Raw genomic sequence first — 72,089 nt, 5'->3', positions numbered from 1 at the left:
TCACTGGTTGCAGTTTACATAAATTCGATGCTTTATAAAATTATAGTTGCTTTCTAGCTTTTTTAGATGTGAACTCTATATAATCCCTACATTATCTAATAAGTGGGCTAACCCGACTCTGTTGTGATCAGAGCTAATCCAACAAGCCCCGCTGACTCCGTTGTAGTTATCAGACAACTTATTCTTAACTCTTGCAAGAAGCCTGAATAGCCGCTCTGTCTGGAGAACAGAAACAGGCAAAGTGAAAAAAAATCGTAAGGTTACCATTATGTTTGGAAACAGGCAACGTAATTAAAATTTCACCAGTGAACAGCATTGAGAAGGCGCAGAGGGAGAAGTGATTCACACTCAAAGTTAACTGCAAGAATTTATTTTAACTGTAAAATTCTTGTTTCTGATCCTGCCTATTAACTTCCGTGCTCTACAGAAATGCTTTGTTTCCTACGCACTCTAATAGTGTAGCAACGACAAGGCTTATACAATTCCACGAAACCCAAACGTGTCCGTCATGTTGTCTATGGCAGCATATCATACAGTTAAGTTTCTTACAACTCTACCTAGAATAGGACTGAAAATCTCGGGACTCAGACTTAAATCTTTTTCCGCATTTTCTTTCGCCTTTCCGTTTCCCTATGCTGACCATCATTATATTCTAGTCAAGTGATGTTCCATTGTTTTCTGCCACCTTTCAACTTTCTGCGTAAACAGTATCCCAACTATTTTTAATTAATTTAGTTGTTGCACTAGACACTTAATATTGGCACTTTCAACATCTCTGCGTCTTCACTTGCTTGAGGAACAGCGTTATGTACGAGACCTCAACTTTTCCCGGCGAACTGAATGTTCAATTTGGCTAAAAGCCCAAAATATAACACTTGAAAGCAAAAGCCTTAATTTAAAGACGGCTGAAGGCCCATGATTAATGACTCAAGCTAAAATTAAATAAAAAAAAACACAACGTTGATGGCCTTATCTTCAGTTACACTGAAGACCCCAAGCAGTCTAATACTTTACAAGCAAGGAACTTTAATTTTAAAACGGCTGAAGGCCCATGACTTAAAACACCACCAAAAACAATTCAACTTCAATTCAAAACGTTCGGCTATGAGCCATACAAATACACACAACAGAAAACAAGAAAAGGCAGTGCAGCTATCGGCGTTCAGAAGTTTCCGGGGTCCGAGAGCACTTGAAATACTAACGATCACTTCCTTGAGACAGGCAGTCGGCCCAACCATTCTCGATGCGACAATCCTACAAACAGATAGTCAACGGACCGACCGACAAGGTAACTTGCGCTCCACTCGACCAGCACACGACCGGGAGTTCAATGCAAAACGTAAAAGGCATGGACGCCCAGAACCAAGCATCAATTATGCTGTCAAACTACACGCCATGCTGGACAGTGGCAACATGGTGAGGAAAGGAGACTGCCTGAATTTAAGTCAACGGCCAGTGTAGGTAACTGGAACGTTAACGGATACAAGGCAGAAAATTCCGCTGGTGCACTTCAATTGTAAATAACCAAATACAGTTAGACTCCACCGGACGGTGACTGAACCTTCGCCAACTCGAGCACACATGTTGTTGCTCGCGGGAATGTCCCAACAGCCAACAATGAGAACCAGACGGCACAATGTGAACAGTCTTGACTTGCTGATAAATTAAATCCAAACTCAACTTTTGTGTCCAGGGTCGGTGAGCCATGGACCTCGTAGCAATGGGAGCAGCCCCACACCCTCCGACCCTGCATACAGACTGCCAGCGAGCCCGGCCAGACTACGCCGTGCGGAGATTTCCTCGCTGCTCCACGCCAACCGAACGTCTGCCCGCACACAGCACAGCCAGAAACTATAAGCACCAGACCAAAGATAGTACAAGTTGCGAATATCGATACACACGGCTGCTGCCTCTCACGGAGAGAGCGAACATCAGCATAATCGCAATAACCATGGGAAACCAAACACAGAGTAGGAACCAAGGTTTAAACCAACACATAACATGAGCTCAACACTGCTCAATACATTTTACTGTTCACGTTCTGGAACAGAAATTCTGTTCATAGATACATGGCCTCACTAATATAACAAAAGGGCGATAATAAACGAGAGGCACTCGATTATAGAGATTTATAGAGAAAATGAATACGTCTAAACTTATGTGACTGTGCCTGCGCACTAGGCAAGAATGGGGAAGGAGGAGGAAGGTGGGAGATAGGGGGTAAAACTATCTGGCCCCCCTAAGCTTTACTAAATAAAAATTAAGAGCAAGTTTTAAAATCTGCACCCAAGATTTTATTTTGAAGCAAAGGCCTGAATGCTGGAGGCACTAACTGGACCTGAGGGATAGTTAAAAAACAAATAAATTAATGCAAAATGCTATGGGTGTGAATGTGAGGCACGACCGACACATCAGACTTTTTAGAGCAAAAAATATTTTTATTACGTACATGCGAGTGTTGTAATAAATATGAACGTATTTTAAGTTCCATCAGATGATACCTGATGTCACTGGAAGTGGAAGTATCAGTCTAGTTCCCAAAGATGGAAAGTTTTAAAAGAAAATATCTGATCGTCCATTTAAATTCTGTCGGAAATGAGATGGTGTGCACCGATAGATACCATGCGCCCATTTCTTAAAAGCTTGCCAGGACTACAAAGAGCAACTGAACTTGCTTTAAACTTCAATTTGATTGCGGAGGCACATAATGAACTAAAGGCCATTAATAAGTACTTGAAAATGTTTCGATGTGTCTTGATGTCTTAAATGCGGTACAAATTATTTGATGCACTGAACATACATAACATTGTTCAAATAATTTACGGGTTTGCTGCCGGGTGACGTCATCGATCACCGCCGATGTTTCAGCAGGAGCGCACACCCTACCATTCTCAAGGCACAACTGCAAGGAGGAAGCAATGTGCAAGAGAATTTAATACCTCGTTTCACAGAAGAGAAACAAGGAAGACACCACACGCAGAACAAGTAACCGCAAAGTCAACACACAACCAAAGATAACCAACATCAGAAATATCGATAGTGAGTATTAATCAACAGGTGCGGTAGCCCTAATCCAGTCCCTCTGCTTTTGAAGAGAGACAGAGCCGGATTACAAGCATGATTTAGACAAAATCCACCATCCCTGTTTATAAGGTTGCTTGATAGTTTGATTTCAACCGCTTCCTTAATGACACTATCCCAACAGCTGGACGTGCAAGCCAGAACCTCCGTGTTGTTGTATTCCATAGGATGACCGGTGTCCAGGCAATGTTCTGCAATAGCGGATTTTCTCGGCTGTTGTAAGCGTGTGTGACGCTTATGTTCAATACACTGGTCTTCCACAGTCCTGATAGTCTGACCAATATTTGACATGCCACAACTGCAAGGAACACGATAGACCCCAGCCTTACGCAAACCAAAATCACCCTTTGCGGCCGCCAACAGGGCCTTAATCTTAGAAGGTGGTGGAAAAACACATTTCACATCATATTTCCGCAAAATACAGCCAATCCTGTTGGAAATGCTACCTGCGTAAGCCAAAAAGGCCGTAGACTTAGGTGCCACTTCGTCGCTATCGTCACTCATCGTTGCACAGAAGGCTGATAGCGCAACGCACGTTTGATCTGCCTCTCACTATAACCATTCTGACGAAAAGTCACTTCGAGATGTGATAGCTCAGCTGCCAAACTTTCAGGGTCTCAGATAACGTGGGCCCTGTGAACCAAGGTACGAAGTACTCCTTCACGCTGAGCTGGATGGTGACAACTATCAGCTCGCAGATACAAGTCAGTGTGATTCCTATAAACAGAATGTCCCAACGTACTATGAGTCTTCCTTCTGACCAACACATCAAGGAAGGGAAGGCATCCATTCTTTTCCACCTCCATAGCGAACTGAATATTCGGGTGGATTGAATTCAGGTATTCCAAAAACCGGTTTAAATTCTCACTACCATGAGGCCAAACAACAAAAGTATTGACTACATATCTGAAAAACACGCGGGTTTCAAGGTCGCTGACTCCAAAAGTCCTCCGTAAACAAATTGGCCACAATAGGTAACAACGGGCTTCCCATTGCAACTCTATCAGTCTTTTCGTAGTACTGACCATGAATAAAAAGTAAGTGGAAGTCAGCAAATGCCGAAACAAATTTGATAACTCGACACCAAACATAACCTCAATTAGCTGCAACGAATCAGAGAGAGGAACGCGAGTGGAAAGAGAAACCACATCAAACTGACTAAAATATCAGAGTCTTTCAAACGCAATCCCTGCAATCGGCGTAAGAAATCTGCAGAGTTCTTAATGTGGTGCTTACACCTACCTACTAGTGGGCTCAACAAACTAGCAAGATGTTTAGCTACACGATATGTCGGAGCACCAATTTTAGATACAATAGGCCTCAAAGCGACAGCCTCTTTATGGACCTTAGGAAGACCACATAATCTAGATGGTACAGCAGAGTCTCCTGTGACGAAGAACTTCAGGAGGTTATTAGTCTTTCTCTCAACACTCTTAGTAGGGTCGGTACCAATTCTGCGATACGCCGAATCAGAGAGTAGACACTGTATCTTTTGAATGTAATCGTGCTTGTTCAACAAAACCGTGGCATTTCCCTTGTCCGCAGGTAAATGCCACGGTTTTGTTGAACAAGCACGATTTAATTTATCAGCAAGTCAAGACTGTTCACATCGTGCCGTATGGTTCTCGTTGATAGCTGTTGGGACATTCCCGCGAGCAACAACGTGCGTGTTCGAGTTGGCGAAGGTTCAGTCACCGTCCGGTGGAGTTTAACTGTATTTGGTTATTTACAATTGAAGTACACCAGCGGAATTTTCTGCCTTGTATCCGTTAACGTTCCAGTTACTTACACTGGCCGTTGACGTAAATACTGGCAATGCCCTTTCCTCACTGTGTTGTCGCTGGCCAGCACGGTGTGTAGTTTGACAGCATAATTGATGCTTGGTTGTGAGTGTCCATGCCTTTTACGTTTGCATTGAGCTCCCGGTTGTGTGCTGGTCGAGTGGAGCGCAAGTTACCTTGTCGGTGGTTCCACTGACTGTCTGTTGGTTGGGTTGTCGTCGGATCTAGATTGGTTGACCGACTGTCTGTCTCACGTAAGTGATCGTTAGTATTTCAAGTGCTCTCCGACGCCGGAAACTTCTGAGCGCCGTTAGCTGCACTGCCTTTTCTTATCTTCTGTTGTGTGTATTTGCATGGCTCGTAGCCGAATGTTTTGAATTGAAGTTGAATTGTTTTTAGTGGTGTTTTGAGTCATGAGCCTTCAGCCGCTTTAAAATTTTGTCAAGTATATGACTGTTTCAGGCCTTCAGCCTAACTGAAGATAAGGCCTTCTGCCTTGTGTTTTTTTATTTAATTTTACCTTGAGTTTTAAATCATGGGCCTTCAGCCGTCTTTAAGTTAAGGCTTTTGGTTTTCAAGTGTTATATTTTGGGCCTTCAGCCAAATTGTAGAACTTACTTAAGTGAGGCCATCTGCCCTCTAAATATTCTCTTTGGCGTCTGAATTTTGAGTCAATGGATTTTAGCCGTTATTTTTATTAATGTGGTTGTGCCCTTAAGGCATAAGATAGTGTGGCGTATTCAGTCGAGTACTAAGTTCAAGAATCTGTACTGTAATGTTTGGTCAAATAAATAAAGTTATGTGTGTTGGAGTGTAACTGACAGCCGCTCATTTTTGCTCCTTTCCACAATTCCAACTACCTGTCCTGTCTTGCGGGTTTAGCAGGGTGTCTCATGTATGTCTTCCATTTTCGTGAATCTTATAATAAAAATTATAGGACTTTATAAAAAAAGTAAATGCATAATCTGTGCTTGGAAGCAGAATACTTTCTCTCTTCTTGCCCACCATATGAACTTCATCAACAGACTTTTTTTTTCGCCACTGAATTCTTTCACTATCCCGTTTGATCAATTAGCAGTCATACCAATGCCCAACTAACGATAAAGTATGTACTAAATAAGTCTCAATGAAGTTCCGTAGGCTGTAAATCTAGAGTTGTTTCTGGATCATCAGTTTTCTGAACTTAGAAGTTTTCTTCAGGCGACTGTCAACCGCTTCAATATACTTGGAGAAACGCATGGCAAACTCTGTGCTGTCTTACAATACGAAACTTATTAACAACCGGTTTCGATCACTGATCATCTTCGAGTGGAAGTCAGCTATGGCATGTATGACATCTGAAATTGTCACAATATTTTCCCACTGTGAAGATGATCAATGATCGAAACCGGTTGTGAATAAATGTATTGTAAGATAGCTCAGTGTTTACGATGCAAATCTCCAAGCCCATTAACTTAGATTGATGCTTCGAGCCAATTTGCAGTATTATTACAATTTCTGCCCTTCCCTGCAATGTTTGCCTTCCAATGCTGCTTCTACATAATGAAAATGACTCATCAGCTCCTTCGGTCCTACAGCTCGTAATTTCCAGGCAGATTAGGCATAGAATTCACTCATTTATTAACGGTCCACTAAATTTCAACACCATCAGTAATGTTCTTTTCCAATTTTACAACAGTCGAAGATTCTCTTACACAGAATTATGTGCTGTTGAGGTACAGTCTCAGGAATTCCTGTTTTTCGGATAGAGAGCTATATTCGACACTAGTGGACTTCTTTTGGAAACAGAATTTAGGCTCCTCAAGTTTCGTCCTCGCTTCATCCGTTTCGCGTTTTTTTCTCTAATGATAAAATTTGTTCACTTCACCTGCTCCGTGGTCTACATTTCTGATACTCAATTTGCTTCTTATATCTTCTATTCTTCAATAAATTAATGTTTCTTCAGTTATCTCTTACACCATACTCTGCACTCAGCTCTTTCAAGAAATCCTGCAGCTCTTCCTCCCTTTCATATATGTAGCAGCGCCATCATTGATACTATCATTAATATCAATGCACACTGAACTTTAGCGTCACTCTGGCGAATTTATGTGAAGGTAAAAAAAAAATTGTATCAGTATTTAGCAGTGGAGGAGGAGTGGCTGAGGAATGAAAAGAACATAAGGTATCTAAATTGGTGACATAGAACTTGCCTAGTGACAATTTCATTCACAATAACGTCTGCATGCGGTCGTTCAACCGTGAGAATTGTAGCTGCCACAGAACATTTAACAGTGACAGTGAACAATAATTCTGATTGGCTGGAAGAAGATTACAAGGTAAGCACTCGGGTCTGTGACCATCTTCAGGTAAAGAGCTCTAGAGAAGGTGAAGATATCGTCGTGGAAGGCACTTGTGCTGGAGCGGGGAAAGAAGACGCGTAATCGAGGTGGGAGGGCGATGACAAAAGAAATGACTCAATTTCAGAGCCTACTGGCCTCATACACATATGACTGTATGTAAATAAACTGAAGTGGTGAGTGTAAGTTGTTACCAAGGACGGGAATCGAACTCGGGTCTCATGCTTACTAGGCAGGTGCGTTAGACTTGGCACGGCGGTTCCCACAACAGCATTGGTTTCCGTGGCATGCCTCCATCCTCTATCCAAATTCTCACTGCCTCCCCAGTCTTCTTTAAATTCACCCTTACACAGTTGCGTTTCAGGCTGGATCCCCCGTTTACGTTCGATGCTGAGGTGCTACTCCAGAACATGCTGAGCCTCTGCAGTTCTGTTCCTGTGTAAAGGGCAATTTAAAGTAGACTGGGGAGGCAATAAGGGTTTGGATCGAGGAGGGAGTCGTGCCATGGCAATCCGTGTAGCTGAGTGAACAGCTGTGCCGAGGTGACTTAGTGGCTAGCGCACCAGCCGACTAAGCAGGAGTCCCAGGTTAGATTCCCGACCTTGGTACAAATTTTCAGTCGCTCTGTATACGTAAAGGCGATGACACTTGACTCCTGACGACTCAAGCCATTCCACTGGACGCACAGTACACGGCTGCAGTGCGTCTTCTGCCACGGCGGTAGCAGCCTGACAAGGAAGTCTCTCCACTTCAACAGAAATTCGATATTCCACTTTTATGTAGATGGTTCACATATCACTATGATTAACAGGGTGAAATGGTTCAAATGGCTCTGAGCACTATGGGACTTAACTTCTGAGGTCATCAGTCCCCTAGAACTTAGAACTACTTAAACCTAACTAACCTAAGGACCTCACACACACCCATGCCCGAGGCAGGATTCGAACCTGCGACCGTAGCGGTCTCTCGGTTCCAGACTGTAGCGCCTAGAACCGCTCGGCCACTCACTCCTGCCGGCGATTAACAGGGTGAAAGCGGTTGATTGTGTTCTCTTAGTTTGCCTAATATCAGACTTTAAAAATATGCATGAGGTTGCTCCATAAAATGCATGAAACAATATGCTGAATCACAGTAGGTACATTTGGCGAAAGCACTATCTGGAAAACTGTCAGAATTACATTCTTCACGTCCAAAATCAAATGCCACTTCAATCACATTCTTCAATTCAGCAACACGTGCGGAAGATTGCATCTAGCCGCTTGCCGGGAGTATTGAAAGATTGGCTGACACACTGGAGCAGGCAGTTGGTTATGAATAACAGGATGCATTTTTATTATGAAAATTCTATTCCGCAATTTAGTGTCAAAATCACTGCAGAGAGTCCTTTTACAGTTTTTTTATCTTTCTTCATATGTTTTATATTGCCGAAAGACATGTACATCCAAAAGTTCTACATATTTTGTTTTTTTCCGAAATGATCATGCATTCAATGTCTTAATCCGCAAGTGAATCATTTACTATAATTGTGTCCTCCTGAACACTCAAAGAATTACAAAGTAGTATACACTTCTGGTTATTTCCGAAGTTATAATTAATAAGATTCACAACAAGGGGTTTTAAATGGTCTTTTAACATTTTTTTTATGACGACAAATATACATTTTAGTCGTTAAGTTTGAACTCATTGAAAGTCCAAAATCTATTGTATATCTACGAGTTTTATTCTGTCCAGATGGGACAAAAGCAGTTGCTTTTTTATTTCTTTGTTTTATAGTGACACACTAGAAGTTCTTTCACAATTAAATCTCCTTAGACCAGTGTCGCAACTGCAGAGTGGCTGTTTCTGAAAACCTGCAGTTCTTCTTCGACAAAATGGGCCCCACACTAGTGAATACGTTGGTCTTCCTGTACATCTCTGACTATCATGCGTGCCGCAATCTTTCTTGAGACGTACTGTGAAAGCTGCAGAACATTTAAACTTCATGCCCAATTTCCCTTGCGTTCTGCATTGTCCGAAAATTCAGGTGCCAGTAATAAACACATTTCACTTCATTCCTTCCTTTGTCAAACTAGGATGGAATGTGTTGTTTTATCTCCAGTTCTTTGATTGCCTTGTTTCCTCGAAATGGATGTTCTTACGTCTTGTTGCTATCTGACCGCGTATTTGAATACGAAAAACTGCACGAACAAATGAACCTCTAAAAATGAGTACCTAAGCTATCTGACTGCGTTTTTGAATAAGAATTTACAAGTGATACAGAATCTGACTTGTTCACAGTGCTATAGGACTGCTGGTTGGCTGTATGCTGGTTCTTTGTTTATTTTTAGTTTATATTGAAACTGTGTGACCATCTCCCCGCGTTACCTTAGAGAATTGTACCCGACTTTGCGTCCTGGCTGCTAATATACCAGGCCCATAAGAAATGGTGTCTATATTGTGACCCTTATTTGTTAACTTGATAAACAAATTAATTATTTTTGAAATATGCGCAACGGAAACTGGTGCGAGTTACTCTTGGGTGGTTCAGCTCAAAGCCGTCCTATAGCAGCTGTCTTTCATTAACTTTAGAAAATCGGACTGAATAAGATACATCCTACCCATTTTATGTGTCAGGTGACGGGGGGACTATTTGTTAACTGAAATGCTGACTCTCATTTAATAGATTTATTTTCTGCTTTGATGAAAACTTTAGAAGCCGACACATTAATATTTTTCTTTAATTACAAAACTACAACGTTACCTCTCATGGGTAGGACAATGACAAAACGAAAAGGCTACACGAATAATTTCATAATAACACAAAAAATATATGAAACATAATTTCATAATAACACAAAATATATGTGACACATAATTTCATAATAACACAAAAAATACATAAGTGGGCCACACCGTGTTTAGCGGGAAAATCGTCATTCATTCTTTAAGACTCACTTATCGTCATGCATGAATTACACCACTTGAAATTTAAGGTAGGCCACTGCTGAAGGTAGATGACCTCTATCAGAGAAAAGATTCTGGGCAAAATGATGTACTATCGGCACCAAAATAAAGTGCGAACTGAACTCACAAGAAAAATACCAAAAGAATTAAATTTCGCGACAGAAATTTCTCGATCTACCATCCGATACGCAATCTGCACTCATTGAGCTAAAAGTCAAGCTTATAACTCGGGAAATAGCTACATGAACTGATGGTTCCTGTTGCATGCTCACTACCACAAAGCAAAATTTCACAAACACATTTCAGAGACACTATTGCAAATAAATTAAAACCGTAACCTGTACCGATGAAGATATTTTGTATGCGTGCTATGAGCTTACCCTGTCGTGAATTTTAGCCGTATTACTTCATTTCTATCTCACCAAATCTGCGAGCTGCTGTGCTCCCGCGTCCGGTCCGTCTCATGGCTGGCCCCACAGTGCTCTCCACGCGCCAAAATCCGAACAACGTTGCTATTTAAACGCGGCGGTGGGGAGACTCACCTCACCCCCGCACCAGCTTTGTAACCTACCTTCGTGCCTGTTTTCATCTTTGCTTGCTGCTCTGGCCTACGTGCTGTTATTCTTGTAATGTTGGCAATGACTGCTGTTCCCTTTGGTCCATGCTCCCGCTACATTTGACTTCCATTCATACGCGTGCACACTCATACAGGATGGAACAAGGAGTACACATATAAACGGCGTGTGACGTCTTTGTGAAACGATGAAAAAAATAAACAAATGCATCAAATATTCCTTTCACCCAGCGAAGTATTGAAGCTTTCAGCAATCAAAGAAAAACTTATGTCTCGATATAGAAAACATACTTACTTCCTATTGTAATCTGAGGCAAAACGAAAGTAACGCCTCACACCCTCCGCTTGATAAAAAAAAAATATGGAGAGGTATTGTCCTTCCAATGGAATGACGATACTGGACACTTTTTTCATTGAAATAGCGTGGAGGAGACCCTAATCTTCACGCTACATCAATTTTCTTTTTTTATAAAATATGTGATACTAAATACTAAAATTAACACATGGTTTCCTTCTTACGGGTACAATTAAAGTGAGATGACATTGTACATCGCTAGTTTCAACAAGATTTATACATTGCTCAAATGCTATTAAATTGATGAGCTTAAATCTACATAGCCTCAAACCTACACTCACAGCAAATTTAAGAGTTTGAATGATTAGTATTATCTAGAACTTTCAAAGAAAGAGGCTATTCACTTCAGTGAACATGACTATTTATCGACTGATTCAAACGAACTGAAACATACCTTGGCATAGTAATACAAAAAAATAAAAGAATAAACACATGCAAATTCTATCTCTACTCACCAATTATCACGTAATCGTTTCATTTTAAAGTATTTAGAAAGAAACCCATTACCATTTTATATGTTACAAAACAAAATCAAATCTAGAAGGTACAGCAACAGCATAATTTGTCACAATACTAGCATGACTCGAAATAGCACATACCCTATGAACATTTGGCAATTTGACACTCTCTGGTGCCTGCATCTGACATTTATACACAAAACAAATAATGTTTTTTACACATGAAACACAAAGTGTAACAAAGCTAAACATCACTGAAAACACACATCTCGTGATCATTCCATTGGCACTCTCTGGTGCTTGCATCATCTAAATATTGGTCATTTGTATACAAGGCATTTGACATTACTACACATGAAACACAAAGACAAAAAAACAAATATTACTGGAAACACCAATATTCTGCCTGTGCTTATAAAACACAATTCGCTCAAATGGCTGTTGTCGTCAGTTTCTTTGCACATAGACATAAAAAAATGACAATACAAAACATGATAATCAATGACACAACACATATGATTCACTTCACTTTCCAGTTTGAGCTTGTTCACTCTTTGTAGCTCTCTTTGAGCTTCTGCACTTTCCTCACATTCTTTTTTGGTTTCATACGACGCACGATTAATATCACAGCCTAGGGACATCGACGGGGAGGACATTCTTCCAAAGACACTTGGAGGAGCTATCCACACGAATTGTTTGGCATAATCTTCATGGGGAAGTCTATTTGTGTCGCAAGAATCGGTAATGCTACCCGTTAATCTTCTCCGCGATCTCCCCTCTACTGTTTATTGGCTATTGAGTTCGTACTACTGCCACTTTTGTCAACCACACGTAGTAACAGCAACATTGGGTTGTTGTCACCCAGTCTTCTACCGACAAAACAACACAAAATTTACGCTACTCTGTTATTTAAAAGTTTCTGCAATTGTCTGGTTGCTAAATTTACTTGCATATGTCATGGTTCATCAGTGAGTTCATCATGACCCTTATGTTACACTATTAGCTAAACAGTTCATAAGTGGCTACCTGTCCCCAATTGCTGCAATGAAAACATTGTCTATGAGACGGTACTTTGCTCTCTCATTCACTTACACAGTGTTAAACTGTCCGACATGAGTCCTCAAATGAGAATTTAATAAAGAGCTGCATACTCCAACACAACAAGTTTCTGCATACCAGTGCAGTTGCCAAGCTGATTGTCCTTTTGCGGATTATTAATTACCTGCCTGTTCGATGTTGTTGCGGAGTGTACATGCTCGTAATACGTGGTGTTGTGTGCATATTGTGCACGCCAGAAACTTGCTGATTTTCTTGGCTGTCTCCCGGCCGTGTTTCCTTTTTGCTGTCCGGCCGCCTCGCCGTCCCATATTACCACTGTGCGTCTGGTGGTAGCGACAGCGCATGCCGCCCGTTACGTCACCTACCGTCGCGTGTGGTTCTTCCAGGCCACCCTCTGTTTCCATGGCTGACCCGCAAGCACGTGGCTGGAGTCGGTTTAGCTTGGCTGGCAAGCGCTTCGGCAAGCTGACTAGGGAGTGGGCGGAACTCTCGCTCTATCCCGCCGCAGGTAGCAGATCGCTTATCTCCTTTCAGCTCTCAACCTGCGCTGGCGTGCTGGTCTGGTGTTTACATTCCTCGTAACAAACAAGTTACAATCCCTGTTTAGTACCATGTCAACATGCTCTAGTTACACAGTAACTCCTACATAACACTTGTCAAAACAAACATTTACACAAATCGTACAACTAGATACAGTATTTAGGTTTCCACCTAATGTCTTTATACGGCTGAGGTCGCTTATCCTAGGTACAAAAGTAAATTCTTACATCTGGGTGACACAGGTTGCCCTGCTTAATCCACTAAAATTTACCTTACATGAAATTACAAAAAATGAAAAGAACACTCCTTATGGACTTTACAAAGTAGGAGGTACCTATTGTAATTGTACATCTAACTAAAAGCTATATGACAAAGTGTATGTCAGGTTCCTTTCTTACATTTCTCTCTCAGTTTACGAGCGTCTTTACCACTCGATACTCTGATTTCAAAAAATATAATCGCTTAGGTCATTTACTTCTCAAAGAAAGGTTGGGTTATCTGCAAACCATTTAGGACAATTCGAACGTAAGAGAATTTAGTAATTTCAAACCTACCGGTCCCGTTTATTATTAATAAACCCACATAGCTCATTTTATTTAGTCACTGTCGTACATGAACTACTCCACAGAACTTTCCAGTTAGTCTATTCGTTAGCCTATCTAATACCAGACGATATGAAGGAGACTGTTAGTTTACATACTGCAATTGCTACTTTCTTTGCATGCTGTTAAACAAATTTAAAAAATACAACAAAAGACATCCTGCTCATTGTATAGATAAAACACCTTAAATTATATACTTTATTTGACCGTAATACTGATACTTATACCCGCTCTTTTGTTTTGTTATCAAGCAGCTGATACTCTGTGCTCCTATGTCAATTTCGCTTCCCACATGTCTTAATTCTCTCGAAAGTTTTGGATATGTTTTCTGGTGCCTCTTTCCTTCGCACTCTGTCCATTTATCGCCTCATGCTCTGTTGACATACGCACAACACGCATTGATTCTCTATTTTTTTCAGATTTCCTTAATGATTACCATGATTAAGGCTTAAATATTTCACATCTTACATCTATTATATTCAATACTTATAGTTAACATTTGCTTGCGTCTACAGTACTCCCTGGATTTTCCTTCGTTTGAAAATGTCCCGGTGGCAGGCATGTTTCGTCCGGGTTGCTTTCCATTTATGGTTCCCGCAGATTCATCCTTCCCCAAGCAGCATCACTCGGCATTGTCAAAGGAGCTCTACACTTCTGCAACAACAACAAAAATGCGTCCCCGGCGAAACTTCATCGCCGCAAGACGGGACTGGCGCAACTTTGGCGCGAGTCAAGACTTATTAGCTGGCCGCACTCTGTGGCGTAGCCAAAGTCTAACGCACAAGTTCGTCTGCTGGTGTCGGCTGCACATTGTTTGCCTGTCAATAGACTATGGCCCTTCAGTCATATGTCACTACCATAGAACAAATTCCAAGACACTGATTTGGTCTCCTGTGTATTTCATCATACACAAACAACGTAGAAAAGTAAAGGTGATGACTAGACTCACAACTTGTACGTTGCAAAATGATAACTAAACGATGCCTGTGACCTATTATTCTTGCCATAATTTGATGTTTGAGACGTGGTGCAGGCCTCTAGGTTTACGTGACCTCAACGTTTCCACTTCGGTAGCGTGTGTGCGCGCAACGCGTCGGACTCTCAATGGACCTATAATACATTAAAAAACTTACTGCATATATGTTTATGCTTCGTTGATAACCTGTGGGCACGTATCAGCAACTTATCGCCAATGCTCAGATTTATTGAGCGCACCTTCCCCTTTTGATTTTTCTTCCTTCTCGCTGCTTTCTTCTGTATTCGGTCCATCGCAATTTTGATTACCTCGTCATGCCGTCGCCTGATTTCATCTGGCCAATGTACTAACTCCCGGATCTTGTCCGGCGGTCTTTGGTTTCTTAGGACCTCAATTAAGGACAATATTCTGGAAGGCCACCAAATTTCGCTTCCAGTTTCGGCGCTGTCTATTATAACGTATTCTACATAACTTAACTAGCTCTTTAATTACTCTCTCACTGGGATTTCCTGCTGGTCTGTATCGTGAGATGAATATTGGTTTAATCTTCTTCATCCTCAAAGCGTTTCTCCAGTGTTAATTGTGGACCTTTGTCAGAAATCAGTCTGTCTAAACGTCCAACGTCACGTAGAAAATGCCTCGTTAAAGAGGGCGCTACGGATTTTCCTGTGGCGCGTTTTAAAGGCGTAAAAGTCGCATACTTCGACACGAGTTCCGTGACCACTAGGACATACCTATACCCTTCAATCGACACTGGGAGTGGGCCTAGAAGGTCCGCCGCTCCTGTATCTTTCAATTTCTTCGGAACTATAGGGCACAGGGGTGCCTGTGTCGGTCCTCAAACATGTTTTGCTTTCTGACATAACTTACACACCCTTAGTACCTTCCTTATTCTCCTCTCCAAATTGTTAAAATACACAGACTCTCTTAGTTTGAGGCAACATTTCCCCGCCCCGAAATAGCCATGACTTAAATGTACATACCAAACAAGTTTATTTATTAGTTCTTCAGGAATACATAATAACCACTTCTGGCTGTCAGCTGGACGTCTGAAGAAGAGTACATTGTCCTTAATGGTGTAAAACTGCCGCAGTTTGGCTTCCTGCCTGTTAAACATTTTGATTTTGATGTCCCGCAGTATTTCGTCCTTGTCCTGCTCTCTCCCTACGTTTCTGAGCGCCGTTCCTACGTAATTCTCAAACGTGACGGGACTCTTGTACATTATATCTATTCTATTCTCTCTCAGTTCTTCATCACATTCGCGAGTCAGACCAATGGGACCTCGTGAAGGCGCGTCAGCCACAACATTGTGTGTCCCTGGAATGTGTATGACCTCGAAATCGTATTCCTGCAGAAGCAGTGCTCAGCGGATTAAACGATCGTGCGTAAGCTTAGCGGTCATTAAGAATTGCAGTGCTTTATGGCCTGTGTACACCTTCGTCTTTCTCCCGTGCAGGTAATATCTGAACTTTGTGAATCCAAATATTATCGCCAGTGGTTCCAACTCCGTCACCGTATAATTTTTTTTCAGCTTTGGTAAGCACTCTGCTCCCAAAGGCTACAGTTTTCGGTACCATCATTCCGTTTTGAATGCCTTCCTGGAAGATCGCTTTGCCCATCCCGTTCTTGGAACTATCTGTGACCATACAGAAATCTTTACGCATGTCTGGGTGTATCAGCAAAGGTGCATTTAGTAAAGCTTTCTTTATGGCTTCGAATTCCTGTTGCTCTACCTCATCCCAACGCCATGGTGTTCTTTTGCCCGTGAGCCGGCACAACTTCGGTGTCGTAATGAACTCTAGGCATACGAAACCCTTACAAAAGTTTTGTAATCCAAGAAAGGAGCTCAAACTCTTCTTTGTTCTGCGCACCGGATACTCTCTAATTGCTTGTAACCTATCTGCGTCAGGAGGGATTCCTTCCGGAGTCAGTATGTGGCCCAGAAAATTGATTTGTTTCTTTCCGAATTCGGACTTGCTTAAGTTCACCGTTACGTTGCGGCTTTCAAAAACCTCGAGCAATTTTCTCATTATTTCGTGATGTTCTTTCCATGACCTTTCGGCCAATAACAAGTAATCTACGTAACATGTCAATCTGTTTCTTAACTCATATGGTAATACTAAATTCCAACGCTCTTATGAACGCTGCAGATGATACCTTCAAGCCGAAGGGGAGTCTCCTAAACTGATAGCTCCGCCCGAAGCACAAAAATGCGGTATATTTTCGGCATGATGGCTCTAATTCCACCTGCCAAAAGCTGCTGCGCAAATCAACTGATGACAGCACCTTCACCCCATTGAATTTCTGAAGTAATTCTTCCAGCATCTCTGGCCGATTTGTTTCATTTTCGATAATACCATTGATTTTTCGAGAATCAAGCACAAGTCTTATCTTGCCGTCTTTTTTCGCGACTACATGAAGTGGGCTATTGTATGCACCAACTGCTGTTTCTATGATTCCCTGTCGCAACATTTCGCCAATTTCCCTTTTGACTTCTGTCTTGTAGGCTGCTGGGATGGGGTACGAGTGAGAGGCGAAGGGTTGATGTGGTCTCACCTTGAACTTATACTGGAAATTCGTAATAGGCTTAGGAGATTCTGAAAACACTCCTTTGTGTTGCACTGAAATGGTCCTCACGCTCTCCCTAACCTCCATAGGCTCTATATGATGAATCTTTTTTGCAATCTCCTCCTCAAGAGAAAGGCCACAGATTTCGTCACCTCGACTGATTCCTAAAACTTCCCAACAATTATTTTCCTCCTCATCACCTACTATAACCATCCTCAGCTACTCGATATTCTCGTCACATGTTACCCAATCCTCACAGTAAAGCACGACTTTTTCGTCGTCATTTTTCATGTGCACACACGCATTTTCAATGTCCAGTACTGCTTTGTAGTGCCTGAGAAAATCTAATCCTAACACTGCCTCCACTGTCAGTGACTGTACCAACAGGAACACCGCGGTTAGCGGTTGGTCCTGGCAAGTGAACTCGATATGTGCCTGCCGCTTGACCTCTACACTTTTCTCGTTCACTGCCCCGCGCACGCGTGTTTTTCTAAGTGGCAGTGTTGGCCACAAACTCTCGGCATTGCATCTTTCAAACACATCCTCTCTCAGTACTGACGCCTGGCTTCCTGAATCTAGCAAACATGTCACCCTCACATTGTTTACCACTATGCTAACAATAGGACATTTTACTGAGCTAACTACAACGTTCTCTTGCAGTAGCGTCTCTCTCAAATCTTCTAAATCTAAGTATCTACACTTAATACTATTATTTACGGATTCTTGGCTATTTATATAATCTCCTTCTACCTCTTCCAGTCACAGCTCAGCGCTTGGACCCTGACTTTGTTGTGAGCTATTGTGCCCATTTACACGTGAGCCCGCATCGACCGAATCTGTACCTTAATTACCACCTAGCTGATGATAATTGTTATTTCGCCTATTAAACCCCTTGTTACCTCGGCGGCCACCATTCCTATTACCTCGATAGTTATTGCCTCCTTGGTGTCGCCTCCTATCATTATCACTTCCACCTCTGCTTTCATTATTACTTCCTCTGAATCCTACATTATTATTCGGCTCATGCAAATTCCGTACGGTGCCTAATTCCTGCAACAAGTGCTGGAAGGATCGTGCATCGTTCAAACATCTTCCTGCGATTGTAATGTCCCTTCGCAACTTGTTGGGCAATTTTGTGAGGCAAATTCTCACAAGTTCCGGCTGCTCATATGGAGCATCAAGGTACTGGTTCGCCATGACCATTTCTTTGAAGTATTCCACAGGATACCTGTGTATAGTGTCAAGATAGGTTTCCTTCATTAGTACGCCGAATTTTACTCTTTCTTGAACATCTCTTGACCAATATTCGTTCAAGAACGCGGCCCTAAACTCGTCATACGTCTTGCAGTCACGCATAATCATCTGCATACGCGCTGCCGGCTCGCCTCGCAAGTGGCTGCACGCAAATTTCATTCTCAAGACGTGTCCCCAAGAGGTGGGAAGAGACATATCGAACTGCGACGCCCATACATAGGGGTGTAAGCCTTCATTATCGTCCGGAAATTTAGCATATTGCTGTACCGAGCCGAAATGCCTTAGACACTCCTCTTCATCCACATTCTGACTAGTACTCCTGCCTGCAGTATTCGGAGTTCCGACTACCCGACGTAAGTTATTTAATCTATCATTCAGGTCTCTTAACTCGTCTTCTTCATGACGTCTGCGCTTAAACCCGTGCCTTACGGTACTGTAGTATCTCTATCCCGTCTATGCCTTCCTGCCTCGTGCTCATTACGTAATTTAGAAATAGCTTCCGATTTCTCCTGTTGATTTCGATTTGATTGTCTCTAAACCGCAGCAGTGCCTGCACCTCTTCGCTATCCGCAGTTGCGATTGGCTGCGTTCGGTCCGCATTATTTTCGTTGCGAACAGACATCTGCTCTACGGCAGCTGCTAGAGCTGCGACCCTGTCTGCCTGCTCAGTCACCTGTTCGCTAACACGGTCTATTTGTTTCCGTTGCTCGGCACAGGCTTCCGTAACTAGCACCTTTATTTGAGCATCATTACCTGCTGCCGTGTTCTGCACTGAAAGATCGTGCACGAGTGCTACGTTCTTTAAATTTCCTCTTGATACTATTAATCTGTTCGGATATTATTCTATTTTGCTCAGAGAGACTTTCGATCTTGTCCTCTGTCTTCTCGCCCTGTTCGGATACAAGTTCATATAAACTCCTTTTTAATTCTTCCCCTGTCCTTTTGCTTTGATCGGCTAACCCCTCGATAGCCTTAAATATAGCTGCTATCCAGTGATTATCTGGAACGCTACTATCTGCTCCACGCGTTTCCTCGCTGTCGGCAAGAGCTGAAGGCCAAGCCATGTTTCCTGTCTCCCTGTTCTGGTCACTACAGCCGCTCGCCTGAGCCTCTGCATCCGGCATCTCCGAGACCGTTATGGGTCTATTGTCTGTCTCACGAGGGCTCGCCACCACTTTCGCCCGTACGAGTTCGAGAATGGGCTCAAGGTCATCCCCGCCTACTGCTTCGGGCGCAGCAGGACTAGCGTTAATTTCAGCCTCACCTGCCTCATTCACGTTAGCCATACTTCTGGTCCTCGCTCTCGTAACTATACTAGTCATTACCTGATGCACCACGTGCACCACAATTACACAAACAAATAAGAAAAACTCTCCCTAATATCGGAATTACTAATTTGCCCAGTATAAATAGCAAAATTACACAGTAACAAACACAAAATCATCAAACCAATTACAAAAAAAAAAACACACAAACTGCAAAAAAGTTTAAAATTTATGAAAGAAAAAATATTAGTACAACTGATACTTCACAGGAGAGCCAGCGACTCGTAAATCCTTACAGCTGTCGCCACGTTGCTATAGAACTGCTGGTTGGCTGTATGCTGGTTCTTTGTATATTTTTAGTTTATATTGAACCTGTGTGACCATCTCCCCGCGTTACCTTAGAGAATTGTACCCGACTTTGCGTCCTGGCTGCTAATATACCAGGCCCATAAGAAATGGTGTCTATATTGTGACCCTTATTTGTTAACTTGATAAACAAATTAATTATTTTTGAAATATGCGCAACGAAAACTGGTGCGAGTTTCTCTAAGATAACACGTTCTTGGGTGGTTGAGCTCAAAGCCGTCCTATAGCAGCTGGTAGCCTATCTAAATTCACATTTCAAATTATTTCTGTCTTTCATTAACTTTAGAAAATCGGACTGAATAAGATACATCCTGCCCATTTCATGTGTCAGGTGACTGGGGGACTATTTGTTAACTGAAATGCTGACTCTCATTTAATAGATTTATTTTTTACTTTGATGAAAACTTTAGAAGCCGACACATTACAATTTTTCTTTAATTTCAAAACTTCAGCGTTACCTCTCATGGGTAGGACAATGACAAAACGAAAAGGCTGCACGAATAATTTCTTACATGACACATAATTTCATAGTAACACAAAAAATTTATGACACATAATTTCATAATAACACAAAAAATACATAAGTGGGCCACACCGTCTTTAGTGGGGAAAATCGTCATTCATTCTTTAAGACTCACTTATCGTCATGCATGAATTACGCCACTAGAAATTTAAGGTAGGCCACTGCTGAAGGTAGATGACCTCTATCAGAGAAAAAATTCTGGGCAAAATGATGTGCTATCGGCACCAAAATGAAGTGCGAACTGAACTCACAAGAGAAGTACAAAAAATAATTAAATTTCGCGACAGAAATTTCACGATCTACTATCCAATACGCAATCTGCACTCATTGAGCTAAAAGTCAAGCTTATAACTCGGGAAATAGGTACATGAACTGATGGTTCCTGTTGCATGCTCACTACCACAAAGCAAAATTTCACAAACACATTTCAGAGAAAACTATTGCAAATAAATTAAAACCGTAACCTGTACCAATGAAGGTATTTTGTATGCGTGCTGTGAGCTTACCCTGTCGTGAATTTTAGCCATATTACCTCATTTCTATCTCACCAAATCTGCGAGCTGCTGTGCTCCCGCGTCCGGTCCGTCTCATGGCTGGCCCCACAGTGCTCTCCACGTGCCAATATCCGACCAACGTTCCTATTCAGACGCGGTGGTGGGGAGACTCACCTCACCCCCGCACCAACTTTGTAACTTACCCTCGTGCCTGTTATCATCTTTGCTTGCTGCTCTGGCCTACCTACCGTTATTCTTGTAATGTTGCAATGACTGCTATTACCTTAAACTGTTCCCTTTGGTCCATGCTCCCACTACATTTGACTTCCATCATACGCATGCACGCTCATAAAGGATGGAACAAGGAGTATACATATAAACGGCGTGTGACCTCTTTGTGAAATGATGAAAAAAATAAACAAATGTGTCAAATATTCCTTTCACCCAGCGAAGTATTGAAGCTGCTAGCAATCAAGAAAAACTTATATCTCGATATAGAAAACATACTTACTTCCTACTGTAATCTGAGGCAAAACGAAAGTAACGCCTCATCGGAACTTACAGGATTAGAGTACATGAAATGTTGTGGTGTGTCAGTGTCTCTGTTTTGGCCGTAATTTTAGCACTCACCCCTTCAGATGACTGCCTTTTTCCATGTGAACAACAGAGGCAAGGATCTTAATCACTACTCATGTAGTGCACTCATTCCTCTTTGTCCCAGTATAGTAAAAATGAATTATTTACAATGGCAGTAAACATAAGAAAACCTTACTCAGAATGTTTGGTAGAAAAATAAAAAACTGAAAGGATTAAAAACTTAATAATCTACATTTCTACATATTTATTTGGTTGTTGTTTTCGCGATATGGACCACTCAGATATTATGATAGTAAAAGATACTATACATTGGCTAGTACTCTTGAGAAGCTACTTAAAAATTCATTGTCAGTATCTCAGATTTGTCATTGAGTATTTTCCACCCATGTTTTTGTTATAAACAGAATTTTCAAATCTTATATAGAGGTTCAGTTTGTGTCTATTATTTAATTTATGAAGAACTGTTACATTATTATCTAAGTTGTCAGACCCATGTCCTACATTATTAATGTGGATAGCTGTGGCATACACATTGAGTGGATTATAATTAAATATCATAATAACGAGTGACACTAATAACTGTTGTAATGTATCCGACATGGAAGACATAATTTCAGAGGGGTTTGACTTATCGAAAAAACTAGAAATGACATTTTGTACAACTGTCGTACCTGACCAAAGTAAAGTTGTGGAAACGTACGCTAGAGTGGTCTAAACAGCATATCTAAATGCCCTGAATACGTGGCTTCGGTGCTGATCTGTCACAATTGAAACTAGAAATCTAAAATCCAATACCTGCATCGCTCGCGGTTACATCGTTAGTTAGAAATTACTTTGATAAATTATGTGCTAGGAAAATTCAATATGCAACGTACACCGATCATGATTTACAGCAGTTTTATATTCTACAGTAATTCTCTGATCTGTTGATACGCGATAGCCACAGGGATTTTCTGAATAACACCGATCATGTAACCGTACCAGCCATATCATTCGATAAACGGATCATTGGAACTTTTTATATGTCACAGTGGTGTGAAAATGTGTTACCGCAACACCTCTACCATGCGCTATACGTCACTGAGTTGAATTTATGTTACACAAAAACATCTTATTTTACTGACTTACACTGCAACAAAGTTTACCGAAACTCTGATAATATTGCCTTTGTGTCAGTCTAGTCGCTGAAAGACACATTTGTTGAACAGTTTTGTTGTTAAGAGACCTATTTACTTCCACTGCATATTTCTTCTGAAAAACTATGCTAATCGACTGTACGATATCGGAAATTATGTAATTGTACCACATTTACAATTCCGTTTGAAATTTTTAGGGGTACGTATCACACGTTACGCTACATTGCGCCTGACAATGGGAAGGACTCATGTTTTAGGTAGCTTCTATTAGAACTGATAGCTGTGACGTGATATTTTAATTCTGTAATACCCTCATAGCATATACAGCGTACTACAAACCGCGTACTCCCTGATCAACTTTTTGTCCTTCCTGGTACTCCTTGTACAACCCAGCACTTGTATCTCTACACTGCAGAGTCTACAAATCATATCCTATATGTATTTATTAATTTAATGCCGCTTGAGTACTAACTTCCACATCTGCCGATAGCGGACGGCCGCAAGGCACAAGTTCGGACAGTTTGAGGGGTACATTGGTGGCAGTCTGTAAGCAGCCTTAGTACATGACAGCTGTCCGGGAGTGGCGAGTGTACCTTGCAAGGACTACATGATGGGTAGACTCCTATGAGGTAGACAGTTCCTCAGTGGAATTTATCTTGCTGGTTTTGAACATTTCCACGGGGAACTACGTCAGTGAGGTGCACTTATTGCGAGACCGTTGTGGCATTTAACACCATACAACGGAATTTAATGGTCAGCTCCCGTCTACCTTATTACGGCTTAGTGGTGCACAGAGTGAATGAACTTATTGGTATAATTCAAAGTTGACTGCGCTCCTGGGAGTTCTACTGTCTCAAAATTTCCAAACATGTGTGCACCTTGGGTGTCACCAGAAATAGTAACTTGTCACTATGTGAGTGGCATCTTTCATTAGCCTGTACTGAAGATTAAACATCTGAGCTGGCACTCAGTTAAATGTGGCGTAATAACTGATGATTCATTGGTAAATTAATACGTGTTCTTAAATAGTAAAACGAAAAGGGGGCAGAACTGGATCCTTATCTTAAGTTATATGTATTTATTTTATGACGGTATTGTATGTTTATTAACACTGTTGTTTCTGTTTTAGAGCTCTAAAACCTAATGATTGTATCCAGTCTTGTATCCAGCCTCAGCCCAGCGATGAATTCCGCTCCTGTGCCATCCTTTTCATCTCACAGCAGCGCTTGCAACCAACGTCGTCAGTTACTTGCTGTATGTGTTACAATGTCTGTCTTCCTCTACAGTTTTTAACCCTCTAGCAATGTCTGTCTTCCTCTACAGTTTTTAACCCTCTACAGCTCCATCTAGTAATGTAGAAGTAATTCCCTGATGTCGTAACAGAGGTCGTATCATTCTGTACCTTGTAACGTATTGCTATCTTTACGACGTTTCTCATCGAGCCATATACGTTATCTCGCATTTCTAGCTGCTTCTCTCACACAAATAATGATAAAAATTCAGAAATCCAGGGTCGCCACCAACCCAAGCCCTTCCTAACCATTTAGAAAAAAACGGAGCTGGAAAATTATTAGTTTAATTACTCTAATAATTTAATTACAAGTACGCAAATTTATTTAAGCAGCCAGATAAATAGCACTCCATGTCGTGCATGAAGCAGCTTGATTAATTCAGGAAATCAGAGTAAGGAGGTAAGATCGACACCAAAGGATTTATCTTCCACGTAAATTATTTATTGTAACTAAATATTTGGTTGCACATCCTAACTCGAAATATTTAAGTACGAAATACGTGAGAATGAAACAGAGCACATTTTAACTACAGCAAGAAGAAACACAGAAGACGGGGGTGGGAGACAATTATACTACCATCTCCTTTGCATTAATACCATAAAAATATCTAAGTGAGATTTGCATTACGATTCTACGCATGCTCTATTCTGGACAGAGGTTTAACCAATACACAAGGCTGTGCGATAATTATTTAACATACTAACTGCGTCTGCTGCTTGCAAACGGCCGAACTAGAGCACGTAGTGCATTCTGATTCAAACTGTTGTGCTGCTTTGTAGAAAGCGCACGAAAGAACAGATATTCTTGGCGAAATTGTTGCTCATTAAACAAGCAAACTGTTAAAATATAGCCTATTGCGGAGCGGTGGTGAACCAGAAGGGTCACTGATTACCAAACACGTGTCACAAAATCAACATACAAAGACAAAAGCAATTTCCACAAAATATAAGATTAAAAATCATTTAACTTCAGATAAAGTTGTTAATTATTTCACCAGTTAAACATAACGAAGTCCTAACTCAACCTGATTGCTATCACCTGAAACCCCCCTTAAGAGCTACGATCCCTACTCACCAATCGTTCACCGAAGAGTGCCTTTTCTCTTTCGAGATTACCTAGCTCCCCGTGCAGCGGAAGCTACCAGAGGGGTAGCCATGCGTCACCAACCTCACACACAAAAACAGCCTTCGACACAGCCTTCGACTAAGGTGGGTAAACCTCTCTGTTCAGGTATTGGAAACCTAAGTCGGTCATCCTGTGCTCTCCTTCGAACGATGACCAACTCAGCGTTTCCCACAAAACAAAACCGAAACCCCACATTAAAATACAAATACAAAATTCAGTAGGCCTTTCTGGAAGAGTTCATAAATTGAGCTAAAATCAGGTAGTAAAGTGAATAAGTTGTACCGAATTCGACAAGCGTCTTATGAAACGACTTCACACAGACATTTCACCTTTCTCCTTGTCAGTGTTTTCCACATATTCCCTCCCTCCCTGATTCTATGCAGAGCCTCCTTATCTTGTCAGCCCACCTAATTTGCAACAATCGTCTGTAGCACCACATCTCAAATGCTTTAATTCTCTTTTCTGATTTTTTCACAGTCCATGTTCACTACCATATAGTGCTGTGCTCCAACGTATGTTCTCAGAAACTTCATCAAATTAAAGCCCATGCTTGATACTAGCAGACTAGCTTTGGCCAGGAATTCCCTTCCTGACAGTGCTAGCCTGCTTTTGATGTCCTTCTTGTTCCATACGTCATGGCTTATTTTGCTGCGTAGCTAGCAGAATTCCTTTACTTCATCTACTTCGTAATCATCAAGACTAATATTAGTTTCTTGCTGTTCTCATTTCTCCCACTTCTCAATACTTTCGCCTTTCTTCGATTTACTCTCAGTCCATACACTGCAATCATTAGACTGTTCATTCCAGTCAGCGGATCCTGTAATTCTTCTTCACTTTCACTATCATGAACGAATATTATGATGGATATCTTATCACCTAGATTTTTAATTCCACTCCTGAACCTTATTTTCATTTCCATCATTGCTTCTTTCACGTAGAGATTGAATAGTAGGAGGAAAAAACTACATCCCTGTCTTACATTCGTTAAAATCCGCGCACTTCATTCTTAGTCGTCCGCTCTTATAATTCCCTCTTGGCTCTTGCACGTATTGTATATTACCCGTCTCTCCCTACATCTTACCCTTATTTGTCTCAGAATTTCGAACGTCTTGTACCATTTTACATTGTCGAACGCTCTTTCGAGGTCTATAAATCCTATAAAAGTGTATTGATTTTTCTTTAGTCTGGCTTCCATTATCGACCGCAGTATCTGAATTGCCTCTCTCGTGCTTTTGCCTTTCCTAAAGGGAAGCTGGTGGTAATAGAACATATCATAAATTTTCTTTTTCATTCTTCTGTATACTGTCCTCGTCACCAACTTGGATGCATGAGCTGCTAATCTGGTTGTGCACTCTACCGAATTATGTGGATCACATTTTTCGGAAAGTCAGATTGTAAGTAGCCTGTATATGAGTTTGGATGATGGCAGCGCTATGCAGCCCTATAGACTACATTAATATCACTGACAGCGCTGTGCGCCCTCTGACAGAGACTGTGTGGCTGGTCGGACTCACAGTTTCGAAGTTAACAGTTGGCAGTGACGGAGGTTCGATGCAGTGTTAGCGCGAGCGGACAGTCCGGACCTGTGTCCGTCATGGAGATTTAATATTGGTTGGGCATGGTTTGTAAAATGTGGGTAATGGAATTATTGACGATTATATAATTTTTGGAACTGGACTTCATGGACGATTAATTTTTGGAACTGGATGTCACATGATTAAGATTAAATCTGCTAAATACATTGTTTACTCTGCAATAAAATCTTTTCTTTGCTAACCACAGGCCTATTAGTCGTTAGAGCATACAGTAGCTAGAATCTTTTTATTTAGCTCGCTGTATACTTTCTGTATTTGCTGTAGTTAGTGCATGAAGGTTTTCTATGAGGTAAGTGACTTAGGAAATGGTGTGGGTTATTGTTAGGATTTTTCTAATTCAGGGGCACTCTTTTATGTTAATTAATTGTTCAAATGGCTCTAATCACTATGGGAGTTAAGATCTGAGGTCACCAGCCCCTAGACTTAGAACCACTTAATTTTAAGAATTCGGATAGAATTTTATTTATCCCTTCTGCCTTATTTGATCTTTTAAATTCTGGCTCTATAACTGGATCCCCTATTTCTTCTACATCGACTCCTGTTTCTCCTTATTTCATATCAGACATGTCTTCCCTCTCGTAGGCGTCTTGAATGTACTTTTTCCACCTATACGCTCTCTCCTCTGCGTTTAACAGTTTCATTTCCATTGCACTCCTGCACTGAATCCTCTGGCCCTGTTCAAAACTAATAACTTTGGTCCCTGTGCACTTAAAAAATAATTACATTTTCTTACCTCTAATACAGCAACGGTGAAACGCGGTGTATTCTGGGCACTCATGAAAAAATATACTAGCTACAGGCAAAAAGGTGTGCAATTCTCGCCATAATACTTTGAATGTACGTGAAATTCTTTTGGCTAATAAATGAAAACATTTCAGAAAAATCCAACTTCCTAGAAAAACATACGACCTGGACAGAGAGGCGGTACTGATTGTGGTGAATTACTAACACTGGTTTTTTAGCAAAAATAAAATGCAACTAAAGTTTGTCTTTTCAAAACATTTGACAACTGAAGTTACATTACTCACAAATGATCCACAAACAACAAGGTTTAAACATCAAGTTTTATGTAACCTCACTAATCCAACATAAATGCAAATCATCAAATTACGTATAGCCCTCTTAACAAAGCTTACAAATATTACGAAAGTGAAATATCTAACTAGCCTTTTCATTAAATCAGTATATGTACGTTCTGGGTTTACTCAAGAATTACAAATTATCACCCAACTCATATACGCTAACGCGCTGGCAAAACAAACATCATTATTATTTAAGATCTTTACCTCACTTACATGAAAACTTCTGCTTCCATGTTAAAAAATATTGACATACCTACATTAATCTAACACTTGGTGGCTTCACACAGCAGATCACAAAAACTGCCTACTTTATCGTCTTTCGCTCACAGACAGCTACCTACAATTGTGCGCCAAGTGCTCTCTTACTCCAACATGACAATCTCAAACCAGAAAAAATATCTTTGGCTCTGCAGTCATGCACAGTCAGCGATTCGCATTATGAAGCCTATCAGACACAAACATTTTTTATAGTATATTAGTTTCATTTTAATTTATATTAATGTTCTTATTATATTCTGCTGCCACATAAAAGTGTGCCCCAGTAGACTCCTTTCAAACTCTTTAATTTTTCTGCTCAGTTTGGGCTCAGTCATTTACTACTGCCAGCTACATGCATTCTATACCAGGTTGCGTGGTTATTCAGTGGGATTGTACATGTTGGCAGGGAAGAAGTGCTCTTCTCTGTTACTGTTGTTTTGCTGAGCCATGGGGGTACGAAGGGTCCTGGGATTTATGCGATTACGAAAGGCCTTTATGCAATATGAATTAAAGATCCGTAACGAGATGGCGGAAGACAGTTATGTCAGTGGTTGTGGACATCTGTACTCCTCAACATGGGGATATTTGACGAGGTAACTTCCGCTTGCTACGTTTGCCGCACGTTGCTCTCTGACGTGCAGGAAGGTGTTATGCTGTTAGTTGACGCCTTTCCATGTTGCATACAAATTTCTCACATGTAGCTCCCATGGATCACATCGTGGTTTCTGGTGTGCATCTGGTTAACATGGATCCCAAGTTTGTTCTGGACATTCAGGTATTGCAAGGGGAAGTTCTGTTGTTGCCACAACAAATTTCATTTTTTATTGGTAGGCGGAGAATGAATCAGTTAACACTAATCACAAACAAAATAGAAGTACGATCAAGGGGCCACGTAAGAACACTGGTGAGTGGAAATACTAACCTAATTTTGAAGTTACTGTGGCTAACTGTTAGCCTGCAGAACCAGGTTGATACTGGATGATCAAAAAAGTCGGTATAAACTTGAAAACTTAATAAACCACGGAATAATGTAGATAGAGAGGTAAAAATTGACAAACATGCTTGGAATAACATGGGGTTTTATTAGAACCGAAAAGAAAAACAAAGTTCACAAAAGTCCCACAGACGCGTGAAAGACCTCTTGCGCGCCTCGTTTGGTCATGATCGTGTGCTCAATTGCCACTTTCGTCATACTTGGCCTCCCAGGTCCGCAGACCTCAGTCCGTGCGATTATTGGCTATGGGGTTACCTGAAGTCGCAAGTGTATCGTGATCGACCGACATCAATAGGGGTGCTGAAAGACAACATCCGACGCCATTGCCTCATCATAACTCCGGACATGCTTTACAGTGCCTTTCACAACGTAAAGAACATTCTCTTTGCTTTGTCTTACTTTGTTATGCTAATTATTGCTATTCTGATCAGATGAAGCGCCATCTATCGGACATTTTTTGAACTTTTGTATTTTTTTGGTTCTAATAAAACCCCATGTCATTCCAAGCATGTGTGTCAATTTGTGCCTCTCTACCTACATTATTCCATGATTTATTCAGTTTTCAAATTTTGCAGACTTTCTGATCACCTGGTATATTCCAAATTACAGATGACATTGTGTAGCAAGTTATTTATACTTTAACAGTCAGCCAGGGAAGTAGGGTAACTGTCGAAGTTCTGCATGGTGGTGGCGCACAAGATGACCTCTGTAGGGTATTTCTTTTAGAAAATTTGGTGAGCTGAGGATGAAAGGAACTCATTGACCAGCATGTTTCAGAGTGCAAGTGGTGACTGAATCTTCAGGAGATTATATACAGATTATATCTACCACAATGATGGTAGATATTTTGAAGACGAGGCTATCCTTAGTACTCCGAAGGAGATGCGACCAAATGTCCAGTCAAAGGTTTTATTTACTGGTAAGCAATGCACATTTCCTGATTTAGGTAAATGGTTGTTGGCATTGAGAGTATCTGAATCAGTCATGAATATTGGAGTACTGGGGAACAAAGTCACAAAGAAAGACTAGGCATTGTGGATCTTTCTGGGGGCCCAGGAAGAACGCAGAACTTACCTCGGAGTGCATGTTTTTCTGTGGTAAAGTACGAAAGTACGTCATTTTCTTAAAGATAGTGAGGAGCCGTCAGACCAGCATCCAAGGGGTTGACAGCCGCTGAGTTGTGGTGAGGGGCATTAGTCTCACTTCATTGATGAATGGCTGTCGTAAGGTGCACTCTATTGATAGAGTGTGTTTCTCTTTTGTTTGTGCCGCCCTCGGCTTGGAAAGTGTTTATGCTTTGCTCTATTCCAACAGTAACATTTCTTTAATTGATCACTGTTGATAACGTAGGTACCGGTGGGTAGGAAAATTTCCTAACTTGCAAGCCATTCACGGCAACTACAGTCCCGTTTCAGGCGACGTTTTAAATGTTGTAGGACAGGCTCGTCTTACTTTATGAATTGGTGTCCTTACTTGGCTTTTGAATTTTATTGTAGCTGAAGGTCTTACTACCAGGGTATCGTTGGGATGTAAAGCGTGCACTGTTTTCCGGTTTCACCAGCCGCACATGCTTTCCATTAACGGCGACGAGACAATTTGGGAAACTGGCCTTAGTTTCAAAACCTTTGATTGTTTGCATCCAGTCATTTTTGGTCGGTTCTGACAACCATTCACCTTTTAAGACAATTCAGATTGATGAACATACCCTTCTTACATTTTCCCTGATTGTTGTTACTCCAAGCCAAAAGCGTGATGCAAATCAACGAATGAAATTCCAGTTGCCAGATATCTGAAATAGTGAAATTACTAAATTATTTCACACTTTTGCGAAATAGATTAGTTTTAAGGCAACCCTTTTCTGAACAAAATGTCTTGAAATATTTTTCTAAGGTAATCTAATAAATAAAATTGTTCTAATTATTTTCTTTAAATTAACGTATGTCCCTTCAGTTCCTATCACACATAGTATGCGAGAACCCATCTAACACATCACTACTTGTAGCTTCCCTTTACAAAGAAAAGACATTATTGGTACCTATGATAATATTTCATTTTTACAGGTATATCGTTACAGAAGAAATGGCGTAACCTTAAAGATCCATACAGACGAGGAAAACTGAGATTAACCGGTAAAAGTGATTCTGCAGCTGCGAGAAAGACGCCATATTAGTATTTTAATCTCCTGTCATTTCTGAATATTACCACACCAGCGTCGCATACACATAGCAGGGTCACCTGAGAATGCTGAGAATCGGGCCACAGCAGAAAATGAAGTTCCAAGTGGACCCTACCAGGCTAGGGTGTTCGGTAAGAAAAGAAAAGCAAAAGACGAAACTGGAAGAAAACTAATCGATGCTCTGCAAAAACCTGCAGAATCCCGGCAGCACATTCGATCCTTGGCAAAAACATCTGTCAGTCGGCAACAGAAACCAAAACATTGAGTCGAAACAAGTGTTCGGTTCATGGTGCTGTGAAAAGTGGGAAAAAAATCGCCAGTGGGCATTGATAAGAAGAAGAACAACACCAAACATGCAACAGTAGCGTAATATGTAGGAAATCGTCCATGCAACCTGTAAGTACAGTTCAAAACATTACTACTTAATAGGAAATACCAACCACCAGAACTGTTTATATCCTATAGGTACAGTGACCAAAATGTAAATTAAATAGCAAACATATGTACATATTCCAGGCCACTGATGATGCCTTGAAGAAAATATAGGTGAAACGCGTATGGCCCTAAAACTGCGCTTTATTCAGTTGCTGTCAGACGGTCCATAAGTAAATTATCAATATACCCTAATATTATTATTTTTCATCCTCGGTTGGGTTCGGACATTCTGCACCAGCGGCCTTTGCCGTGCTGTATCCTACTATTACGATTTACCAAACTTTTGTAACGTTTTAGAAGTAGATATTATTAATGATACGAGAGAAGTAAAGTGTGCGCAATACTCAAAAAAGTCAATCTTGAACTCTTAAAATGTGTGAATAAAATCCTACCGTAATGTGAAACTATAGGTCACTCATTGTAGTCCCAGTGCTAAAGCGAGACAAAGATATCGCTGTACTGTTGCGATGTAGCTAAGCGAGAGAACACAGTTATCGCTGAACTATCGGTTTTCGGTTATAAATATTTTTTTTTATCTTGCCGTTTAACCTTACTCCTAAAACAGCTCAAAATAAACAGTTTTTGAAATTACCGATTTTCCATTGTTTGTTGTTATTATTTCCAGTAACGAACGTTATAAGCAAACGAAGACTGAAAAATTTTAAGCCTCCATGAGACATTTGCATTATATTTTCAAGATATGTGGAATCAAAATATCAAATAAAATACGTAAAGAAAAGTAAACTTTGTCAGTTTACTGGTCACTGCTTTTCTCGAAAGGTAGTGAGGGGTGGAGTACCACAAATAATCCCCTGTATTCTCCTATTGATTCCAGTTTTGTAAAGACTCTTTCAAAACCCACACTTAATTAATTTTCAGTGGTACCATTAAACAAAATCTAAGATGAAGTTTGTAAAGATAACATTGTAAATTCAGAAGTCGATAAGTGCCATACGATATTTAAGCTAAACTTCGAACAGCCACTTCTAAAATATGCGCATCAATAACAATGTACAGTAAAAACAAGTAGGTAACAGCAAGTATAACGGAACCCTGCGACTATCAAATATCTTCTTGCTGTAACAAAAAATTCGTAGTGAACCAGAGTTCCTAATCCATCGTCAAACTGATTTACAGGAATATGTTGCTTTCCCCAGGGAAGTCTTCAAATGACAAAACAGCACTTAACGCTGAAAATAAAAGCAAACACCCTGGAAGCCTATAAAATCAAAAACAGGAAAATAAAATCACCACAACTTATAGATGAAAGACATTTGTAAGTCGATGAATAATTCTGTAACAAATTGTATAAATGCATATTTTTCAGGTGCAGTAGAAAAACTTCAGCAAAATTTCCCAAAACCAAATGTTTTCCATTAAAAAAGTGATGCAGAAAATAAGATAATGATGTTAATCGCCATACAATCGGAAGTAAGGTAAACAACACATTGTACTAATCCAGGTGCTTAACGAATGCATAGCTAAAATACAGGACCCCAACTGACATAAAAAGAAACTTTTAGCTCAGGTAACTTTTTGGAGTATTTGAAACAGTCAAGAGCCATACATGTACTAGAAAAAGAGGTACTTGATGCAGTAGAGAATAATTCAAGGGTTACAGGTACATTTTTAGAATTATCAAACATCTTTGACGTCGTTACGCGTAAATATGTACTAACATAGCATTAAGAATAAGAGGGATTACCAGTGACTATTTCAGATTTCATATGAAAAACAGCGTGAAGGGTACAGGTAGCCTCCAGTTAAAGCAGAGTTATTAGCGAAAACTGAATGAGATCCCAAGTTTATTAACAAAGCTGTCATTCATGACAGCATTTTAGGACCAATATTGTTTTTTATATTTATCAGTGATTTTCCAGGTAGTGTAAAACTAGGGCAAAAATACTATTAACTGCAGATAGTACATCGTAATCACAAACATAATAGCAGAACTCCTAGCACAGAAAGCAAATTAAACCTTGAAGCACATTTATAGTTGATCGTCATGCATATTACTTACACTGAATGCAAAGAAAATTAAGGCATGAATTTCTGCTTGTAGAAGGAAAATAATTCTGTAAAATTAAATGAAAATGAAAATTTCTTAGAGTGGATAGCAAACACAAAATTTTTAGAAGTAATAATGACTGTCAGCTGAAGGGGAATGAACTCTCATCCACACTAACAAAGAAAATGTCATCAGCATGCTATGCCCTTAGAGCAGCGTTCGGTAATCCGCGGTTTTATAATTCAAGGTCATATCATTCGAAATTATTTTAATTTCGTGCCAAAAATGAAATGCGAATAACACTAACAAAAACACGAAATGCAGCCACGACGACAAATATTGCCGCCCCTGCCTTGCCAGTGCCGGCCAGTCGGGCGAAATGAATTGTTGTGCAACTATTTTGCTTTGAATCTCGGTGAGTGTGAGAGTTTGTTTTCTTTGTGTTACCACACTTGAGTTCACACAGCTAAATAACGGGTCTGCAACATAATAATACTGCTATTGTTGCAGCTCTTACTCCTAGTTGTGGGTGTAATAACATTCACTGATTGCTTTAAAAAAATAAAAAAAAAGATGGTACCTGAAGAAAACAATGTGTTTAATGATGCATGGACAGACGGACAGATTGAAAGTCTTTTATTTCTTGTCTAGGAAATCTCTATGCTTAAAATGCCAAAAAGCTATTTCAGTTTAAAAAAATTTGTAAATTTGTGGTAAGATCTCATGGGACCTAACTGCTTAAGTCATCGGTGTCTAAGCTTACACACTACTTAATCTAACTTAAATTAGCTTACGCTAAGGACAACGCACACACACCCATGCCCGAGGGAGGATTCGAACCTCCGACAGCGGGAGGTGCGCGGGTAGTGAGAAGACGCTCAAGACCGCGCGGCTACCCTACGCGGCTGATAAAAAAGAAAGGAAAGTCAAACTCCATTACGATAGCGAGCACAAAGGAAAATTTTAATGTCTTATTGATGATTTACGGAGAAATAAAATTAATGCACTCAAATCGTCAAGAAATAACATACGAAATGTTTTTAAGGTTCAACTTCGACGTGCGAAGTGAAGGGTAGATGATCCACTTGCGAAGTCTTGTCGGCCGTTTACTGACAGCGAGCCAGTAAAACAATTTGTTTTAGTTAAGGCTGAAGAGGTATTCCAGATCAAAAACAAAATTTTGGAGATGTCTATCTGCCTTAACGTGATGCCGACGTACTGAAGTTTTAGCCAATAATTTATGCTAGCAACTTCAAGAAAAGGTGGAAGTATTTGAATGTTTCTCTTTAGCAATCTATGAAAATGATGACGTTTCAGATACTGCAGTGCTACTAATATTTATTCGAGGAACCGATCAAAGCTTTTATGTTTTTGAGCAGCTTTTGCAGTTACGTAATTTGAAAGGACTGAGTAAACGGGAAGAGCACATGGTAAGTTTTACTTCTCCACGTAGAACAAGAATTAATACCATTGCAATTAGCATGGCTAAAATTGGTAATTGTTACAACTAAGTGGTGGCAGAAACATGAGTGGACAAAAGAAGGCTCGGTTGAGTAGAATTAAACTTCCAGAGATAGGTTTCGATATTCCATTATATTTTGTAGTATTGTTCACCAAGAACTATTACGCTGCAAACTTCTTGCATGGAAGGACGTAATGGAATTCGTAATATACACCATAAACTTCATCGGAAGAAATACGTTGATACATCGCCACTTTCAACAGTGTGTCAGGTATGGAAGCAGCTGAGTGAGATGTCCTTTATTATTCTTGATTGAGATGGTCAAGTAGAGATGCAGTATGGAAAAGATTTTTTTATCTCAGAAAAGAAATCAACACTTTTACCATAGATAAAGGCAAATGTGTTCCACAAATTACAGATTCTCAGTGGTTAACAGACCTTGGATTCTTTACAGATTTACCTAATGTGCTAAATATACTCAATATGAGGATTTAAGGAGAAAAAAAGACACTATTTAATATCTGATTTACGCACAGAGGTACAGGCGTACCAGATGGAAAACAAGCCCTCATAAAATGTATTGACGAGGAAAAGCTGGACCATTCCCCACATCGCAAAAAGAATGTGCATGAAGTGAGGATTAATTTTCATTGGAAAAATGACAAAATGAGATGCAATTTGATACAATTTGGGACTTCGAGGAGGTTTTTGCAAACCCTTTTTCATGTGGTATTGAGGTTGTGCAGATAATTTACAAATGAATGTCATTCAACTTCAGTCACATGACTACGAGGTCTTTCTATGAAATCGAGGTTGATATCCGGCCAGGGTGACCGAGCGGTTCTAGGGGCTACAGTCTGGAACCGCGCAACCGCTACGGTCGCAGGTTCGAATTCTACCTCGGGCATGGATGTGTGTGATGTCCTTAGGTTAGTTAGGTTTAAGTAGTTCTAAGTTCTAGGGGACTGATGACCTCAGAAGTTAAGTCCCATAGTGCTCAGAGCCATTTGAACTATTTTTCAATGTTGATAAATTTTAAAGCATTACCTATCTAGTTTTGCTCATCAGTTAGTAACAAGTTTTGAGAACACTTACTTATGTGAGCAAAGTTCTTCAAAAAAATAAATATTGTTCTACTCCCACAGGCGAGTTTTCGAATGCCATTCTGCGAATTTCTACGACAGAAACGGCAGCAAACGTTCTACGAATAGCCAGTCAAGTACAGCCTCAAAAATCACATTAAATTTTGGTTCGACTCCCACGTGCAAATAATTTTTTCGACGTCCAATTTTTCTTTTTCTCTCATTTTCTTTTTAGCGTTTTTCCTACTCATTAATAAACCTTGGCGAATAAAGTGTGAAAAAAATATTCATGTTTTTGTATTTTTGATATCATCTAGATAATAATAGGCATGCAAAATTATTAGTAAGTGTGGCCCAGCCCATCTTTATTTCATTTTGCAACTATAAGTCGCTTGCTTACTTAAAGGTTGCCGACCACTGCTTCAGAATCATGTCATTCATTATGTACCAGACAGTGTTTTACAAGTGCATAATATTTCTATTAGCTCCCTGTATGTAGCTACGGAATTATTTTTGGAGTGTGCCATAGATAAAAGTTGGAAACGGTCATCAATATACAGGAGAGGGTCATTATAGAGCACCGTATAGTGATCTTGTTACACAGTTCTGGTTCTAGCTGCACCATGTGAGTAGATCTACTAATCTGTTACGCATGTTAAGAACATCAACAGTTATCTCACAAACAGTAGCATTCATGATTACGGAACAAGTGGTAGAGTTAACTTACAGTTATCAAGAGTAAACAAACAGAAAACACAAAACAGCATTTTCTATTAATGAATGAAATTTTATCTTAAACTGTCAAATTGGTTTGAAGGGACAACTAAATCTAAGTGCATAAAAAGTCAATTGAAGCTCATTTTTGAGTAATTTGTAGCATACTAAGAAGTCAATGACTATTTAGGTAACATATAGAATGGACTAGTAGAAAGAAAATTATTTTATAATGGGAGAAAAGAATAGAAGTGGTCTGTGGAACAGTGTTCCATGGTACAAAGGAACACAGCAGAGGAAAGGAAATACAGTACTATCTTCGCTATAGAAGACGTCGAAAGTGACCACCACCATCACTTTTGGGCCCTGGTCAGCAAGTTGCTGTAGGCGAATCGAAGTTGTACCGTTGGAACAGCTGAAATCTCGTTGATGCTCCACAACTAGGCTTGTGATAGGTTTAAGGAAAACAAATGGAAGGTGGACCGAAATATTTCCTCATTTAGTGTTTCATTGGATACACTTTGTTACATAACAACAATATTATCACTACAGTTTTTTTAAAAAACCTTCTTTAAAGAATCACAATGCTCACAATCTTCAAAAAAAGCATGAACAGGCTGAGTTCACTAAATCAGATTTTAACAATTTATTCCATTAAGAGCAGGGCTTGAAACCAGAAGCGTACAGTTCTCAAAACCAAGAACGAAGTCACACCACTAGGCGTGTGTGCAAGTAGATTCAACAAACAATTTTATCAGCACAGTGAATTAAAATGACAGCAACTAAATGTACTAACAATTTCCAAGTTTAGGTAACCGTAACACAAGTGGATAGCGACCATCCAAAATACAGAAAGGAGCACAAGTCACTGATTGTGGCTGTTGGAAAGCCGAACCGTTACTCAAGCGGATAACAACCATCCAAAATACAGAAAGGACCACAAGTCATGTAACTGATTGTGGCTGTTGGAAAGCCGTTTAACAAAGCATAAGCCTTAATAAAAGTCCTTTAAGCAATAAAATACACAATATCCGAAAACACAGACAAAACTGGGAAGGCATACAATTTAAATGTGAATCCCAACTAGTACACACCAACAAAACATTGATAATGGCCGAGCGAGCTGGAGCACTGGATAGCACACTGGACTTGCATTCAGAAAGACGAGGTTCCTGATTTATGTTTCCCGTGATTTCCCTAAATCATTTCAGGTAAATGCTGGGATGGTTCCTTGAAAGGGCACGGCCGAGTTCCTTCCCCAACCTTCCCTCATCGGACGGGACCTCGCTGTTTGGTGCCTTCCCATAAAATCAAACATTCAATCTTGTTAATGACCCTGAAATATAAATACAGTTGCTCAAAACACAAGATAAGTTTCGAGGACATGCAGTTTAAATGTGACTCCCAACTGGCACCCACCAGCAGAAACGTGGAAAATGACATTTAATGAATATACAACTGCCCAAAATCCAATGTAAGCTGAGAACTACAGCAAACGGATATCACAGCCAGCAACGAACAAGCAGGCAAGTTTCACAATGAGTAGAGTTAGCTAATGACTGTGGATCAAAAGAAAGGTTCAACAATTTATATTGACAAGCAGAAGGCCTTAAACTTAACGCTCTGAGAAGCAGTAATAAGAGTGCAAGATTTAAATGAATAGTTAAAGAGAGATATAGCGAGGAGGGCTTGCGAAACACGCTTAAACCTCATGAGCTTATGAAATTCACCAAATAGAGCAGACTACTGGTTCCCGTTTAATCGGTGACACTCCACCGTGGAAAGCATCAGACGGTCAACTTTTCTTACACGGCTGGTAGAGGCACCAGGTTGCCGGCCAACCACACGCCTCGCGACTATTGAAGTGCCGCCGCGGCAGAAAGCAAACACGCCTCTCTCTCTGGCCGAGAAAACAGGAACGCGTCGTCTGCTGCCAAAGGAACCCTGCCAACACACATCAAAGGGGAACAGTAACTGCGTAAATAAGGCTAAAGACGAGAATGCCTAAGATGCAGAGGATCTGAACTATTCGGACAAGCTACTATCGATACAAGTTACAAATTTAATGCTCTTTAAAATTACTTGTTATTCAGAAGCGGAGGTATCAGCGCCTGCAGATGCGCTGACGCAAGCATACTCATCTACAAAGGGTACTTTGCCTCCAGCGCAGATTGTATTACAATTTTAATCACCTCCATTGAAGTTATAACAGAGAATTCTCGCACACTTGCACCGAATATGGCCTGGAACACAAACTGCGATCAGTAACACTGACCGATGATGATGCACACAATCACTTACAGGCTCGTTAATATAACAGGTCCAATTCCACATAACACAGACGTGGTCTTGCAATATCAAGTATCCAGAGAAACAAGAAAACAGTACTTAACTGAGGTGTAAGGGAGTCATCACTTGCAGGATCCCAGCCGGAGTGTTATTGCCGTGGTCTTCGAGGTGCCGTGAAATTTAATCCTGCAGAGATGGCCAGGAACCTGCCAACCAGGTTATACAAGACGTCGGCTACTCAACTCTTTCCGCATCTCTCCGCTACCAGGCCTTAAGCGAGCCGGAAGGCTTGCCTCCGACCGATTTAACCACTCGCGGCTTCTCGAGGTCCGTACCGGACAGCCGGAGGCCCGCAAAAGCAACAATTTACCAGCCACGTGCCCTCCAGACAACTGACTCTCCCCAAACCTCAACAAACAAACAACACACTCCTCGACGATCAGATCGACGCCGATGCAAGAAGGTAGTGGCGCGAGCGGAATGCCACGCCACGAAAATTACAGTCGCCACGGCTTACTCGTCAGAAAAGTTCTGCTGCTGTTCTTGAAGACTATGATGGTTGTTGCGATACGCTTTAGACTTGAGGGCTCCCCATGAAAAGCAAAAGCACTCTGACACATCCGGTGACCTCGGTGGTCAGCTAAAGCGCTGACAGATTGACCTTTGGTAACAACTCTGTCAGACGTGAAGACTGTGTAAACGTGCTCAAAGGTTTGGCCGGCTGTATGGGCAGTAGTTCCATCCTGTTTGAAGTAACTGTAAGTATCTTTCCACTCCGTTAATGCTACCACAATAAGGTTTCAAAGTCGTATCCGGTTCTCGGGCGACCCTGTATTAAACAAGTGCTATTGCATAGTGAGCTACCACAATTTAATGCATCCAACCGCAAAATACTATTCACAAGATTTGTAATGGATAAGTCTGACGTGTTTCTATTTTGTTGACATCAAAATCTAATACCTTATGGTGAGATGGTGGCTGAGGTGTTCTCAGATAGGCAAAGGGCCAAAACGAACAATTCAGTAGAATAGGGGAATGGCGGATGTGTCATCAAAATCCTAATGCCAGCGAAAAGTGTGAGTATGTATGTGTGTGTGTGTGTGTGTGTGTGTGTGTGTGCGTGGCCGGCCGGTGTGGCCGATTGGTTCTAGGCGCTACAGTCTGGAACCGCGCGACCGCTACTGTCGCAGGTTCGAATCCTGCCTCGGGCGTGGATGTGTGTGATGTCCTTATATTAGTTAGGTTTAAGTAGTTCTAAGTTCTAGGGGACTGATGACCTCAGATGTTAAGTCCCATAGTGCTCAGAGCCAATTTGTGTGTGTGTGTGTGTGTGTGTGTGTGTGTGTGTGTGTAGTGCAGCATAACGTATAGTTTGGACTATGCCCAGCAATGCGATACTAATTAACAGTGTAAAAAGACTTTTTTAAATTAATTGTAAACTTGTTAGCGTATTGCATAATAACTGGTACATAAATACAAAAACCAACTACACAATATTTCTAGAGATTATATTACTTTATTCTTAATCATTTGATTATGTTACAAGAATTACTTAATTTTAAAATAGTGTTACCATTGTAAATTAATATACCCTGAGTGGTATCATTTTGTAAACTGTCTAGTGTTGAATGAAAAACTAACTATTTAAGCCCACGTCTTAATGTCGAAGGTCAAAATTGGTAATACTATCTGAGTCTAGACTTCCAAGAAACACAGTGGATTGGATGATTCTTTTACTGTTTATTTCTTTCACAGTCATTATCTTCAATTCACATATAACTGAAAATAATCGTCAACTGTTATTATGTTGTTACTTTTGGTAATACTTTTTATTTTAGTCTTATTCTACTTAGTTTTCAGGCCTATTTTCGATCTGGACCTATTCACTTCTCTCATGTGTTGTTGAAGTTTATGTGCACTGAAGAAAGACAGTATGGTACAATGTTAAATGTTAACAGAAGAAAGCAAACTGGTATTTGTTGTTCGTTCTCATAGCTTAACAATTTGAATAACCAGAAATATTAGAAATTAAAATTCCCACATTTGCTACTGAATGAGCAAATTCAGTTCAAATATTCAACCCCTTTATACACTGTTACAACTTCTACCTGAAAAAAAAACCTTGGTGCCTCCAGTCATAAACAGACAACGACATAAGCTACATTCGTGTGCACGTAGCTCTACTCCAGTACATGTTTAATCACAGTTATTTTAAATGCTTTGCTAAGTGATTACTGTAGACTGTAAATGTAACTGTGTCAAAACTGTAACAGAGATCACTTTCAGAGTTTTAAGTCAAGAACCATTGATGAAGACGCTGACACGTTTATCTCTGCTTGGTTGCCATTTTTGGGATCGAGTGTATACTAGAAACTGGACTTATAACCCAAATCTAAGTCTTACAATAATAACAAAGTTTGTGAGACAAGGCCAAAAAGTGTTTGGTTTACTTAATATGATCTTATTTTATGAAACCATATTTACCTTATTGCAAATTTTCACAAGTTGCTTCTTTTCCATTGGGCAGTGTTCTGTTCTGCTATGGTCTGCCTAAGCTGTAATCTCCTGCCGAATTTTGCAGTGTTAGGTTTTCAGCTCCGTTCCAAAGTACAACGTTGATTATATTTACTCAGTCTTTGTGAGGTGACGCTTCACATTGTGGAACAGATCTGCAGACTGTGTTGTGAAACTTGTAGTATGAGCAGGCGTAAATTGGATAAGTTCATGATATGATTGATTTTACTTTTTAACGTGAGCTGTAATAGCTTGCAATCAAATTCGACGCAGCCAGTATAAGACAAAGTCTGCAACGACGTGCTTCTGTCTTCTTTTCCGATAATTAGGTTGACGATAAATATCTGGAGTAGTGTCTACCTCACTGTTCATCACTTTGCGAGGAAGAGGACACTGGCCACCTCATTAGTTTCAGTCATTAGTTTCAATTTATAAACGACTTAAATAGATACACTAGTGGTAGAATTTGTCTTTCGGGGACATGGAACTAATAATAGCTGTTAGCTGTGGCGTATAGTTTAGTGAGATGATTAATGCCGATTATGTTCGTCAGTTAATGGTTCAAACATCAGGTCGCATGCTATCTGTTAATATTTAACTTAGCAACATACTGTTTTGTTGAACTTTACATATTTTAGGGAAACAAAACAGTTACAAAACCTCTGTTAACCACTTCAGTAAGAAATAATTGTTAGTGAAACACGACTCAGTAATGCCAGGCGTGAAGCAAATATATTTCTATAGATGGTAACATCTGCTGAAAGAAGATCACTTGCACTATGGCTTTAGCTAGGGTTGACTTCCAGCGTCATTTTAACAGATACTGTTCTGTTGGGCTTGAAGGCAGTACTCACCCCTTAGGCTGGATGACAGAAATTTGTATCAGATATTCGATGTTCCAAAGACCGTCATTGCCTGGTACTAATTGACAACCCGCTGAACTATAAGACTATCGCAAGGACCAGAGTGCCAGCTGTTTTTCTTTTTCAGCTCACTGTAGCCAAATGCTACCGCCCTTAGCAGAAGTTTTATGGCCTCTTTAGAAGTTCGTTAACTCAGCGTGCGGTGCGTGGGTGACAGTAAGCAAACGATCACTGGCAGCATACAACTTCCCAGTTGTTGAGAAACCTGGTTTAGCAAATGTAGATACGCTCGAAAATATACAGGCTGGATTCAGTGTGACAGGTATTCCCTCTTTCTGATATTTTCACCAATAATGACTTTCTGTCCTCATACATAAAATACCCTAACACTGTTGCTTGCGGTTTAATTGCTGAAGCTGACCCTCCAACTGTTGAATAACTCAATGATAGGTGTGTGACCTCTCAGTAACAACGCCTGGCAACTTAACCGCCACATCACGTAAACGGACTTGCTTTACAGTTCTTGGAGAAGTCAGGTCATTTGAGAAATCTCAACCAAGAAAAAAGCGAGTGAACAAACGAAAAAGATATTCAGCAGGACTGACAGACACTCGAGTGAAAGACACGTTACAATGTGGAAAAAAAGTCTCCACAGACAGAAAACAACACTTTAAAGGGGAACACAGTTATATTGCGTAATAACCTTTTCGAAAAAAATAGTGACCGCGGCCAAGCTAAATCAGAAGACGAAAATCCTCAAAAATAAAGCGCAGAAGTAAAATAGACATTCCCAAGAAAATTCTTCAAGATAAAAAGGAGAAGGATGTCCTGTGTCTGATGTCTTACACAGTTTTCTTACAATTCAGGTGGTTAATGGACTCAATGTACAAGTTGTAAATGGTTAACTCATCTGTCTTCTGTTAAAATGACGTGAACTGTGAAGATCCTAGCCAGCTTTCAGACGAGGGCTGGTGAAAGTTTTGGAGACGCTTTCCTGACGCACTGTTTTTTTTTTTTTTTTATTCAATCTCCGATCGGTTGAGAAATTAAAACCACAGTGGAAATGCAATGAGGGTTTGCTCAGCTGTGTGGCGCAGTGGCGCTGTTATGCCACTTTTCAGTTCTGAGTACACGGTAAGCACTTAAAGATGACTAGAGCATTACTGTCTCCTGCCAAGTGTGAAGTGCCTGCTAATGGGTTTCTTCTGACATTATGCTGCCCACATAACATAATTCTGATGCGTTTCTTTCTTCATGGCAATCCTCGGCCGCACGTTGCAGGTGCAACAAAGACGCCCCTGCAGCATTGTCATTGGGAAGTGTTCGATTATCCACCATACAGCTCAGACTAGGCTCCTGCTGAATTTCATTTTATCGCTCACGTTATCCACTGGCAATGAGGACAGGATTTTGGCATAGGCAATGAGCTGCAGACCAGCGTAGGGAATTGGTAGCAACTATGACGATGGCATTGGAAAATTAGCACCACGCTACGGCAAAAGTCTCAATCGGAGTGACGACTGCGTAGAGAAGGAACTGTAAGGTGTAGCTAAATGTCCAAACAAAAAATTTTTGATTTTCGCTGTGGAGTCGCATTTCACGAGCGATCAGAGTTCGAAAATAAAAAAGCTATCGTAGGTTTTGATAGTATCCACTTGGAGATTCCGCCTAACTGCCGCAGATATCTAGTACACTGACTGTCCATAGGTCTCGTAAAATATATGAACCGACCCTAGAATCCGTTTGAGAGGACAAATAGTCGCCATCCATAAGACAGGTAACACACCAAACAGCAACCACCTGATCGTTCAGTTCACTATGGCGTAAAAACGTATGTAGAGGGTATTTCATAACTGATTACTAGCTATCAAATTTTAACTTACAGCCCTATCGAACAAGCTAGTTTGCAGCCAAAAAGATGTTGCACTTGTCAGGTATTCGTGCTGACCACCTTCGTGGAGGAAGCTTCCAGAAGCATCTTAAGAGGTATGTTCCACGATCACACTAAGGGGATATACACGTCACACAGTGCACCATTGGCTTCCAGCGTCGCCTAATGTCACGGTATGGGATTTTCTTTTGTTAGTTATTGTCAAAGACTCCTTCTGTAAGCTTCCACTTTCGAGAACTTTGCGTGAAATGAGACACCTGCTGCAAATAACGGCGAGCACAGTAAGTCCAGACGAGTTCGCAAAGGTATTAGACGGGTTTGATTTTTGTCTCGATGCATGTTGTGTGTCTGATGGAACACGTGAAACGTTTGTGACCGATAGATGGACACCTTGATCCTAAACATTAATGCAAAGTGCACTCTAAGGTTGCACCGTTTGCACAAAATAAAACTGACCCGGAAGTATTTCACGCACCATGAAACAGGTAATCCAACTTAAATCACCTTCCCCAGGGACAGGAAGTGTGAGTTGGGTTGCCTGTCTTAACGTGCATGATACATTTTACAGGGTAGTTTTACTTTGTCCGCCCGCCACATCCATGTATGCGAAAACATACCCCGATGAAATGGCTTGGTTCGTTTGAAAAAAGAAGATTGCTGTTAGCCCAATACGTAAGTTGAAATCCACTCCATGTTTCAGTCTTCTTTGATATAGAAGACAAATGGCTGTGAAGCACGATGAACGTCTTTGGAAAAACTGTACTTTAGTTTCTGGGGCCATCAACCTAGCCCAAACAAAAGTGAGGTCCCATGCTTCCACTTGACAGACTGGGCAGTCAAACACTTACAGTACAGTTTCAGGACACCGTTCTTCCACGTACTGAAACTCACACATCCATTAGGGGCCCTTGAACAGAACTGGTTAGCACACTGGGCTCCCATTCGGGAGGACGACGGTTCAATCCCGTCTCCGGCCATCCTGATTTAGGTTTTCTGTGATTTCCCTAGATCGCTTCAGCCAAATGCCGGGATGGTTCCTGTGAAAGGGCACGGCCGATTTCCTTCCCCATCCTTCCCTCACCCGAGCTTGCGCTCCGTCTCTAATGACCTCGTTGTCGACGGGACGTTAAACACTAATCTCCTCCTCCTCCTCCTCTTGAACAGAACTCTAAGCTGTACGTAGTGTCTAATGGAGACACCGCATCACTTCCAACCAGGAACAGCATTCTGAAATATTGTCTAGAAGTAAATCAAGATATTCTATCTCTACTCTTCGTACTTCAGCGCTCATGACGAGAGTGGCTCAATGGCGTCCTTCCGAAGAAGGAAGATATATTAAACTGCACCATATGCAATTACGTGCAACATTCCTCTTGGATATCAATACTCAAGCAATTTCATCAATCCCAAATAAGACGGAACCGTGCTCTTGTCAGAGAATACGCGAACATAGAAAGCCAGCGTTTGGAATCAATTCACCACTTGTCCGAAAGTTTGAAAATAGTCATATTGCTTTCCAGAACCACTCAGTACTTAAAAGTCTGACAGTCACTTGCTGCCAATTTTGCCACCAAACCATATCAAAACAAATTCAGTAGAGAGGGATCCTCGCCAATATGTGTCTCCGATTTGCGCTTCACAGAGATACTCCTGTGCTTCAACATATACCGCAAAATATGGACCAGCATCAACTAGAGAAAAGAATCTACGCAATATCGGCAGACTCGCTATGCCAATAGGAAGAGGCATCATCATCAAAAAGTCAGTTGGTGTCAATGGAGACTATACCTACCACAGCACATAAGAATGCCTTTTTATTGTCCAGTTCTGTCATCATTTCATCTGCTTCAGTTTGACTCAAGATCCCGTCGTATACAAAAAGCCAGTCAGGTAAATGTGACCACCACCTATGTTCGACGCTGACGTCCAATTATTATTCACAGACGGAAGGTGGCAGTAACAGCAGTGGAGAGAATATAAAGTGTGTCGGGGGGACATGGAAAACAGTGCAGTGCAGCCAAACACTTAGAGTACAATAATGTGAAAATGGAGCGATTTATCTGACGCCCAAAAGGGCATGGTTATTGACTTCCGGGCCAAGTGTGGAACCATTTCCGAGACGGATAATTTTTCAAATTACTTCCGTGAGTGGGAAAATAGCATAAACCAAAAGAGAGGCAACTTTGGTGCACAACGAGTCAAAGGCGACAGGGGTGAACGATGGCTGCAGAGATGTCTACGGGTGAAACGACGTGCAACAGTTCAGCAACAGGCGGCCCAGATGAACCAAGGAGTTACAAACAACCTTCAGTTAAAACCTCCGGGCTGATAGGCCGTGGTCGACGCATAAAACTTTACCGTAACGTTTCGTCTCCGACTGCGGAAGACATCAAAAAAAAAAATGGTTCAAATGGCTCTGAGCACTATGGGACTCAACTGCTGAGGTCATTAGTCCCCTAGAACTTAGAACTAGTTAAACCTAAGGACATCACAAACATCCATGCCCGAGGCAGGATTCGAACCTGCGACCGTAGCGGTCTTGCGGTTCCAGACTGCAGCGCCTTTAACCGCACGGCCACTTCGGCCGGCGCGGAAGACATCTTCAGAGGTAAAGTCTGAAGATGTCTCCCGCAGCCTGAGATAAAATATTAGGTACAGCTTTATGCATCGACCAAGCCTTTCAGCCCGGAATTTTTAACTGAACACAATAGCGGCAAAAAAACTTACATACATTACCAACCGTGTATTCTCAACGACCGTCCAACGAACGTTTCTGCATATGGGCCTTCGCAGCAGGTGTCTGGTTCATGCTCCCTTGCTGACTGCGGTTCATCGGAGATGAAGGCTTGAATTTTTCATGCCAACCCCGCAGCTGGACGTCCATTGAGTGGGCAAGGCCGGCCTTTTCAGACGAATTGCCTTTGGTGCTTGATCGGACAGGTTGTCGTCGGCGTGTATAGCGGTGCAACAATCGTCATAAACATCCGGGCCGGAGGAAGGAGCGTTTTAGTCTTTCGGTTGTTTCCCTGGCTTTCTCTCGGTGATTTCATCATTCTAGAAGACCCAGTGGATCAACAAAAGCATGATAGATCCTTTCGAACCGTATCCGCCTGTGCATGCTGTTTGTTTCTCCCTCGTCATGATGGCATCTATCAGCAGGAAATGCAGCGTGTCACACAGCTCGCGGTGCGCGTGAGCAGCCAGACGATTATCAGGACGAGTTTGCCGTACTCCCCTGGCCACGAGACTCCCCAAATTTAAGTCCAATCGAGAACCTATGCGTCCGCTTGGATCGGGTTGTTCGCGCCATGGATCCTCGCTCGAGAAAGATAGCGCAGCTCGCCTCTAATGGAGTTGGCATGGCTCCATATCCATGTCGGTATTTTCCAAAACCTCACTGACTCTCTTCCTGCACGTATGAGCTACCAATGGTGGTTATTCAACCTTCTGACACGTGGTCGCATTAAAGTTGCTGGATCGTGTGTGATCGAAATGTCTTCATTGAATAATATCACTAAGGCTGTGGATCAAGTTCTCATTTCGTGTTACATTTATAATTACCTGTTACATTTACAGTTTATGACCTTTAGTTTTTCAGACTAAGCTTTTACGCTTTCGCCAGCCGAAGTGGCCGTGCGGTTAAAGGCGCTGCAGTCTGGAACCGCAAGACCGCTACGGTCGCAGGTTCGAATCCTGCCTCGGGCATGGATGTTTGTCATGTCCTTAGGTTAGTTAGGTTTAACTAGTTCTAAGTTCTAGGGGACTAATGACCTCAGCAGTTGAGTCCCATAGTGCTCAGAGCCATTTGAACCATTTTTTTTTACGCTTTCATGCTTCGTTAGGCCTTTTTAACTACTGTTCGTATATTATATGTGATCATATGAGATTTTCTAAACCACATGCTAAATATATAAATAATACTCTAACAAATGTTCAACTTTATCGCTCCCGTGATATCATAATCGTGTATGACGGCGGATCATAGCACGTTGAACTCCTATGAAACCTATTTGGTGAATGTTTCTCTGCTCTGATCAATGCCACAAATGAAATCATATTTATACTTTTGCCGTCGACCTGTTACATTACAGCGGACATATTCTTCTTGTGTGCACTGACCTACTAACATATTCAGTGCTTCTCTTAACTATTAGCGAGTTTAAAAAGATAACGTTATCAGAAATATAAACTCACTTGTTGAGAAGTGGGAGCGAATCAGTATTAGTAAACTCGTAGCAATAATCCATTCCAGTTGCAGACGCCCTAACTGTCTCCACAGCCAAGTCAACTTAGATTTTCAGTATTTCATACAATTATTGACTGGATTTAAAAATTTAAAATACTGTCATAACCTACTCATTAAACGTTATACTCTCATAATAAAGCTTTACCATAGTAAGTCAAGTACACTAGTTAGAAATATCTCTTTGGGCAACATAACTCATGGTGCGCAAATTTCCCAGACTATGATCTTCTAGTACTTGAGAAAGAAAGCGCTGAGCAACTTTCAACAAACACTACACTTAATTTAAAACGTACATCGAAACTTTTCCTCCCCCTCCCCCATCTCCACGAAACAAAGAAAGGAAAAGAGTATATCTCTTACTATACTTTCGTTCTTCATGCAGTACAACTTCCGCATCAGACATGACATTTTAATCTATCACTTCCTTAAAGCTAACTCTGTATCCACAACACACTTTGCAGAGAGAATCCACATATATCACTGAACGTAGCTGCAAAATTATGTAAGCGTACAACACATAGTTCAGGAAATATGACATCATCAACATCGAGGTGCGTGAAATGAGTGGTGTTGTCCGATTCTTTAAGGAATCAGGAAATTGGCAGGGAAGGGGAGGGGGAGTGGTCATCGGTAAATTACACTACTGGCCAATAAAATAAGTACACCACGAAGATGACGTGCTACAGACGCGAAATTTAACCGACAGGAAGAAGATGCTGTGATATGCAAATGATTAGCTTTTCAGAGTATTCACACAAGTTTGGCGCCGGTGGTGACACCTACAACGTGCTGACATGCCGATTTCTTATACACAAACTGAACGTTTCCGACTTTGATAAAGGTCGGATTGTAGCATATCGCGATTGCGGTTTATCGTATCGCAACATTGCTGCTCGCGTTGCTCGAGATACAATGACTGTTAGCTGAATATGGAATCGGTGGGTTCAGGAGGGTAATACGGAACACCGTGCTGGATTTCAACGGCCTCGTACTACTAGTTGAGATGACAGGCATCTTATCCGGATCGCGCAGCCATCTCTCGATCCCTGAGTCAACAGATGGGGACTTTTGCAAGACAACAACCATTTGCACCAACAGTTCGACGACGTTTGCAGCAGCATGGACTATCAGCTCGGAGACCATGGCTGCGGTTAACCTTGACGCTGCATCACAGACAGGACCACTTGCGATGGTGTACTCAACGACGAACCTGGGTGCACGAATGGCAAAACGTCATTTTTTCGGATGAATCCAGGTTCTGTTTACAGCATCATGATTGTCGCATCCGTGTTTGGCGACATCGCGGTGAACGCACATTGGAAGCGTGTATTCGTTATCGCCATACACCCGGCGTGATGGTATGGGGTGCAGTTGGTTACACATCTCGGTCACCTCTTGTTCGCATTGACGGCACTCTGAACAGTGGGCGTTACATTTCAGATGTGTTACGACCCGTGACTCTACCCTTCAGTCGATCCCTGCGAAGCCCTGCACTTCAGCAGGATAAATCACGACCGCATGTTGCAGGTCCTGTACGGGCCTTTCCGGATACAGGAAATGTTCGACTGCTTCCCTGGCCAGCACATTCTCCAGATCTCTCACCAATTGAAAACGTCTGGTCAATGGTGGCCGAGCAACTGGCTCGTCACAATACGCCAGTCACTACTCTTGATGAACTGTGATATCGTGCTGAATCTGTACCTGTACAAGCCATCCAAGCTCTGTTTGACTCAATGCCCAGGCGTATCAAGGCCGTCATTACGGCCAGAGGTGGTTTTACTGGTTTTCTCAGGATCTATGCACCCAAATTGCGTGAAAATGTAATCACATGTCAGTTCTAGTATAATATATTTGTCCAATGAATACCCGTTTATCATCTGCATTTCTTCTTGTTGTAGCAATTTTAATGGCCAGTAGAGTATAAGACGTACTGTAAGGCTCAAACGTTTTCAACCCTGTAGAGCAGAAAAATTTTGTGAGTGGCGCGGATGCGTGAGTAGAGCTCGTTCCTTCCATCTCTGATTCCGCGGGAATTGATTCCGCACCGCTGGCGGAGAAACTCACTCCTCGGAGTGTCGCCGCATTAGGCGAGACGCAGTTTCGGCGGTCGTTGCATCCTCAGGATCGCGCAGTTCGCAGTTAAAGCCGGCGTGGCGGGGCCCGCGGGAGTACTAGGCGGGCCGCGCGCGGACTACGGCGAACCGGTTGCGCTGGTGTCTGCGTCGCATCAGCTGCCCCCTCCCCGGAACGCCGCGTCGCGGCGCGCCCCGCTCGTTCAGTGAATAATGCAGGTGGCGTCTTATCGCCTCCAGCTACGGCACCACTAGAACTCCTCGCTGGCGAGTAGAGCGCGTTCAATTCTCCCGCACAAGAACCCAAAATACGCTCCTGGAAATTGAAATAAGAACACCGCGAATTCATTGTCCCAGGAAGGGGAAACTTTATTGACACATTCCTGGTGTCAGATACATCACATGATCACACTGACAAAACCACAGGCACATAGACACAGGCAACAGAGCATGCACAATGTTGGCACTAGTACAGCGTATATCCACCTTTCGCAGCAATGCAGGCTGCTATTCTCCCATGGAGACGATCGTAGAGATGCTGGATGTAGTCCTGTGGAACGGCTTGCCATGCCATTTCCACCTGGCGCCTCAGTCGGACCAGCGTTCGTGCTGGACGTGCAGACAGCGTGAGACGACGCTTCATCCAGTCCCAAACATGCTCAATGGGGGACAGATCCGGAGATCTTGCTGGCCAGAGTAGTTGACTTACACCTTCTAGAGCACGTTGGGTGGCACGGGATACATGCGGACGTGCATTGTCCTGTTGGAACAGCAAGTTCCCTTGCCGGTCTAGGAATGGTAGAACGATGGGTTCGATGACGGTTTGGATGTACCGTGCACTATTCAGTGTCCCCTTGACGATCACCAGTGGTGTACGGCCAGTGTAGGAGATCGCTCCCCACACCATGATGCCGGGTGTTGGCCCTGTGTGCCTCGGTCGTATGCAGTCCTGATTGTGGCGCTCACCTGCACGGCGCCAAACACGCATACGACCATCATTGGCACCAAGGCAGAAGCGACTCTCATCGCTGAAGACGACACGTCTCCATTCGTCCCTCCATTCACGCCTGTCGTGACACCACTGGAGGCGGGCTGCACGATGTTGGGGCGTGAGCGGAAGACGGCCTAACGGTGTGCGGGACCGTAGCCCAGCTTCATGGAGACGGTTGCGAATGGTCCTCGCCGATACCCCAGGAGCCACAGTGTCCCTAATTTGCTGGGAAGTGGCAGTGCGGTCCCCTACGGCACTGCGTAGGATCCTACGGTCTTAGCGTGCATCCGTGCGTCGCTGCGGTCCGGTCCCAGGTCGACGGGCACGTGCACCTTCCGCCGACCACTGGCGACAACATCGATGTACTGTGGAGACCTCACGCCACACGTGTTGAGCAATTCGGCGGTACGTCCACCCGGCCTCCCGCATGCCCACTTTACGCCCTCGCTCAAAGTCCGTCAACTGCACATACGGTTCACGTCCACGCTGTCGCGGCATACTACCAGTGTTAAAGACTGCGATGGAGCTCCGTATGCCACGGCAAACTGGCTGACACTGACGGCGGCGGTGCACAAATGTTGCGCAGCTAGCGCCATTCGACGGCCAACACCGCGGTTCCTGGTGTGTCCGCTGTGCCGTGCGTGTGATCATTGCTTGTACAGCCCTCTCGCAGTGTCCGGAGCAAGTATGGTGGGTCTGACACACCGGTGTCAATGTGTTCTTTTTTCTATTTCCAGGAGTGTATTTTGTCGCTCCACGATGCAAATAGAGACGGCTTCAATACATGGAGCGTAAATGTCTAATGTAGGAAAATAGCGATATTCGTACATCGACGTAACACTGTTCTTATATCATTACCGATACACGTTCCTTGTATGTCCGGCTACGCTATTACTGAGCGTTATCCTAAGTAATGTGAAAACTACTAGCAGATGTCACGAGAGGCGGGCCCGCTAGTGTAAAAGGAGACTGGGAGTATTGGAGGCTATGACTACTGTGTTATAAGAGAAGCAGTAACAGCAGAATATGTCGATCGCGAGAGCTTACTGACTTCGAGACAGCGCTAGTCATTGGATGTCCCAGAGGGGAAAAATCCGTCAGGGGCATTTCGAGCCCCAGAACAAATCGACAATTGTTGATGTGACTGTGAAATGGAAACGCGGAGAAAAAACCGCAGATAAAAAAAAAAGACCAGGGAGATATCAGGTAGCTATGGTCAGGGTTCGTTGAACATTGTTGAGCGTGGTTATAGAAAACTGTTTGAATGGGAAATTACTTCAAGACATTACATATGGAGAAGAGAATGTGATATTAAGAATTAGGACTGGATTTCGAGCACAAATTATCTGTGGGAGATGTAGACCCAGTAACTACAGCGGAAGGAGGAAGATACGTGAAAGGAACGTAAAATGGAAAATCTCACGGTACAGGAATCACACCAACATATTTAGAGAGGTATGGACTGAGAATTTTATGGTAATATTTCAGTAATTTGTTTAATGCTTACATATTAAGAGGGAGAAAAAGTGCTCAAAGGATGGAATCAACCACATCTATATCCACTTTATAAGAAAGGAAGTAAGAAGATGTGCAGAAATTAACGCGGAATCTTTGTAATAGAAAATGGCCCTGAGCACTATGGGACTCAACTGCTGTGGTCATAAGTCCCCTAGAACTTAGAACTGCTTAAACCTAACTAACCTAAGGACATCACACACATCCATGCCCGAGAAAGGATTCGAACCTGCGACCGTAGCGGTCAATCTTTGTTACAAACTCTATTGGTAAACTGTAGGGTTGGATTCTAGAAGACAGGGTAGTGGCGATGTTGATGGACGTTGAAAACCAAAGCGGATTCCGAAAGGAAAGATCATGCAATGACAACGTTTTTACTTCAGTACATGCAAGACTTTTTTGACCATTTTATAGTTTTCTGCGTATAGGGTAATAACTCAAATATTGGTCTGCCTGATCCACTACTTTCATGTATTTGTTGTAGTATAATACACTTTCAGGTTTTTTATTGTGTAATTAATTTTTTTTTTACATTTGCTCCGAGTGTCAGTCAAAGTGGCAATATGTATTGTAGAGATCATTCGTATCGTTTTAGTTTTCGAAGCTCTCCACACTTGTGCGAGTACTTCACCTTTCCATTGATGACAAGCTTCAAACACATTGACTTTTGCGCACTTTAATTTTTCCGGAAGTCCTCTATTTTGCCGTAACGAATTTTCTTTTCAGGTAACTTATCTGCAAGTTCTACACTGTTATAATAATTATACACTTAGAGGTGATGCCACTTTCCATAAGGATATGTCAATAGTTCTACCACCGTTTTTGCTGAAGACTGTCCAGTGCCGGAATATATATTGAATGAGGGAATCACACAGCATCAGAATGAGTATTTTCGACGGATTGTAAACTTTAAAATTTAAGCATCCACGCCACGGTATCATTCCTTCATCCACTGAGATGTTTTGACTTAGATTAAAAGATTCTTTAAACTCTCTGGAAAAATAATCAATTACGAATTGCACATTGAAAAGCCGATCGGCAGTATCTGGTTTATTGTTGTTATCGGAGAAACGTAGAAACTATAATATTTGCCTGAATAGGTTGCAGGATATCGTTTTGCGAAATATCGGTGTGTCTATCAACGGATTCGTTGAGCAATAATCATCAATCCTTGCTTTCTTTTACACTACCCGTAAGGATGGCAAGCCCAAACCATTTTCTAAGTTCGGGTCCCGTAACGTTCACATTTCATTTTCCTTCTACTGCAATTTGACTGTAGTACCTGTTGTTTTCGTTGTTAATATATTCAAATAGATCGTTCCCATTATATAATTGTACCATATCCTCGAAGCTCTGTGTATCTTTGGGAAATATTTTGGACCCGGAGATTCTTCAAATTTGTTATTGGTCCTCGATAAATTAAAGTCTCACTATTGTGCACTGTCATCTTCGTCTGATTCATCCGAATCAGTTGCCAATCGTAGCGTTCGGTGAATTCTTCTTGGACGTAATTCACTATCTTTCACTTCCATTTTTTTCTTATATCCAATGTCTTGTTCCCAATCAGCCAAGCCGTCCGAAATGTCAGACAAGACGTCCGTACATTCATCGTAAATAATCGTATCGTCACTTTCGTCCGTCATGATGAAAGGGCACAAGTGCTTATAAAAGCAAAAAACTTGTTGACTTGTGTACCTTATTGTTACCAAAACAAAACACCAACAGAATACAAAAGATAATAAAGTGCTGTCACCGGCCACTGCGCTATACTACGCTCACGTCATCGCTGTGGTGTCGCCGGCCACTCAGCGATACCACGCACCCGACACAATGTGCTGTCGCCGGCCGTTGACCGCGATTTCGCGCACACCACTGTTGCGCCGCCGGACGGCAGAGTGTTAATAAACATATGAACCTTTCGATTGAGGGTAGGCGATCTCCCAACAAAATCGATTAAGTGCCCTGTTCTCGTTCGGAAAACTACCCTTCCGATTCACTAGTCTGAATTAATTGATATAAAAGTCTTCTGGGCACCGTGCCGCTTCATGACGTACAAAACTGGACAGTAGACCGAAAAGAAGGCCACCGTAACCGCGGTCTAAACGCTGGCCCACCCAGTATTATTTCTTTAGATAAGCTAGAAAACCTTTACGTCAACTGACTCTGACCGCAGAAGCCTACAACATTATATTAGATTGAACGAAGTTGTACAAAATAATGTGGAGGTCGTAGCCGTGTAAAACGACGTAAGATCGTTAATTAAAAACTGCTTCAATCCTGACAGGAATTTCTGCTTTCAGGCCATGCAGATACATCTTTCAAATCCCGAGAAAACGTAGCGAAGGGAGCTGCGTACATCGCCCAAGGACATAGCTCTCAGTGAAACATGAAACAGCTAGTTTTCAATGAGCCAAACAACACAGTAAGTATTTGACTTTACACGCCATCGAGTGCAGCGATGGCCCAATGAGGCACTTAACCCCATTGCGTAGAAGACGCATACAGACTAGTAGTTTTAGGATTTTTTTCCTTGCCAGCACTTGGGCCAAGTCATTTAGGTTTACGAGTAGAGACGGAAAAGTTTATTTCAGCTACTGCAGTAACCAAGTGTTGTCCTTTCTTCTGTATCACCATGGAGAGTGTGCTGTCACTGTTTTTTTTTTTTTTTTTTTTTATCCAGTGTTCGTTTCAGCTGGATCTATGGGGGTGCACAGTAAGTAACGCAACACTCTATTTTCTCGGCCAAGTTCCGTTGAAAAACGTGGAGTTGTTGTGGTACATAATGGAATATTCCTGCTTCAGTCTCTGTAGTTTCATGAAGTTCAGACAGCTGGTACCGCTATACTTAGCCTTAACAACGGCATCTGTAACGGAGATGCGTTGCGAGCAGAGAATTGTCATTAAGTTTTTTTTCTCTACTTTTTTCTTGGGGGGGGGGGGGGGGGATGGCTGTGGAGCCAGACTCTCGCAAATATTCATAGGCGCTTACAGAATGTCTACGGAGTCCTGGCAGTGAGCAAAACCACGGTGAATCGTTTGGCGAGGCGTTTGTCATCTCGCAACAAGGTCGTGGAAGCCTAACCGATCTCTAGTGTGCCAGCTTCTTGTCGCACGCAGCTGTGACTCCTGCAGTGTTGGAACGTGCGGACACTCTCACACTCTCACAGGAGGTGATCGACAGGTCTCAATGAGCCACCTGGCTGCACAACTGAATGTCTCTGTTGGCAGTGCTGACACACTCGTCCACCAGTTAGGATACTCAAAACTGTGTGCCCGCAGGGTTCTTTGCCTCCTAACAGAAGATCATGAAGAGAAACGTGCGGAATTGCTTGCGCGTTGCGAGGCTGATCGTGACATACTTTTTATCGAACATCTTCACAGGCGATGAATCATGGATTCATCACTTCGAACCAGAAACAAAACAGCAATCTACGGAGTGGCGCCACAACAACTGTCTTCCGAAGACAAAGTTCAACCACACACTCTCAGCCCGTAAAGTGATGGGACGCTGAAGGGGTTATTCCATTTGACGTCCTCCATCACAGTGCAAAATCAACCCTGGAGTATATTGTGCTACCTTCAGGAAATTGAAGAAACGTCTGCAGCGCATTCGTCGCCTCAAAAACACAAACGAATTTCTCCTGACAACGCAAGACACTGCACAAGACTGCGCACCTGACAGGAGCTCACAAAACTTGGTTGGACTGTTTATCTTCATCCACTCCGACTTCCATTGGTCTGGCCCAATGGAGGATGTACATAGCATGAAGCAGTACGTGGATGATGGGGGGGTTATTGATGCAGCAAGACGTTGCCCCCAACGTCGACCAGTAGAGTGGTACCATGTTCACACTGACCCTCCCAGTATGGTGGCGTAAGACCATCGCACTGAACGGAGAATTTGTTAAAAAATAGGGTTTTATAGCCAAAACAGTGAAGAATAATACGGTGTTTTGGGAATCGGAAAAACACTAACCTGCTTTAAAAAAAGTTGTATTACTTATCGAAAGCCCCTCGTATTTCGAAAGGTGAAGAGTCGACGTTTTGAAACTCAGCAGTGTATATTTATTCAGGAAAGCACTAGTACAAAAGCATTTTGATCTCCGATTAGTAATAAACTAACAGTAAACCTGGATTTGGTATTTGCCTTTAACACATAGGTTTTGCACAGATCTCATAGCCACAATTCGTAAATATACTGTTCAACAAATCTTAATTGTGACGTAGGCAAAGTAACATACCATATTAAGTAGTCGGTGGAAATGAATATAAGTGGGGGCGCATGTTTCCAGACGTCTCCCTCTCATTCACAGAATGCTGAACGTCGCACACACTGACTCTAAATGGAGTAGGGTCCACAACACGAGCCATTTGAAGGAACTGCGAAAGGAAGGGTGATGGTGTCCTTCATTATAACATGGCCCACAGACATCTCATGACACCAAACATGGAAGATTCATCAGGAACCTGGAAGAAGGGTTAAGTGTGACGCTCGTAGCCCAGGAATTTGGTAATGCTTACAGCTATGTTTCACGTGCATAAGGAGCGTTCTGAGCAAAGGTACTGCTGCCCGAAGGAGAGTAGGTGGTCGACCACGGTCAACTACATCAGCAGATGACCGCTACATTGTGGAACAAATAAGAAGGGATCCGCGTTAAGCAACTCGTGCAGTTGGAACTGCATTTAACAGGACTGCAAGGCATGCTCTGTCAGACTCCACAGTTACACGATGACTACAGCGGTGGTCTCTTTTCCCGAGGACCAGTTCGTTGACTCCTGCACATCGGTGGCGGCGCTCGCGATGTTGCCAATAACGTAAGGATTGGACCAACGAAGAGTGGACACGTATGTTCGTCCTGGATGAGAGCAGTTTAAATCTGAATAGTGATTCTGGATCTACCCTCTGAGCCGTGCGTGGCTTGTGTTCCCGCCCTCATGTATTTACACCCTGTTTCTAACGTACTTCCACCTCACTACGTAAATTTAAATTACTACTGTCACTGAGTTGCTGCTTTGCCTGACCGTGACCTTCGCTAGCAGCGCGTATCGATATATCCCCTCTCTTAGTATCTTGGCTCGACTGCTACTACTTCCCGGTTGTCGTCCGTCGTGCAGACAGTTGTAAGGTGCCAGCAGGGCGGTTCGGGTTGCGAGTTCGGGTCTGCCAGTCGGTTGGAACGCGTCTGCAGGGTGAAAAGTATTTAAACCAACAAACTCTGGGAGGTTGTAGGGGACATCAAAACAAATACTTTTCCCCAATGTCATTTTCTCCTATGAGGATTATTTAAACCGGTGGAGGCCGTATTACGCTCTTCAGTTGTTAGAGGCCGTATTACGATCTTCAGTTGTTAGAGAGCTTATAACGCTCTTCAGTTGCAAGCAACTGCTTTCCACCAGTGTAGTAGTGCATTGTCTCTGTTTGCTAATGGAGCGATACACCTGGAGTGAGTACACTGATATGGTTGGTGCATACTACCTAGCGCACCACAATGGACGAACTGCACAGTGGATTTATCAACAACAGTATCCTAATCGCCGTATCTCGCATCATACGACCCTTTCTGCTGTGTACCAAGGTCTGCGTGAGACCTGATCATTTAGCAGAATACCTGGACAGCGGTTTAAATACTTTTCACCCTGTAGAGTGCAGTCCGGACCTGCCAGATGGGGAGTTGCAATGCGGCACTAGTGCAGTAGGGTTGGAGCAGCAGTGAGGTCTGCGTCGACATGGCTCTCCCGACCACTGCCGCCAAGCATCACTTGAGTCGGACAACATTCTTGGTGGATCGTCAGTCAATCGTCCAACCGGACGACGCGCTTTGGCTCACCGATCATTCATGAGTCGGCTGTGTGTGTGTGTGTACATCGACTCCCGATTTGTCTTCGTGCGTGCTTAGTCACTGTTGGGTATCATTCAGGTCGTCGTGCAAGTGTTTGTCAGGTTGTGTGTGTAGTTGATGCTAGTTCTACTGACGACTGTTTTAAATGTGGTCGGCATTCTGAAGCAGGTCGGTCGGTTGCTGCGGGAAGTTATGTCCGCGCGGTGCAGTCGTCTGGGTCCGCTGGTGGTTCCTGCGCAGTGTCGGAGCGTGTGTGGAGCTGTCCGACCGCTACGATCTTCGTGGTTCACCGACCCAGGCCGTGAAGGTTGAGTGGTTTTGAGCATTACCTTGTTGGTTCCGGCGTTTCTGTTGCGAAGGTTTTCCTGTGAGCAACAACGAGTGAAGTATTCGAGATAGCCGCCGACAGGTGGAATTGATCAAATTAATTTATTCATAGTCGAGTGCACTAGCGGAATTTTCTGCCTCGTGGCCGTTAGTGTTCTGGTTACCTGCCTGGCCACTGACGTAAATTCAGGCAGTGTTCCTTTTGGGTGAAGTTAACTATACTACCGTATTTCAAATTTAACTGTACCAGCGGAATTTTCTGCCTTATGGCCGTTAGTGTTCCGGTTACCTGCCGTGGCCACTAACTTAATTTCAGGCAGCATCCTTTCCTAATCTGTTGTCGATGTCCAACATGGTGTGTAATTTTGACAGCTAATACATACATCACTGTGGATTATCAAGTTCGTAACCTTTATTGTTTGAGTTCTCATGTACTGATTGATGGCAAGCTAGTCGTTGTGTCGGTCAGTCCGTGGCTGTCCCCTGGTTTGGTTCTGACGGATCAAGCGTGGTTGGACTCACCACCTGTCTCGCCTAAGTGAACGAGGGCAGACCGATCCACTGGAGACCCCCGAGTGCCGTTCTCTTAATTGTCCTTTTGGCAGTGTTAATGTTGTTGTAATTTAACTGTATTTTGTATTTTTAATTTGGCGAGGTTAGTTGTGGGCCTTCAGCCCTGAAAACATGTTCTCAGAGTTTCCTTCAACTCCAAACAATATCGCCTTCTGCCCTTGATTGGTTGTTGTAATATCTTCTGAAAGATTTTACAAGTTATTGTGGGCCTTCCACCGTTGGTGTTGCAAAAAGGAAATTTTTAAACTTAAGGTACTGTTTTACCGATTGTTGCAATGTATATTTCCTTAATTTGCAAAATTTAACTTTGCGGCGCTCAGCCATCTTATTGCGTTTGTTTATTTCTTACTGTGCACCTTGCGGGCCATCAGCCCTGTTAGCATCTTAAAACATTGTGGCCTTCTGCCTTCAGTAACCATCATAGTATATTTCGAATTTTGAAGATTTAATCCGGCGCCGTTCAGCCGCTCCGCATGAACTCATATATGTATACGATTTATCTTATTCGTAAATTTAACCGTGTGTCATGTTTCTTCAAAATTGAACTTCTTCTAAAGCATCAGTTTGGAGGCCTTCAGCCGCGAAGCAAATTTAATTCTTTCAAAAGTGTCTTTGTGAACTAAATGATAGTAAATTACAATTGTGAAATGAATCCGACCGCAACTCCCTTTGCCCTTTTCACGAACCTCATTAACCGTTAGCCTTGCGTGATTCAGCCGGCGTTTCACCCTCGTATGGTGAGAGGTGTGATCACATGATGGACCCAGGAAAATAGTTGAACATGGTCGCTTTGGTGGTCCAGATGTTTTGGTTTTAGTAGGCATAATGCTGTATGGGCGTACTTAACTCGACGAATTGCGACATGTCCTCCCATGCCAAGGGCCATTCAGCAGTTGTCTACGGCGCTAGTGAGAGTAATGGAGAGGCCTACTACAAGAAACCCTTATCAAGATTGTGTCCAGCATGGTAACACATTTCAGTACTCGCACCGTCGATCGTCGTGATCACACATCATGTCCCGCCTTTTCTGATCTCCGGAAGGCCATTGTAAATTTCGGTTACTTAAAAGTAAATATTGTCTCTGAATAAAACTGTCATCTCTGTTCGCCTCGTTGCCTTTGTCTTCCGGATACTCCTTCTGTACTACATAGTAGTAGTTCTTTCTATCATCGAGGTATGGAAACTTTCTTCGAAAAGTTTGAATTTGATGAAGCTACATACATCACAAAAGTTTTGCATCTCCCCGGTTCCCAGAACTCCTGATGACAGACGTTAACTATGGATACTGTATCATAGACACAGTTCCTTTAGCCGTTCAGAGACGTCACTAAACCTGCACAAAGATGTAAACAACCATGCATGAGCATCAACTATTAGACGGAGTGTGTCCGACAACCGATCACTTCCAGCCATTCCACCAGGAAGGAGGTACACGACTCTTGTTGTCTGTAGTTCAACCATGCCTAAACAAGTCAATACCGCGGTTCGATCGCCCCCGCATTTTACTTTGCGCCAGGAAGGGCTCTCAACAAGGGAAATGTCTAAGCGTTTCGGAGTGAACCGATTTTCGGCCATGAAGGAGATACAGAGAGACAGGGGCTGTCGATGACATGCCGAGCTCAGACCACCGAAGGGCTAATATGCAATGGATGACCGTTACCTACGGATTATGGCTCAGAGGAATACTGACAGGAGCGCCACCATGTTGAATAATGCTTTTTGTGCAGCCACAGGACGTCGTGTTACGACTCAAACTGTGCGCAATAGGCTGCATGATTCGGAACTTCACTCCCGACGTCCATGGCGAGGTCCATCTTTGCAACCGCGACAACATCAAAAATGGTTCAAATGGCTCTGAGCACTATGGGACTTAACTTCTGAGGTCGTCAGTCCCCTAGAACTTAGAACTACTTAGGCCTAACTAACCTAAGGACGTTACACACATCCATGCCAGAGGCATGGAACCTGCGACCGTAGCGGTCGTGCGGTTCCAGACTGTAGTGCCTAGAGCCGTTCGGCCACTCCGGCCGGCGCGACAACATTCAGCGCGGTACAGATGGACCCAACAACATGCCGAATGGACCGTTCAGGATTGGCAACGCGCTCTCTTTACCGATGAGTGTCACATATGCTTTCAACCAGACAATCATCGGAGACGTGTTTGGAGGCAACGCGGTCAGACTGGACGCCTTAGACACACTGTCCAGCGTGTGCAGCAAGGTGGAGATTCCCTGCTACTTTGGGGTGACATTAAATCAGTCTCCGTACGCCGCTGGTGGCTATGCAAGGCGCCGTAACGGCTGTTCAATACGTGAATGCCATCCTCCGACCTATAGTGCAACCATATTGGCAGCATATAGGCGAGGCATTCGTCTTCAAGGTCGACAATTTGTGTCCCCATCGTGCATGTCTTGTAAATGACTTCCTTGAGGATAACGACATCGCTCGACTAGAGTGGCCAGCATATTCTCCAGACATGAACCCTATCGAACATGCCTGGGATATATTGGCTGTTTATGGACGACGTGACCCACCACCACTATGAGGGATGTACGCCGAATCGCCGTTGAGGAATGGGGCGATCTGGACCAACAGTGCCTTGATGAACTATAGTACGCCAGAACGAATACAGGCATGCATGAATGCAAGAGGACGTGCTACTGGGTATTAAAGATACCGGAGTGTACACCAATCTGGACCTATCTCTCTTTATGGTGGTACCACATGCAATGGGTGGTTTTCATGAGCAATAAAAAGGGTGGAAATGATGGTTATGTTGATCTCTATTCCAATTTTCTGTCCAGGTTGTGGAACTATCGGAACCGAGGTGATGTGTATTACGTGCACTACAGTCCATTTTATACGTCTCAAACAAGTTTGCCTACAGAGATATTTCATGCAGGGCTGTACATTTTCCAAAATGCCTAAAACTGTAACGGTCTAACCATTCTGCGATTTCTTTATTAATGATCCGCTTGAACTAAAGTTTGGTAGGGTGCACGCAGTAAAGCGTTCTGGAATAGCAACCTACATCCATCTGCAGATAGTTTATGCTTTACTAACAATCGAGGCCAGTAATATATTCATGGAGTGATATTTACTGCAATGAATGTATTAAAAACTGTTATGCGTGAAAATAGCTGGTGGTGGTCTGGGGTAGGGGGGGGGGGTGAGGGAGAGGAATTGATAGAATGTTACATGTATTCGATTTTACGCAGCGCATTGGTGCCGAAGAGTGATTGTCATTACGCAAGCAGCATACAATAACGTTAACAAGCACAGCAAATTAATGCGGTCCATTAGCGGGTTTTATGATTGCGGTAGCTTTTATTGGCAACGATCGTGACTGCTCAGAACGAAAACGAGCGTAACCAAATAACTGTTAACGACCACACGCGCGCGCTTCAGAGGCGGTAGCGACGGCGGCGCCGTTTCGCTAGGCTCATGCGTAGGTTTGTAGGCCGACAGGTGTTACGGGGTGACACTTCATTCGTTAGCGATTGACGAAATACCTGCTGCGTATACCTGGAACGCAAATTAAATTTAAAGCAAAACACAGTGTCTGTTACTGACTTAAGTGAATTTTTAGAAAAAAATTTATGCCGTCAATTATATTACGAAGGGAACACATTTAAAGCTTATTTGAGTTTTGTTGTTGCTAGTGAAACAGTAGTCTTTACTCGGTACAATGCAGTTCTCCCTGCTTTTCAATTCTCTTCAACTCAGCAGAAGTACTGCAACTTACATTCATTTGAGCGTTATCGTAATAATCAAGTCTTGGTTTCCATCTAAAACTTTAACAGACACCCCCCCCCCCCCCCTTTCCTGGACTTCCCAACATTTGTGAATTCTACAGTTTCTTGATATCTCAGCATGACTGCCGTTAACCAAGTACTCCTTTTACTAAAGCTGTGCCATAAACTTCCTTTTGTGCCACCTGCCTCAGCACCTCTTCATTATTTATGCGATATTCCAATCCCATCTTCAGTATTCTCCCGTATTCACACAAGTTCACCACTGGTCAATGCTGTTTATCGTCCACGTTCCGCTTCCATATAACAATCCACTCCAACCAAATACTTTCAGAGAAGAGTCCCAAGCACATAAATTTACATTAGATGCTAGCAATTTTATCTTACACTTCTCTTGCTACTGAAAGTCTGCCGTTTATTCCTCTTTCATTTCGGCATCATTACTTGTTTTACTGTTAGAATCGAAAAATTAGTACTTGGACTCTCATTTTCTCACCTAATTACCCTCACACTCACCTGACTCAACTGGATTACATTTAATTACTTCAAAATGCTTTTGCTGTGGTCAGCTGAAGTATATTACTATCTAATAACATTACTTTTTATTTCTGCTTCTGGGCTTTAATTCCTTTTCCGATTTCTTCTTGGTCTCCTTTGCTGTCTCCTCATTGCACACTTTTAGTAACATAGGGAGTAGGCTACAACCCTGACTAACTCCCTTCTTCATCACTGTTTCCTTGCTTTCCTTTCATTTCCTTCGACTTTTATATCTGCAGTCTGGTTATTGTACCCTGCAGAATTTCAAGTAATATGTTCCAAACTGGATGGATTAAAAATCCTAGGTCATGATCGCAAAATATCTTTATAGGTAATTGGTTTTTCCCCGTTAACGAGCCATCTTTAGATCAATATAAAATTATTATTTCGTTCAGTGTGCATCAGGCGCAGGCTTTACACATCGCCATACTCTATAGATCTGAATACCTCCTATCAAACTGAAGCATCGTCTAGGCCTGAACATATTAAAGTAAAAGGTTGTCACTTGTTACAAACGACTTCCACAACTTTGGCCATTTCTTATAAATGTATATATTGATGGAAAAATTCGCAACATAAAAAAATTGTTAACGTAGAGTAATGAAATTTCGCTAATACATATGTCTAGATAACATATTTAAGCGATTGACATTGCAAGATCATAGGCTAATGCGCGCGCGATACAAGCCATTGAAATTGTGAAATGGTGCTACAATATAACAGGTGTAGCTGTGAGAATGTTGAAAGCAAGCATAAGAACGTCCGTGTATAGTGTTGTACAAGTGTCGAGTGTCAGTGTGTGGGATGGAGTTCGGTCTTGGTCAATACAGGGACGATTAAAGCTGTTTGTGGATGACACTGGAGTCGTCGTCCTAAGATGTCCTATATATCGTCGGCTGGAGACAGATCTCGTGATCGAGCGTGCCAAGGCAACATGTCGGCACTCTGTTGAGCATGTTGGGCTACAACAGTAGTATGTAGGCGAGCGTTATCGCTGGAAAACAACACCTGGAATACTGTTGATGAGTGGCTGCACAGCAGGTCGAATATCAGACTGACGTAAAATTATGCAGTCAGTGTTGCGTGGGATAACCACGTGAGCGCGCCTGCTATGATACGAAACCCCACCCCAGACCATAACGCCATGTATAGGTCCAATCTGTATAGGAAGCAGACAGATGGGGTGCACGTCCTCAGATGGTCTCCTTCTAACAAACACACGGCCATCACCGGCATCGACACTGAACCAGCTTTCATAGGAAAACGCACCCACACCATGGTCTCAAACGAGCTCGCGCTTGACACTACTGAAGTCGCAAATGGTGGTGATTTGGGGTAAGTGTATTTCAAGCTACAGGGTGTCTGGCCGGGAGCAGTCCTTGAAGCAACCGACTTGTAACACCTCATTGTGTCACCGTGTTGCCAAGTGCTGCCCAAATTACCGCTGCAGATGCAGTAGGATGAGCCAGAGCCATGGCATGCCAGTCATAGTCTTCCCTCTGGATAGTGCAACTTAGCCAAGCGAAGCCCGGTCTTCTTGCAACCGTACATTCTCGTAATCACCGCTGCTAGCAATCATTTACAGTGGCTATATTCCTGCCAAGTCTTCCCGCTGTATCGCAGAAGGAATGTCCAGCTCCCCGTAGGCCTATTACACGACCTCGTTCAAATTCAGTGAGATGTTGATAATGGCGCCTTTGTCACCTTAAAGTCATTCTTGACTAACATCAACTGACGACGTCCAGTCTCAAACATAAAGCGCACTCACGACCGTTACATCGTGTATTTAAAGCCAACCTGATCCGCATTCTCATTGTGGTGATGTTTGTGCCACTCTTATGCGACTGGTACGAATTTTAAATAGACGTCCTCTTTCAGATGTAGAAACACGTCTCTCAACTTTAGTTGATGTCGCACAACTACTTCTTGGTGTTGCGTTTTCTTTCCGTCAGTGTAAGTCCAGTGTTCATATTGTGACACTTGTGCTGTAATACAAAGCGATGACAACGGTAATTGTTACATAGTTCACGTGCGGCTGTAAACGAGACGTATCGCTGGTAAAATGTATTCCTTATGCCAACGTTGTAAGAGTAGTTTGTAAGTTATGACAACCTTTCTCTATGGTACGTACACGTCTAGAATATCCTTCAGTTTAATAAGGGGAATTCAGCAGCTCGACAGATTATAACGATGTGCAATGTTTACTGGTGATGTGCAGTCGTGGACTAAACGAGCGGGACCCCTCGCCTTTTCATTATGCTAATCCGCAAAGCTTTAAAGTCTGCTACACAGCATAACAGGCAAGGTGACGAAATGCTACCAACATACTATGCACAGACAGATAGACGGTCAAGAAAGTGACACTACTAGGGTTCCATTTTTACCGATTTCAGTGACGAAATTCTAACAACGAAAATAGCTACGACAGTTACTGAACATGAGGGCCGCATAAATAATTCCCCCCATTCTTTATTCGAAATGTTCTAACTGCAGTCGATACATCAGCATATTACTCGTAGCTACCTTTTCGGTCCAAATCACGTTTACAGGAATGCAAATAAAATCCATTTGCCTATACAGGTGGTAATTCAGATCCCATTACTAACGCCACCACGTTTTAGAAGTGCGAGCATTCCCATTGCTAGCTAGCTTAAGAAACACTTCGGCTAATGAACGTTTTCTGACTGTGACGAGTCTAAAGGAGAATTCGAAACATTGTAGAATACATTTGGCAGCTATGTAGCCGTTTATTTCCTGGGGTAGTGCAGAATTATCCTACTAAATTTGCTCGCTAATAATAGTATTTTGTTATTTCGATAAACATCTCGAATGATTGTCACATAAGCTGTGACATAAAGGTAGGAAAGTCTTGTTTTTGAGTCCAGAAAGCTCTATGCAACAGAAACTGGAGATCATTTTGCCATTTCCATCGGAAAATTGCCGGCTTATTTATGTCTGGGGTAATAACAGAGGGCTGTCTGCCTGGGTTGTCTGCTAGCGTAGTGAAAGGTGTCTGCTACTGCAAGGGAGGTCTGGTTTGTTTTCGGTTCTAATCTCGATGGACACAGATAGACTATCAGTAAAACAATGTTAAGAAATTCTCGCTCCCCCAATACATTTTATTGCTACTTTTATTCTGTACCAGCGCCCTGTGGCGCTTGTAGAATTTCATACTTGTTACTGCCTACTTTCTCCGCTTCTGTCAATAACTGAAGTGACTTACGTGTGGCACTGAATGATTTTTAACTGAATTTCGTTACGAATCTTCACGCATTGCTAAATTTGCACACTTTCATGGTAGGTCAGCAACGGTAATCCAGTATGAGTGGTCTGGACGTTGACACAGACCGTTTCGTGGTCGAATGCGCATAATATTTTGCTACTTCGTAACGATCTGGGGTACTTTGTCTTTCTAAAACAGTTATGTTATCTGGATAAGCTGAAATTCATTTTTATTAGTACGGTACATACTACTTAGCGTTTCTTCTTCCATTTTTATCTTATATTTACGTGTTGTGTTTAACACACTAATCAGCTTAATATAGTCACAACCATGATTGAGAACAGACTGACAAAGTTCGGACAGTTTTTCAATTTCACGCCTGTGCGTAGTATGTTGGTAGCACATCGTCGCCTTACCTGTCATGCTGTGTAGCAGACTTTAAAGCTGTGAGGATCAGCATAACGAAAAGGCGAGGGGTCTCGCTCGTTTTGTCCACGGCTGTACACTGAACAAAGTAATAATTTCATATTCATCTCAAAATGGCCCATCAATGAACTGAAACTAGATATCAATAAAGACATTTCGCTATCATGACGTAGGATTTTTAACCCATGCATATTAACACATCAGATAGCTTGTCTCTCTATTTCACAGTGTCAAATAGTGACAGAATTTATTCCACTCGACATAAGCAAAACTTTTCCGAAATTTATAAAGGCTGTAAATTTAGGTTTCTCTCTCTTCAATACACCCTCTAAAACAAGTCATAGGGTCTGTTATTCCACCTTCCCGCCCATGATCCTACATTTCTCCGGGGCTCGATATTATCTTCCAGCCGATCGGCTTCTACCATTTTACAGTAGAAAGAAACGACTGGTGGAAAAGCGGGCGACGGCGGAGAGCGAGGGAGGTCGATTTGGTTCACAGACTGTAAAAAGACCTGTATACGGTACCGACCGATCTGTTTGTTCCTCCTCACTCGTCTGTAGACAGGTTTGATTTCCTAGTCCAACTTACGGCCTGCGCTTATAGTTTCATCTACACATAGGTACCACATTCTCCAGCATCGACTACGTGCTAGGTTGAAACATTTCAACAAACTGGAACTCAAACTTAGTGTCCTGTCTTTGGCGTGCGATGTTGTCACTGGAATTGAGATCGTTACTCACGAAAGGATCGGTTGCAGGTTCGAGTCTCGGACTTACACACGGTTCTAACTCTCGAGCAAATTTTCAAACGGCGCAATCTCTGTTTCGGAGTGACATATTAAATGTATGAGAATCAAAATATCCACGGGTGTACTGCCAGTCTACAGTGTCCATCGGGCACAATATTTCGGCGATCATACATGTCGCCATCATCAGGTGAACTGACGGACTGAGCTCCTGTGAAATTGCCGGCACGGAGATCCGTATGCTATGGCTGCTCAGAGGGAAGTGGGTTCGGTCGCGTCAGGGATCGATTTAAATACCGTCCGGCCGCGGCGCGCTCCCTCCGCTGTCCGCGCCCCGCGCCACGGTCGCGCGGTGGAACAGATTGCGACGGCGTCTGAGATGACGGAGGTGTGGTGGCTCTGTCCGCCGTGGTCGTCACAACTATACGTTTGCTCGATTTACTCTTGATTAACCCAATCGCTGGTTCCCAAGCCTTGCTAAGATTATAGCCACAGTCGCGGTTTATGAGGTCGTCATTGGTGCGAATTTCGATGGCCTCTCTAACAACGCTATCCCAGTTTCTCGACGTCTGTACCAGAATCCTCATGCGTTCATACTCCATAGCGTAATTTTCCGACAAACAATGTTCAGCGACCGCCGACTTGCTCGGATACATCAGTCGAGTGTGCCTCTGGTGTTCACGGCATCGATCCTCGACGGTACGCATCGTCTGACCAATATACGACTTACCACATTGACACGGAATCTGGTAAACGCCGGGCTTCCTCAAACCGAGGTCATCTTTGGCGCTCCCCACCAGTGCACGAGTTTTATTCGGAGGACAAAACACAGTTCCGACCCGGTGTTTCCTCAAAATGCGGGCGATTTTCCCCGAGAGTGCGCCTGTATATGGAACATCCATCTCCACAGGTTGTGCTGTAGTGGTTGGGCGGAGAGCACTTTGAATCTGCACTCTGAGTACCCATTTTTTTTCGAAATACAGTTCTCAGATGTTCCAATTCCTTGGGTGGACTCTCTGCGTCAGAGATAGTGCGCGCCCTATGTACTAGTTTTAAGTACCCCATTCCTCTTTGAAGGGTGGTGGCAGCTGTCTACGTGCAAATACAGATCAGTGTGCGCTGTCTTCCGATACACCCCGTGACCTATGGTGCCGTCAGCCCTTCTCTTGACCAAGACGTCAAGGAAAAGTAATTTTCCCTCCGTTTCAGTCTCCATAGTGAATTTGATGTTGGGGTGTATGGTGTTTAGATGTGTAAGGAAGTCAAGGAGTTTATCCATACCACGTGGCCAAATGACGAACGTGTCGTCCACGTAACGGAAAAAGCAAGTAGGTTTCCATTCGGATGACGACAGGGCTTCCTCCTCGAAGTTCTCCATGTACAAATTTGCTACCACCGGGGAGAGTGGGCTACCCATGGCGACTCCCTCCGTTTGTTCGTAGTATTCTCCATTAAAAAGAAAATACGTGGAAGTCAAGACATGCCTAAAAAGTTCAGTGGTCTTTTCGTCGAACTTCTGACTAATCAATTCTAGTGACTCTCGGAGGGGTACCCTCGTAAACAAGGAAACGACGTCAAAACTCACCATGATATCTGACTCATCCAACCTGAAGCTATCAAGGCGTTTAACAAAATCCACGGAATTACGGATGTGATGAGGGCATTTACCCATATTAGGACTTAATATTCCCGTCAGGTATTTGGCCAACAAATATGTAGGTGCCCTGATGTTGCTGACAATGGGGCGTAATGGTACCCTCTCTTTGAGAACCTTCGGGAGTCCATATAGGCTTGGCGGTACCGGACCTTGGGGTAATAATTTCTTTGCGTCACCCTCCGGTAAATCTGCGTCCTTGAGAAGCGACCTCGTCTTGTTCTCCACCTTCTTTGTAGGGTCAACGCTGATCTTCCGGTAGGAATCGTCATTTAGCAGGCTCTGAATCTTATCATTGTAGTCCTTATGGGAGACAACAACTGTAGCATTGCCTTTGTCAGCCGGTAAGACAACAACTTCAGAGCGCTCGTGCGACAGGCACTTCTTAATATTTAGTTGTTGTGTAAGACGCCCTATGTTTGTGCTTGTAACGGAGTAGCATCGGATTCTTTCTGTCTGTCATGTGCACTATTTTGCATTTATCCATACTTAAAGATAAGAGAACTGCAGTACCCTACATGAAATTTTCAAAAGTCCTTACGCATTTCCGCACCATCGTCCAGCGGTCATACTTTCCTGTAACAAAAACGCAATCCTTAGGGAATATCCTGAACATTCTGAATGGCCTGTCTGAAGAATCGCTTGTATCTACTGAAATGTTAGTGATCCTATTGCATTCCTTTGAAGTAATTTTGATGTTAGTTTCGTTTATGTTTAACATTCACCGTCCTATATGAGGTACTGGCTTGTGCACCGAATTAACAGCTTATCTGTAAAAATACTCTATTTTCGTCAGTATCCGATGGTATGGGTCATTGCCGGACGTATTTATAGAACCCAGAAGACTTACCTACCAACTCACCTCCTTCTACATTCCGTCAGTCATCGAGTATGAATTAGGCAAGATTTGTTTCCCTGTATCCGTGTCTCGACCGTGTCCTTGGTTAGTCAATTTATATTGTGATAACACCAGTGATATTGGCTGCACCAATTCTTAGATTATAGACTTAGAAATCTATGTTCCAAACGCTACGGAAATAACTGAGAACCACAACAGCCAAGACTATTGTAGTTACACTACGTCTACGTGTTGTCCATACCACAGCATAGTTTAGAAATTGTCAACAGCAGAAAAAGATTTCCCTGGGATCTCGAAAACCTCATAACGGACATGGGTGTAATATTGATAGCTGCGCTGTGTTATCTAGCTATGTCCCAGCTGCCAAACGTTTTGAAATAATTCGATTAGTGGCAGTAAGAACTTTCTTTATCTTGCATTGAGAATAATACTACTAGTATTTAATGTGCGTACCAACCACGCTTCCAAAGGTTGACACTTATCCGCCTTTACGATGTAAGGAAATTAGCCTTCCATGTTTGTGAACCAATTGAATGCGATAATGTTCGATGAATCTCCTTTGATGGCAATGATCGTTAAAATATGTATACTGTCACAGTACTGGAAGATGTAGCCTTTCTCGAGGGACTATTACA

The sequence above is a fragment of the Schistocerca serialis genome, chromosome 5, assembly GCF_023864345.2.
Source record: "Schistocerca serialis cubense isolate TAMUIC-IGC-003099 chromosome 5, iqSchSeri2.2, whole genome shotgun sequence".
Classification (NCBI taxonomy): Eukaryota; Metazoa; Arthropoda; class Insecta; order Orthoptera; family Acrididae; genus Schistocerca; species Schistocerca serialis.
This window is presented reverse-complemented; position numbering follows the sequence as displayed.